Consider the following 71,740-nt stretch of genomic DNA (forward strand, 5'->3'; position numbering starts at 1 on the left):
GTAGTTTACCTTGAAGTACGAGAGTTTAACACACATTTTAAGAACCTAAAAAAATTAGTTTTATGTCATTATTACTCCCTCCGTCCATCTCATTTATTTATAGTTCTTTAGCACTACTTAGCACGTATTTTAAGGTTCCCACTTTCAACAAAATATAGTTCTATAACTTAATTTTGAGATTTCCTTTCTAAGTAAAAAAGTTCAAATTCTCGTCCTCCAAGATAAACTACCTAGGACATATATGGAGTACTACATATAAAGATATAGACAAATATCAGATCACCATTATATTGTAAACTACCACTGTATTTTAATAATGCTAAAAACAATAACATAATGTTAATAATCAAAACCGAACCTAACGTTAGTGACAAAAGAAAAATACAAACCTAACAATAGTGACAAAAAAGAAAAAAATTATAGTTCAGTGGTAGGTTTCTAAATAAATAATATGTTGGGTGGCAAAAAAATCAATTTTCCCAATTAAAAATTATTGATATTCAAATCATAAAAAGTTAATCGTTTATTCGTACATGCACCTGAAAACAATTTAAACTGAAACTTTTAATATAGAAGATCAAACACACACTAAATACATCCATACAATCAACAATCAAGAACACCAAGAACACATATAAAAATTAAAATAGACCCAATTTCTAATCAATATTCAGGCCGACCACAACAAATTCGGGCAAGACAAAACATGTTAGAGAAATATAGACCATGAAACTCAACATGATCCACAAACTAATCCGAAAAAATTTGTAGAGAAGTTACATTACAATGATTCCGGTCACCAATATACAAATTTAAGAACTGAACAAATAAGAAAAGGAATAAAAAAATGCAATGATGTACATCTGCTACCATAACAAAATACAAAAACAAAAAAACAAGCAAAAACACAAAACAAACATAAAAACACACTTTTTTAGAGAGACGGAAAGAATTTGACTACAAATAAATTAAAAGAAAGATGTTACCGAATCTAAAACAGGATCCATATAATCACTATCAACGAAATCACTTTTATTCTCTACCTCGCTGTTTGTTTACCAACCTTATACATATCGAAATTCAGGTCATGGAAAAAATCAGAACCAACAATAAAACTCGGCGGAGAAAAACTTTAGAACAATTAGAAAAAAAGGTTGCTAAAGAATGGATCCGAGAGAGTTAGTTGTCTTTACTGATCATAGTTGATATAATAAAAACAAGAAATATTCTCAAATCCCACATGAAATTTGAAAGAGTTCATGATGCTTCATATTTAATAATTATTTATTATTTGTTACATATATTAACTTAAACAAATAAAATTATAAATTAGATTCATTCCTTTTATAACCTACTGTTGTACCGTTAAATAATATTAATATTTTTAATATAAACTTTTAGTTTAAAAATAATTATTAAATTATAAATAAACTTATATAAAGTTGTATATCAATTTATAATCAACATCTAAGATCTAAAATAACAAATTAATTAATTATAAAACAAAATTATTGTATATTTGAGATAAATATAGTTAATACAACTTATTTGTAAGCATAAAGAAATCAAAATTTCGTAATTTTTTTTTAAAAGCAGAATACTTATATACTTATATTATAAAATACTTGAAGAATCATGGGACCAGGTCCCTGGCATACGGCTGCCAGGGACTGGTTAACCGGCACCCTATTTCCTGGCCGTTGGATGCATATCCAGCGGCCAGGATCATATTAAAGTTTTAATATGTCCAGCGCTTTTTTAGCGCTGGACGGGGATTCCTATGTCCAGCACATGGGAATCCCCGTCCAGCGCTAAAAAAACGCTGGACATGTAAAAATTTTAATATGATCCTGGCCGCTGGATATGCATCCAACGGCCCAGAATTTGGATGCCGGTTAAGCGCTCCACAGCATACGGATGCTGTGGACCGCTACCCAAGAATCATACATAATCGTCTCCGGCAAAATCAAATTTTCGTACTTGTCTACTCGATATGAAAATCTGATTTCCCTGCGAAAAAGAGAATTATTAAGATGAAATACAGCAAAACCGGTCCAATTGGATGACGCCACCAGTTCAACGGCGGCGATGGAGAGCGGAGCTCCGTTGGCGGCAGTCGGAGCTGTTGAGATTATTCATGAAAGTGAGGTGAGGTTAGTTTAGATGTCGTAGGAATACAAGATGTGTATAGCATAATAACACCATAGTATGTTGATGAATTCTAACTGTGTTCATGTTGTATTATGTTTCCAATTCCAAGTATGCTACTTCACTGCCACTCTCGACATTTGCTCAGCTTCACTCCATATCGGCGATTGGGGCAAAACCTATCCTTCGATATGAGGAGAACTCATGCTACACACAAATGATTTCAGGTCTCTCTCTCTCTCTCTCTCCCTCCCTCCCTCCCTCTCCCCCTTTCTCTCTCGTATAAATTAAATAATATATGTATTGTAGCTTGTGTTCTTGTGATTTGCTATTTAGGTGAATTTCATTCTTTTCTGATTCATATCCTCAATCAAATACATGTATATGATAGTCAATTAATGAGACGTTCGTTGTGAATCATATAAACAGAGGAAGGCATGTGTGAGCTTTAAAGGATTTAGACTCTTTTTTCCCTCTTAATGGCAAAAAATATTTAGGATTATGTTCATACTATACAAGTTTTGTTATTTGTTCTAATAGTAGTGAATATGTTTGATAGAAGGAACCACTCAGTTTCATGGTACTTGTTTCTGAGCAATGTAAACAAAGATTTTAGACCCATACAAACTATAAACATGTTGTCATGTAACATTATTAAAGATTTGAAGAGTCTAATTTTTTTTTTAAGGGAAGTGTAAAACTATTATTCGTGTTGTGTTTTAGATAATTTCTTTTAAGCAAAGAGTAAGCATTACCCAAAACAATTTTTTTGTTTCTTTTGAACAATTTCGGAAAAGCAATGAAAGATCCAAGTCGGTCAATAAATTTCTCCATTACAAATACTGACATTGTCTGTCCATAGAAGTTTGTCATCCATGTCCTCTTACCTTTTGATGATACAGTACAATTGCATAAAAGTAGAATACTAAAAGTATTTATCCAACTACTCTTTGAGTCTTATTATGCTTGCTCTTTATTATTATCAGCTTTTTCTCTTCTGGCAGATAATTGGTTAATGCTCCCCAGTATTGTTTCTTGCTAATGATTATTTTCCTTACAAGGGTAAAGAAAGAGTTAGAGAGAAAAGGTTTGATATCTCTCTCAAATTTTTCCAAAACCGGAAAGAACTGTAAACAAAGAAACAACCATTATTATTTTAATCTTGACTATTTTGTTGATAAAGGTTGCTTGTATATTTAAAATTTGTATAATTTATTATATCAGTGAATGGTGATATATTTGTAAAGTATATTGATAGTGAAGCAATTAGCATATTCAGTGGTATATTGGCGTACTTGATACAAATAATATGCATCAGTTACCAACACAATAGCAATGCGGCAATATAGAAACATATAAAAAATATTAAAAAGTGAATCACATTGGTGACTTGCAACTAAGCTGGAAAAAAGCAGGCGTCTTTTTGTCTCTGTTCTCTACATGTATCTCTCTAAAAATGGCTAAAATGCTTTTGATTAAAGCCTTAGGTTTCCCTGTAGTTTTTTGGCCAAGGTACTTGTATTTCCTTAATGAACCAAGATGCCCGCTTAATATTTCCACAGATCATATTTTCTCTGACATGTATTTATGTGGCTATTTTGTGTGTATCCATTTCTATTATTCAAATTACAACCTGTAAAATGTACTGCTTGTTTCCTGCCTTCTGCCGTGCAACTAGAAAGTCTGAGGCTACTCTTTGGGAAATACGCATGCTGTTTATGAAATATACAAATATGTTTTCGTTTAATTCTTTGCTAAATATAAGAAGGTCATAATTAATCTTGAGTTTCAACTTTGTTTTGGAAGAATCATTTTCGTTAACTTCTACTTCTTGTAGGGTGTCACTGTATGACCTCGCATGGATGGGAGCGTATCTTGCTGTCATTTATTAATAAATTTTTATTTATATAAACAGTTGTTGAGCCCTTTCCTATTTATTAAAGATAATTTATTTGTAATACATTTACTATATGATTCTGCACAAGGCTATCTCAAATTTTAATATTGGTATATGGTGTAGGAGTCATAGAGTTTCCCACTATCCTTTCCCGATATAGATAAATAAATAATAAATATGCGCGCGCGCGCACACACACATATATAATATTGATAGGGATGACAATTTTTTGCGGATACGCGACTGTTATAATTCAATAAAATAGAATAAAACCTGAACTTTGGGATTTGTTTTTTTATAATTACTTGAAGGGTTCGGTTTGGGTTGGTTTTTCAATGCGAACCAAAGCCCAAACTAAACCTGACCCAATCTGAAGCCCAAATATATGTATAATATACTAATAGACTTAAATCTTTCAGCTCTCTAGGTTTGTTTCATTCGCCTCCACCATTCCACCAATAACCTATCCACCTTTATCATTTTTGGTTTCCATTTTCTTTGCATTTCTAAAGAAGAATATCTTTTTTTGTTGTCCCTGATGATGTAGCATATCTTCGATCTAGTCTATCACGATTACTCAGGTATATGTCTGTTGTAATGGTTTGTTTTTTGTAATGTTTAGGAACAAGCTACTAGATACAAATCTGTGCCCTGATGTGTTGTTTATAAGATCTATAGATGTTGATAATTACCATTTTAAGCGATAGGTCTGTCTGCAATCAAATTATGAAGGAAAGACCAAATTAAGAGTCGAGGTTTTTTAATTTGCTGAAAACATTTATGGCATATATATATATATAGAGAGAGAGAGAGAGAAAGAGAGAGAGAGAGAGAGTAAAGTTCCTTGGAGTCCTCAGTTCAGCGGAGTCTTGGAGTCCTCATTCTTCGAAATTAGATAAAATACTCCTTCTGTGCCATAATTTTTGGCTTGTTTGACTTTTGATGGTCAAATTGACCAAACTTTGACTACAAATTACATATATAATATGATTAAGAACAATCATAAAAATTATAACATTAAAAAATATACTTTACGTACTTTATTATGCATATTTTATATTTTTAAAATTACAAGAGAATTACATGTAATTTGTAGTCAAAGTTCGGTCAATTTGATCATAAAAAGTCAAACAAGCCAAGAATTATGGGACGGAGGGAGTATAATATAGTGGTTTTAATTTTTTTTTATTTTTTTGTTCTACAATATTTTTAAACATCTAAAAAGCTAAAGTTTATGTTCTACCATGTAATCAATGTGCACAACAATTAATTTTATAAACCGCGGGACATATTAAACATATTGTAGAACATAGCGTCCTGCAATTTATAAAAACAATTGTTATGCATGTTGATTACGTTGTAGAACATAATCTTTAGTTTGTCGGATGTTTAAAAATGTTGTAGAACAAAAAATAAATTTAAAAGTAGGAGACTATATTTTATTGAATTTTAAAGAATGAGGACTCCAAGGAACTTAACTCTCTCGATCTCTCTCTCTATATATATAACCCTATATGTATATAAATTTACTTTTTTATAATGAATTTCCACCTAGGAAACAAAGTGGTTATGCATACCTTTTTTGGGTCATGGTACAGTTCAATGGTTTCAATGATTAAGTGCTACATCATGAAGCTAATGAAGTTGAACTATTTAATATGATAAGTGTGTATTGTCAGCCACAAAAAGCTATACTACTTTTACTTAAACTATCTAGATGCAAAACCTGGTTTTTGATATCTGCATTCCATATAGGATTTCCGCTGATGAGCTAAGAAAGATTTGGTACCAATAAGTGAACTTGAACCTTCTGTGTATTTAGGTCTTGATTATACTACTAAACGGTAAACAAGCATTTCTTTGAATTTCTGAAAGGTTATAGAAGATATCCCGGTTCCGTTCAAACATCACCACCTCTGGAACTATGAGCAAGGATGTTGATATAATAAGCACTTTGCCAGATGACCTTCTAGGTCGCATCATTTCTCTTCTTCCCACAAAGGATGCAATTGGTACTGCTGTTCTCTCTTCAAGATGGAAAAATCTCATGGATTTTGTCCCAGTTCTTGATCTTGCTTGTCACGTTCCTACAGCTGGCTTTATAGATACTGTGAAAAAGTTATTACCAAGTACTAGCAGCTTAGCAAATACTCAAGTTATCCAAAACCTCCGGCTGCAAATATGTGAATGTCATTGGTGCATTGTTCCGGTTCATGTTAATAGATGGGTTCGTTCAGCAATTGAACGTAAAGTGGTTCACCTTGATCTTTGTCTTCCTGACTTCGTTAGTGGAACAGTTGCAAATGATGTGGTATTAGCTTTGCATATCATGGCATCTGATTCACTACAGACTCTAAATATTAGGGGAGGGTTGGGTCTACGCATGCCCTATACTACAGGATCTTTTAAGAACCTGAAAACATTTAACCTCAGGATAAATAATCCAGATAAGGAGATACTGGCAAACTTGTTCTGTAGTCTTCCTCAACTTGAAGAGTTGTCGGTTGAGGCAACATTTTCAATGATCAGGCCTGGGGATATGACAATCTGCATTAATATCATTTCACCTGCTTTAAAGCAGTTATGCTTATGTATCAATCAAAAAGATTATCACGATGTTGATTTTAAGATACTCATCGATACCCCGATGCTTCAATCTATATTTCTGGGAGATGACTTTTTGGCTGCCTACTTGGTCAAGAGCCTGCCTTGCATTGTCAAAGCGACATTGGCCGTAGGGAGAAATCTTTATTATGAGGATTATTCTGAATATGACAAACGTTTTTTTCGTGCAATTGAGCTTATCAGGGGACTTTCTAATGTTAAGTATCTTTCAGTTACTAGCGATGCTTCAGCTGTGAGTTAACATTGCCTTCGATCACCAACTACTACTAGTCTATTAGATAATTTTCAACAGAATTCCCAATTTTACATGTTTAATGTGTTTTTTCATTGATATTTTTGGTCTGTGATAATTTGGTTTTCCTTTTCATTGCAGGCACTGGATTGGGCTGATCAAGATTTTCCCATATTACACGGTGTGACAGACTTGGAATTGGATGATGTGCCTTTTTCTGGCATCTCACTAATACCAAAGTTTCTCAAAAGTGCACCAAATTTGAAAAATATCGTCGTAACAATACATGTAACGTTATCTACCAAGCATGCTTGAACTATATAAAGTGTTTAAAATTCCCTTAGAATCCTTGTCTAATATTTCTTTGTTTGTCACTAGCCGGAAGTCGAACTTACGGGTTGGTCTTGGATTTCGCCTGAGACTTTGCCGACTAGCTTGTCACATCTTGAAAATTTTGAGATCAAGGAAGCCGAGACCATCAGCCATGAACCCAGTTTTGTTACCATGATCAAATACATAATTGAGAATGCGAAAGCCCTTAAGGTGTTTATGGTTTATGGATATAGATTTGTTGTATGAACTTGTTAGCATCAGGAAGTTCTAGTGGGTTGTCTTTTGCAACTTAGAAGTAAACTCTTATTATTGTTGGCCAATTACCCTTCTGCGTCCGGTTTTTTTTTTTTTGGAATTGTTAGTAGCTAAATAAATGCTCCAAGACTATACTGTTACAATGTTATGTTTTTGAAACATGGTTGAATTTTGTGATGTATGCCGGTTTGAGCCTTATGGTGGAGTAGTTTGGCTTTATACTTTCTATAGTGTGGTTAGTAATTCATCTTTTCCCATTTTTCTGTTAAATTCCGAGTTGAGCTTTATCTAAAAGCATCCTTCTGTGGTTTTATATCATGCCGCATTCTAGAAAGCTTATGTAATTACCACTTCAGCTAATTGATGAATTGATGATATGTGATGAGCTCGCCCCCCCCCCCCCCCCCCCCCCCCCCCCATCTGCGCTCTCCCTCCCCGGGAGGGAGATGTAGAATTAGTGTTATACAGGAATGACTAATGGATTGTTAAAGGTCTTAAACATTACGAGGATCCAACTTTTGGCCTTTTTTTCATTGGAATAATGCTAGGATGGGAATGGAGTCAATGGACTAATTTTGCATAAATGTTATAGGTGAAAAAATTGTTGTTTCCAGATAGATTGGTGTGCAAAGGTGGCCTCTTAATCAATTGAAAGTTTGTGTTTGATGTTAGTGTCATGTTACTCTACCTCAGCTTGATTACAATTTCCTGTTTGAGTTCATCTGTGAAAACAGGGCCTCTTGTATGCTGCAGAGGCCAAGTTCATTAAAAGTTGCTGCACTCTCACCAACACCCAGAGCCCGTCTTGGATACAGCCTTACCTGTGCAGAAATGAAACACATTGATTCCAAGTATCATAAGATATCTGTATAAGGAATGAATACATTGTGTTGCATCATTTTGTGGCCAACATCAACATAATGCTTTGCTTTTCCGTCAATAAACCAAGGCACTTATCCAGTCCATGGGAAGACTCCTCAACCAGACAATAAGTCCAGATCAGTTATGTCCCCCTCTTGTGTTGGCAGCTAACTCCCTCCCATGTGTAGTAATCTGAGCTCATGCTCCAACTAACGGTCTTTGCGTGTGAAGGAATTTCATAGTTATTTTTTTTTTGATGCAAAGTCTAGTTCAGTGAGGTTCACAAGTTGAGAAAATGATTGTGGAATGTATCCATTGAGCTGGTTGTTGCTGCAATCAAAATATTGCAGTGAAACTGTCAAGAGAAAGGGCTAGAAGTCTGAGGTTTGTATTTGTAAGGTTTGCTTTGGGCCATTGAGATCATTTCCATTTCAAGAACTGGAAAGAAATAATGCACTGCCATCAAAAACCTCAGTTTCTTCTAGGAATACCATTCAAAACCTGTTGTACAAAACAAACTAGAAATCTGTTTCAGTCTTGAACACTGTTTATTCTTCCCTTTTATCTTGTCTTGGCAAATTTTAAAAATCTTTATAAATCCCGAGTTTTGATGATCACAATTTCTAGCAAACAATCTTATTAAATAATAATAGCCTGCTGGTTTATATGTACTAACTCAGTCCATAAGCATTATCATAAAACTAAGTTGTATTGTAAGAATAGCCTTTGTAGCTTGATATAATTAAAACTAAGTTGTATTGTAAGAATAGCCTTTGTAGCTTGATATAATTCATCGCTGAATTTAAAATAGCAAGTCATTGTCTTAGAGCAACTCCAGCAGCTTCCCTATTTGGAGTCTTAAACCAAAATATGAGGAATATGAGAAAATAATCAACTCCAACAGTGTATTAGTGATTCCCTAAATCACTAAGATCCACTAGCCATGCTTTATCTTTAGGTAACCTCTCTCCTCTCCTAAATCTTATTTTATAATAAATTTTGAATACAAACATATTCTCTCTCTTCACCTATTGCAATATTGGTAACTTTTAATAATAAAATAATATATAAGGAATGTTGCTGGAGGTGAGAATAGCTATTATTATCTTAAGTCACTAGGATCCAATATTTTATATTATATTTAAGGAATGGATTAGGATGCTGCTGGAGATGCTCTTAGGCACTGGAGACTGGTTTAGTAACACTTAGTTATATAGTTGGTAAAAAATAAAAACAATTATAATTATATAGTTGGTAAAAAATAAAAACAGTTATAATAAGCCATAATACATCTATTCACCCCCTACAGGTGTAATTTCAATCTTCCCATGCAAACAGATATTATCGGCTTATAGTCGAAGAGCTAAGAGTTGGATCAGAGAAGAAACATACTACATGGGATGAACTTAACATGTGTAGAAACTATAACAAATCATTGATCATCGCCATTTAATCTCCATCCTCCGAATCTTGAGACCCAATTCCCTGGCAATTATTCCAGCAAACCATTTTGGTTTTCCTGCATGCAACATCAAGTAGCCAATAACAAATGCAGGAACCACTCCGCACCCATATCCAGTCACCACAGCTTCCCAAGTAAAACCATTGAAAAAATAATCATCATCTTGATCTTCTTGGGTTCCAATATCATTTTCACACATTTTGGACAAAGGATGTCCGCACAGCCCCAAGTTACCAACATAGCTATCATTCTCAAATGTATTGAATTGCGACCCTTCTGGTATATGACCGCTAAGTTGGTTGCCAGACAAATTTAGACGTGCAAGTGAATATAAACTAGTGAGCTGCCGAGGAATTTCTCCTTCAAGTTGGTTATACGAGAGGTCTAGTGACTCCAACACCGTCAATTTTCCAAGTGAAGATGGTATATGACCTGTGAGTTGATTATATGATAAATTGAGGTACCTTAGTGAGACTAGATTTCCAATGTACCCCGGAATCTCCTCTTTGAAATTGTTTCTTGATAGATCAATGGTTGTGAACACAATTAAAATTCTGACAAACTCCCTTTCGACCCCTTTTATTACTAGATTCGTTGAATCACTGTAAAAGAAATTCCCCATATATGTAGGCTTTGTTTCATTGACACCACCATTCATCATAGCATTGAAGTTTTTGAAATATGTTGCTGGCAGTGGACCCGAAAACTCGTTGTGTGACAAATCAATGATTTTCAAGCTAGGAAATGGGTGTTCATTCTTAGAACTCTTGTTTATGACACCATGAAACTTGTTCAATCTCAGAACAAGAACTTGGAGATGTGGAAGAGCTTCTAAAAACTGCGGGAATGTGTCATTTATTTGATTGTTTCCAAGATCAAGAACTTTCAGGTATTCAAACTCAGCAAAAGAAGATGGAATTCTTCCAGCTAATTTATTTCCATTCAAATTTAGTGTTTCCAGATGGCGGAAATTTGATAAGGCTGCTGGAATGGTTCCCTGGATGTTATTCATTCGCACATCAAACACCGAAAGGTTAGTCAAATTTGTTGTGCAAATGGGGAGCACACCACTCAGATTGTTGTGAGACAAATTCAGAACATCAAGATAGCTAAAATCACAGATCAAGGAGGGCAATGATCCATTGAGTAAATTAAACTGTAGATCAAGATACTGAATATTATTCTGAGGTAGTTGATCAAGACCACCTGTTAGTCTATTGTGAGAAAGATTCAGATAGGAGTTTTCTTGCCAACTCTGCAACCCAATCCAATGAGGTATTTCCCTGTCGATTTGATTGTTTGATAAATCTATATGGCTGAAGCTGAAGAACCGTGTTTCTCCAGAGAGATGCGGAAACTCTTTCAAATTGCAGGATGACAATCCCAAGTGATGAAGATCAGGAGGGAGTGTGGACATACCCATGTTTCTCACTGATAAATTGTTATGAGAAAGATCAAGAATTTGGAGGTTTTCAAAGCGTGAAAACTTTTTAAAATCCAAAACACCACTGAAATTGTTTGATGCAAAACTTAACCAAAAGAGGTTCACAAGTTGAAGAAATGATTGTGGAATGGTTCCATTGAGTTGATTGCCGCTACAATCAAATTCTTCCAGATGTGACTTGGATGAATTAAATTCATGTAGTTTACCCGTGAACCCATTATATCTAATATATAAGGTTTCTAATGATGGATGATCAAATAACCAATGGGGTAGGGATCCGGTGAAGCCATTAATGCTCAAATCTAGTTCAGTGAGTTTTCTAGTGTGAGCAACCAAAGAGGGGAAAGGACCACTGAAATTGTTGTCAGAAAGGGTGAGAAGTCTTAGGTTTGTTAGGTTTGCTAAATCTGTTGGAATCGGGCCATTGAGATTATTGAAACTAAGGTCCAAGTGAGTAAGTTGACCAAGGTACTTAACGGATCTTGGTATCAGGCCAGACAAATTACAAACAGCGATATCCAAAGTGGCTAACAACTCCAAAAAGCCTACTGAATCAGGTATACCTCCATATATGTTCATGTCCCTAAGATAAAGGTGTTGGAGAGTAGCACTACTTCCCCACTTAGCTTTGGGTAATGTAGTTGTGAGGTCATTATTAGATGATAAATCAAGCACTTCCAATTTGGGAAGGTTGAAAACCTCTTGGGGTACTACTCCATGCAAATCAGTATTCCTAAGATTAAGAACTCTCAAAGAAGTAGAGATATTAAAGGGCAAAATAGTAGAAATGTTTACCTCTTGAAGATTAAGCACTCTAAGTAGAGTTAAATTCTGTAATAGCAACTTAAACACTTCATCTTTAAGTTGCATACCAGCATAGTAGTGACTGAGATCAAGTGAGACCAGTTTATACAAATGAGAGATTCCTGAGGGAACTCTCCCAGAGATGCTAGTATAAGAGAGGTTGAGATGCGTCAAACCTTTTGCAAAGAAACCAAATTCTTGAGGGAATTGATTGGTGAGTGTAAAATTGTTTCCGAAAAGGTTAAGGAATTGGAGATGAGCGAGTTGAAAGAGGGTGCTGTTAGGAAGTATAGCTCCTTCCAGCTGGCTGCAACTTAAATCCAGTCCGATTACTTCCCCTGTCTTGTGTTCACAGCTAACTCCCTCCCATGTGCAGTGATCAGAACTCATGCTCCAATTCATCGTCTTTGGGTGTGAAGGACTGGAGTAGTAATCATTGTAAGATTCATAGTAGCAATATCTAGGAGTACTAATTGTCAAGCTTTGCCTAAACTTGAATAATGCAATTTTCTGCATGTTAGGACTTAATGAAGCAACTGGGTGGTTTTGCAAAAAGAGGAGCATCATAACGATTGCCAAAAAACAGGTGATGAAATTCCTCATTGTCATCTTTGCTTCAAACTTTATGTTTGATAAATAGCTTGTAAATGTTGTACTTGGAGTTGATATCCCTATATAATGATCATAGATGTCACTTGTCAGTGTCAGTGTTAGGCGTAAATACTTCTTAGCAAATATTTTCAAAGTTATGGTGTTAATGTCATTGTAATTCATTAAAATATCTTGAATATTTTACTTTAATCCTTATTATAAATTCAAGATTATTTTCCCAATCCGTCATCTCAACTAAATAAATCTCCCATTGTGTAAACATTGTTGTCTTATTTTCTATTAATTAATGGTTGTCTACTGATATGTGGGGTAAAAAACAAAGACCAAGACTTTGAGAATTGAAAGATGATGTATACGAGTCTTGAGAGTTACTTTAGGATCTAGAATGCAATTTGTAAAAATGAAATACTTCGGTTCTGTGAAGTTTCCTATACCTTGTTGTTTCTTCGAGTAAAACCAATTTAAATCTCTGCTGCAATAGACCTACTTGTTTTTTGGAGCTAATTTTAAGGCTCTAATTTTTTCTGTGGAAGGAAAGAAATAATGCAATGCTACGAAATTTTCCCAAGTAAATGAATTCCAAAAGTGCGGTACAAAATATGCTAGAAATGCTTTTCAGTCTGGAGTAGTGTTAACTCCTTGACCTTCTTCATGTCTAATTAGACTTTAACTTCTAGCTGCATAAGTTATTACATACTCCCCAGTACTTTAAGGGCAACTTAATTTGTTATAGTGTCGAGTTAATTTATTCAATAGTGTTAACGCAGAGAGGTCATCTTAATCTGATGCCTGTATAGTTGTTCAAAAGAGTCCATGCATGCAGAGGGGTCAGTTTAGCTGAACTGTAGTCTGTCTACTAATATGCAGGCTGCATTCAACATTTTTAGAGTGGTAGAAGACGAAGACGAAGATTCTGGGAATTAAAAGGTAATTGGAATTTGTCTTTAGGTGCTACTTTGAAGCTGTAGTGCAGTTTCAGGAAAAAGAAGATTCAAGTTCAGAATAACAAAAAATCGAAGATATCATTTTAGGCCTTTTTAATTAATATTATATATGGAATTCTAGTCTAGTCATAATTTGGTCAATCTAATCACAAAATATCAAACATGATTAATATTTGAGGTGAAAATAATGATATTTTTGGTTGATTAAACTCCAAAACGAGTATTTTCATGATTTTCCTTGTTTTTTTTTGGTTATATATTGTAATTAATGCATGTCAAATATTCAACAAATGGGGGGTATGAGTTGCTTTCTCAAATAACCCCTGCAGAGGGTTATCTTGAATGCAAAAACACCTAGCTAATACGGCAGTTGAGGTGTTAATTGGTTATTCTAGTCTGTCTACTAATTTGTGGGCTGCAATGGAAGCACTTTCCGAGCAGTAGAAGACCAAGACCAAGACTTAGAGAAATGAAAGATGATGGGAATGAGTCCTGAGTCGTCTTTGAGAACTACTTTGAAGCTGGGATGGGATTTTAAGAACTGGAAAGAAATAATGCAATTCTCAGAGCCATTCAAAACCTGCAGTTTGTACAAAACAGGCTAGTAATGTGTTTCAGTCTTGAATACTGTTTACTCTTCGCCTTCATATTGTCTTTACAAATTAAAACATTCTAACTAGTTCTTTCAGTTATTATATGCACTCATAAAATTAAGGGAAAAGTTATTCGTGTCGAAAATCATATTATCAGGAAAAGGTTGGAGAAGTAGATAATGAATAAGAAAAAACAGTTATTTTTGCATACCAGAAAACTGAAATAATGCTGCATAAGTTCTTAAATATGATGTTATATACACGAAGCATATATGTAAGATAAAGAAGGGTCCGGGGTCCGGTCCCTGATAATAGGTTATTGCAGCAATCTATCGTTGTTTTTAATAGCTGAACTATCTATAGACAACCATTTTAGGTTTCCATCTTTCAGCTATAAAAAAGCACATAAAGATTGTTGCCAACAATCACTTGTCAATACCATCACCCGAAATAGAAATATATACATGCATATTCTTAGCTGAGAGACAATCGCCTAAAAGTACTTTTTTTTGTCAGGTCCTAAAAGTACTGTTAAAAGTATGATTTACAGGTTATTTCTCAATTGACAGCATTTATCAGGCATTCATTGTAATTTCCCTTTGCTATCTATAAATCAAGTTATGAAGCACCTCTATGCTGATTGCTGTTCATCAATCAAGTATCAAGTATTGAAAATCATGTAAAAGAAAAAACTGAAAGTCAAGTCGCAAACTATACAGCGCTTATTCAACCATTTGAAAAGTGTAGTCACTAAATATATACCCGATGCATGTGGGACTCAAAGGATCGGCGGCCTTGCAACAGTTTCTGTAATCTATAGAATAAAAATTGCCATGCAAAAAATTATTTCCGCCTAAACTTACATTCTGCAACTCCTACATAATGACAGTGAAGAAGATACATAATCACCATCTGTCGAAAATAAATCAATAAACGAGTACATAATCACTGGTTCACTACACATTATACTAAATAAACATATGTTTGTTGCCTCTCAAAGACAGCCCCTGCAAAGGCATATAAACATCAAACTTTCGCATCTTAGCTGGAAAATGATACCCAACCGATACAACAAAATTGCCATCATCCCAGAGTGTTAAATATTTTCGACAAATGGAAGCTTAAAAAAATGTTCTAAGAATGCCTTAATCCAAGATGTTGTGGTTGGTTGCAAGACAAATTAAGATGTTCGAGGGTATATATACTGGTAATTTGTAGCGGAATTTCTCCTTCAAATTGGTTGGATGAGAGATCTAGTGACTCCAGCACTGATAATTTTCGTATCATGAATGGTTTGTTGCCTCTGAGATAATTATGAGATAAATTGAGATATCTAAGTGACACTAGATTTCCTGTCGATTCTACTATCTCTCTTTGGAAATAGTTCCTTGATACATAGATGGTTGTGAAAACAGTTAAAATCTTTACCAACTCAACCTCTTCTCCTTTAATCACTAGAGCGGTGGAATCACTGTGATTCATATTTTATATAACTACGATCTATTTTATTCACATCAACATTCAAAGCAATGATTCTCAAGCCAGGAAATGGGTGCTCGATCTTGAACTCTTGTTTATGAAATCATAAAATTGATTTGATCTCAGAACAAGAACTTGGAGATTTGGAAGAGATTCCAAGCACTGCGGGAATGCATCATTTATTACTTCCAAGATCAAGAACCACTAAAGAATCAAAGTCAGAAAAAGAAGAAGGAATGCCTCATTGTAATTTTTTCCATTAAATTCGATTGGGATTTTAGTGGATTGTTTTTAATCTATGAATTTTAATGGATTGTATGTGATTTTGATTTTGTGCGTATTCTTGATAAAATCTCACAGAGTTCACATAGATTTTTTAGGATTTAAGCGCAATGCTTCATAATCTCATGGATTTTAGTGAAATTTCAAAAAACTTAAAATATACTTAAAGATCCCATAAAATTCATCATTTTATGAAATCTAAAAAGATCCATCATCATTGGAATACCATCAAATTTTCATGAATTTTAAACAATCCCAATTGAATACCATGGAATTTCAAAGCATAATTTAAATCCAAATTGGATATCACTAGATTTTATAGCGTAATCTAAAATCCCAATTGAATGCCCCAAGATTTTAATAGATTTTAAACAATCACAATCGAATACGCTTTCATTAATGAAAAAGAATCGTTTAAAATCTCAATCGAATACACCCCCTAATAGTTTCGAGACTATGAAAATTTGACAAGGTTGCAAGAATGGTTCCTAAATGTTATTGTTGAAATATTATAAGTATAAGATCCATAAACGGTCTCCTCTAACACCTTAAAGTTTTAGATGGAATGGTTTTCTACACTAACACCAAAAGAGGAGTTGAGTTTGTAGGACAACTGGAGAGGACACCACTCAAATTATTGTGAGACAAATTTAGAACCGCTAGAGAGATGAAATTACAAATCAAGGAGGGTAATGATCCATTAAGCATATTCGATTGGAGATCCAGATATCCAAAATTATTCCAAGGTAGTTGCTCAATGCTGCCTGCTATTCAGTTGTATGACAGATTCAGATAGTAATATGAGCTCTTACCCACCAACTCCTTTTTCTTATCACAACACGAGTCTCTTCTACTACAACAGCCACAGTCGTAGCAAGGGAAGATCCGTACCCACAACTTGAGAAGTTTAAAACTTTTAAGAATATGCTCGAGCATTTTCTATCATTCTTACAAATTTCGAAAAGCAATATACAAATCGGATACAAGGATAATTTGGGCTCTTATGAAAAGCAAATTTTTTAAAATTCTCAACTCGAATAGGCCTCATAAGCCTATTCCTCCTATGTAGCTGAAGTAGAAACTTATCTCATCACATGTGCACTCCATGTAGCAGTCGCAACGACGACAATATCAAACGAAAACTGCAGCCTACTGATAATCAGTGCAAACACAGAATCTGCAAGACTCAGGGGGGACAATGTAGCAGAAAATGGCAATTTGCAGCACAATCCATCTTCTCCTATATCCGGGCTTGCATCTGGTAATTAAACCAGCTAACCAATGGCTCATCATATGTCGGATACCTCGAAGATGACGGAATTGATGTTGAATCCAGCTCTTCTCAGTTACACCTCTCAGCAAGTCAGTATTTTATTCAATAAACAAACATATGTCAAGATTTTTGATTTCATTATGTTGTTGATTTTCATAAACATGACAATACCTTCAATTTCACCATTGTACAGATTAGTGCCATTTTTGATTTCATGAATTTAAATATATAATTTTTTGATAATTAACATAATTTTTCACATTATCGTTGATAGTATTTGTAGCGCGGACATAATTTCATTACTGAAACACAAACTTGTTAAATGTAAAGTTAAGTTTAGAGCTCTAGTGAAGAATTTTTAATTAAAAGCCCCTCCATATTAAGATATTTTCATATACTTTTGAGGGATTTGCACGCAATTTTTTTTGTATATTTTGGTGCAACCATAGGTGTTGGATTTTAATGAGATATTTCTTATATACTTTTCGGGGACTTGCAAGCAATTTTTTTTGTATACTTTGGTGCATCACAGGACTTTGGGTCGAATTTCGTGTTTAATGAAAAAATATCCACATGACAGGTAATTTGATTATATGTAATTTTGAAATAATTACTTGGCTATTTGTTCATAATAATAATATAAAACAAGAACATTGCAAATTGCAAAAAGGTTAGCTAGCTAATAATTCTTTTTTTTTTTTAATTCTAGTGCATTGTTTTAAGGGGAAGCATATTTGCTTCAAATAAGAATTGAATATTCATGCGGGTAATTAATCGCTCTTATGTTATATAATAATTTTTAATGTTAATATGAAACTAAAGTTTGTGATCTCATCAAATCCAAAACTTTACACCATATAAAAATGAGGCAAACAACCGAGCCAATAATGTAATGAACCAAGAGTAGGTTAATGCATCAAGGTTTACATATGAATTATTGAGACAAATATGTATCCCGACAACAAATGATGATGAGCTTATTGACTAAAAATAATATAATGATAGCAAGACATATAAGTTTACATTGTCAAAAAGAAATAATAAATAATGATGTGACAAAAAAAAATAATGTAATGATACACGAATCCTTCACCTATATTTATGTTGTTATATATTTGTGGGTGACTGAATTTTATAGTAATATAATAAAATATTTTAAAATTTTATAAAATTATATTAAATTTACAATAACGATTCATTAAAAAAATTGAATTTGTATATCTACTAAAATTTACTTATTAAATTTGAGTTATATGCAATTGGCACCCCTTATGTTTGGACATAATGCACATTGCACCTAATAGTTTTGAAAAATACACTTTGCAACCCCAGACTTTTAACCCGTAGACACTTTGCACCCTTTCCGTTAATTTCTGCCGTTACCGTTAACTTTTGCAGGGGCATTTTGGGAAATTTAATTATATTTAATTAAAATTAGACCTTTATTTAAATTTTCTGACCATCTAAACGATATTTTTCGGAAAAACTTAAAGAACGAAAGTTGTAGAGAATAAAAAAATCTTCTTAGAACAATAAAGTTCAAAATTTTAAATAATTATTTAAAAATGATTGTTCATTTTTACAAGATTTCTAATTTTTGAATTTTTTTAGAATAATTATAAAAAGAATTACGAAAATTTTGAACCTTATAGTTTTAAGAAGATTTTTTTATTCTCTACAACTTTCGTTCTTTAAGTTTTTCCGAAAAATATCGTTTAGATGGTCAGAAAATATAAATAAAGGTCTGATATTAATTAAATATAATTAAATTTCCCAAAATGCCCCTGCAAAAGTTAACGGTAACATCAGAAATTAACGGAAAGGGTGCAAAGTGTCTACGGGGTAAAAATCTGGGGTTACAAAGTGTATTTTTCAAAACTATTAGGTGCAATGTGCATTATGTCCAAACATAAGGGGTGCCAATTGCATATAATTCTATATCTGTATACCTAATTGATTAGAAAATAAAGTTAATACAACTTATTAATATGCCCAAGGAAATCAAAATTTCGTACTTGTATGAAAATCTCATTTACCTGCGGAAAAGAGTATTCTTAAGAAGAAACACAGCAAAACTGGTCCAATTGGATGACGCCACCAGTTCAACGGCGGCGATGGAGATCGGAGCTCCGTTGGCGGCAGTTGGAGCTGTTCATATTATACATGAAAGTGAGGTGAGATTAGTTTATATGTTGAAGGATTACAAGCTGTGAATAGCATAATAACACCATACTATGTTGATCAATTCTAACTGTGTTCATGTTGTATTATGTTTCCAATTCCAAGTATGCTCCTTCACTGCCACTCTCAACATTTGCTCAGCTTCACTCCATATCGGCAATTGGGGCAAAACCTATCCTTCGATATGAGGAGACCTCATGCTACACGCAAATGATTTCAGGTCTCTCTCTCTCTCTCTCTCTCTCTCTCTCTCTCTCCTCTCCCTCTCCCTCTCCCTCTCTCTCTCTCTCTCTCTCTCTCTCTCTCTCTGTATAGTTGAATTATTTCATTAGTGGCCGAGTATAAATTAATTAATATATGTATTGTAGCTTGTGTTCTTGTGATTTGCTATTTAGGTGAATTTCATTCTTTTCTGATTCATATCCTCAATCAATTACATGTGAGACGTTCGTTGTGAATCAATGAGACGTTCGTTGTCAATCAATGAGACGTTCGTTGTGAATCATATAAACAGAGGATGGCTTGTGTGAGCTTTAAAGGATTCAGACTCTTTTTTCCCTCTAAATGGCAAAAATTATTTAGGATTATGTTCATACTATACATGTTTTGTTATTTGTTCTAACAGTAGTGAATATGTTTGATAGAGGGAACCACTCAGTTTCCTGGTACTTGTTTCTGAGCAATGCAAACAAATATTTTAGACCCATACAAACTATAAACATGTGGTCATGGAACATTATTAAAGATTTGAAGACTCTATAATTTTTAATAAGGGAAGTGTAAAACTATTATTCGTGTTGTGTTTTAGATAATTTCTTATAAGCAAAGAGTAAGCATTACCCAAAACAATTTTTTGTTTCTTTTGAACAATTTCGGAAAAGCAATGAAAGATCCAAGTCGGTCAATAAATTTCTCCATTACAAATACTGACATTGTCCGTTCATAGAAGTTTGTCATTCATGTCCTTTTACCTTTTGATGATACTGTACAATTGCATAAAAGTAGAATACTAATCGTATTTATCCAACTACTCTTTGGGTCTTATTTTGCTTGCTCTTTATTATTTAAAACCCTATAATCAGCTTTTTCTCTTCTGGCAGATAATTGGTTAATGCTCCCCAGTATTGTTTCTTGCTAATGATTATTTTCCTTACAAGGGTAAAGAAAGAGTTAGAGAGAAAAGGTTTGATATCTCTCTCAAATTTTTTCAAAACCGAAAAGAACTGTAAATAAAGAAACAACCATTATTATTTTAATCTTGACTATTTTGTTGATAAAGGTTGCTTGTATATTTAAAATTTGTATAATTTATTATATCAGTGAATGGTGATATATTTGTAAAGTATATTGATAGTGAAGCAATTAGCATATTCAGTGGTATATTGGCGTACTTGATACAACTAATATGCATTAGTTACGAACACAATAGCAATGCACCAATATAGAAACATATAAAAAATATTAAAGAGTGAATCACATTGGTGACTTGCAACTAAGCTGGAAAAAAGCAGGCGTCTTTTTGTCTCTGTTCTTTGCATGTATCTCTCTAAAAATGGCTTAAATGCTTTTAATTAAAACCTTAGGTTTCCCTGTAGTTTTTTAGCCAAGGTACTTGTATTTCCTTAATGAACCAAGATGTCCGCTTAATATTTCCACAGATCATATTTTCTTCTCTGACATGTATTTATGTTGTCATTTTGTGTGTATCCATTTCTATTATTCAAGTTACAACCTGTAAAATGTACTGCTTGTTTCCTGCCTTCTGCCGTGCAACTAGAAAGTCTGAGGCTACTCTTTGGTAAATACGCATGCTGTTTATGAAATATACAAATATGTTTTCGTTTAATTTTTTGCTAAATATAAGGTCATAATTAATCTTGAGGTTCAACTTTGTTTTGGAAGAATCATTTTCGTTAACTTCTACTTCTTGTAGAGTGTCACTGTATAACTTTGCATGGATTGGAGCGTATCTTGCTGTCATTTATTAATAGATTTTCATTTATATAAACAATGGTTGAGCCCTTTCCTATTTATTAAAGAATAAAGATAATTTATTTGTAATACATTTACTATATGATTCTGCACAAGGCTATCTCAAATTTTAATATTGGTATATGGTATAGGAGTCATAGAGTTTCCCACTATCCTTTCCTGATATAGATAAATAAATAATAAATATGCGCGCGCCCACACACACACACACACATATATATAATATTGATAGGGATGATAATTTTATGTGGATACACGACTGTTATAATTCAATAAAATAGAATAAAACCTGAACTTTGGGATTTGGTTTTTGATAATAACTTGAGGGGTTCGGTTTGGGTTGGTTTTTCAATGTGAACGAAAGCCCAAACTAAACCTGACCCAATCTGAAGCCCAAATATATGTATAATATACTAATAGACTTAAATCTTTCAGCTCTCTAGGTTTGTTCCAGTCGCCTCCACCAGTCCACCAATAACGTATCCACCTTTATCATTTTTGGTTTCCATTTTCTTTGCATTTCTAAAGAAGAATATCTTTTATTGTTGTCCCTGATGTAGCATATCTCCGATCTAGTCTATCACGATTACTCAGGTATATGTCTGTTGTAATGGTTTGTTTTTTGTAATGTTTAGGAACAAGCTACTAGATACAAATCTGTGCCCAGATGTGTTGTTTATAAGATCTATAGATGTTGATAATTACCATTTTAAGCGATAGGTCTGTCCGCAATCAAATTATGAAGGAAAGACCAAATTAAGAGTCGAGGTCTTTTAATTTGCTGAAAACATTTATGGCGCGCGCACACACACACACACATATATATATATTATAGAGAGAGAGAGAGAGTGAGTAAAGTTCCTTGGAGTCCTCATTCTTCAAAATTAGATGAAATATAATATAGTGGTTTTAATTTAATTTTATTTTTTGTTCAACAATATTTTTAAACATCTAACAAGCTAAAGTTTATGTTCTACAATGTAATCAATGTGCACAACAATTAATTTTATAAACCGCGGGACATATTAAACATATTTTAGAACATAGCGTCTAGCAATTTATAAAAACAATTGTTATGCATATTGATTACGTTGTAGAACATAATCTTTAGTTTGTCGGATGTTTAAAAATATTGTAGAACAAAAATAAATAAATTTAAAAGGAGACTATATTTTATCGAATTTTAAAGAATGAGGACTCCAAGACTCTATAGAAATGAGGACTCCAAGGAACTTAACTCTCTCGATCTCTCTCTATATATATAACCCTATATGTATATATATTTACTTTTTTATATAAATTTCCACTCAGGAAACAATGTGGTTATGCATACCTTTTTTGGGTCATGGTACAGTTCAATGGTTTCAATGATTAAGTGGTACATCGTGAAGCTAATGAAGTTGAACTATTTAATATGATAAGTATTTATTGTCAGCCACAAAAAGCTATACAACTTTTACTTGAACTATCTAGATGCAAAACCTGGTTTTTGATATCTGCATTCCATATAGTATTTCCGCTGATGAGCTAAGAAAGCTTTGGTACCAATAAGTGAACTTGAACTTTCTGTCTATTTAGGTCTTGATTATACTACTAAACGGAAAACAAGCATTTCTTTGAATTTCTGAAAGGTTATAGAAGATATCCCGGTTCCGTTCAAACATCACCACCTCTGGAGCTATGAGCAAGGATGTTGATATAATAAGCACTTTGCCAGATGACCTTCTAGGTCGCATCATTTCTCTTCTTCCCACAAAGGATGCAATTGGTACTGCTGTTCTCTCTTCAAGATGGAAAAATCTCATGGATTTTGTCCCAGTTCTTGATCTTGCTTGTCACGTTCCTACAGCTGGCTTTATAGATACTGTGAAAAAGTTATTACCAAGTACTAGCAGCTCAGCAAATACTCAAGTTATCCAAAACCTCCGGCTGCAAATATGTGAATGTCATTGGTGCATTGTTCCGGTTCATGTTAATAGATGGGTTCGTTCAGCAATTGAACGTAAAGTGGTTCACCTTGATGTTTGTCTTCCTGACTTCGTTAGTGGCACAGTTGCAAATGATATGATATTAGCTTTGCGTATCATAGCATCTGATTCACTACAGACTCTAAATATCAGGGGAGGGTTGGGTCTATGCATGCCCTGTTCGACAGGATCTTTTAAGAACCTGAAAACATTTAACCTCAGGATAAATAATCCAGATAAGGAGATACTGGCAAACTTGTTCTGTAGTCTTCCTCAACTTGAAGAGTTGTCGGTTGAGGCAACATTTTCAATGATCAGGCCTGGGGATATGAACATCTGCATTAATATCATTGCACCTGCTTTAAAGCAGTTATGCTTATGTATCAATCAAAAAGATTATCACGATGTTGATTTTAAGATACTGATCGATACTCCGATGCTTAAATATATATTTCTGGGAGATGACTTTTTGGCTGCCTACTTGGTCAAGAGCCTACCTTGCATTGTCATAGCGACATTGGCCATAGGGATGAATCTCTATCATGAGGACCGTGTTTTTCGTGCAATTGAGCTTCTCAGGAGACTTTCTAATGTTAAGTATCTTTCAGTTACAAGCGATGCTTCAGCTGTGAGTGAACATTGCCTTCGATCACCAACTACTATTAGTCTATTAGATAATTTTCAACAGAATTCCCAATTTTACATGTTTTATGTGTTTTTTCATTGATATTTTTGGTCTGTGATAATTTGGTTTTACTTTCATTGCAGGCACTGGATTGGGCTGATCAAGATTTTCCCATATTACACGGTGTGACAGACTTGGAATTGGATGATGTGTCTCTTTCTGGCTTCTCACTGATACCAAAGTTTCTCAAGAGTGCACCAAATTTGAAAAATATTGTCGTAACAATACAGGTAATGTTATCTACCAAGCATGCTTGAACTATATAAAGTGTTTAATATTCCCTTAGAAGTTAGAATCCTTGTCTAATATTTCTTTGTTTGTCACTAGCCGGAAGTCGATCTTACGGGTTGGTCTTGGATTTCACCTGAGACTTTGCCGACTAGCTTGTCACATCTTGAAAACTTTGAGATCAAGGAAGCCGAGACCATCAGCGATGAACCCAGTTTTGTTACCATGATCAAATACATAATTGAGAATGCGAAAGCCCTTAAGATGTTTACAATTTATGGATATAGCATCATGAAGTTCTAGTGGGTTGTCTCCTGCAACTTAGAAGTAAACTCTTTCTATTGTTGGCCAATTACGCTTCGGCGTCTGGTTTTTTGGAATTGTTAGTAGCTAAATAAATGCTCCAAGACAATACTGTTACAATGTTATGTTTTTGAAACATGGTCGAATTTTGTGATATATGCTGGTTTGAGCCTGATGGGGAGTAGTTTGGCTTTATACTTTCTAGTGTGGTTAGTAATTCATCTTTTCCCATTTTTCTGTTAAGTTCCAAGTTGAGCTTTATCTATAAGCATTCATCTGTGGATTTATATGATGGCCCCATTGTTGAATGCTTACGTAGTTACCACTTGAGCTAATTGATGATATGCGATGAGCTCGCTCGCTCGCTCCTTCTCCCACACTCGCTCTGCCCCCACCGCGCTCTCCCTCCCCGGGAGGGGGAGATGTAAGATTAGTGTTATCCCCCCCCCCCCCCCCCCCCCCCCCCCCCCCCCCCCCCCCCCCCCACACACACACACCAGATGTAGATTAGTGTCATACAGTGTGCAAAGGTGGCCTCTGAGTCATTTGAAAAAGTTTGTGTTTGATGCAACACTACCTTAGCTTGAGTTCAATGTCCTGTTTGAGTTCATCTGTGAAAACAGGGCCTCTTGTATGCTGCAGATGCCAAGTTCATTAAAAGTTGCTGCACTCTCACCAACACTGAAAGCCCGTCTTGGATACAGCCTTATCTGTGCAGAAGTAAAACACATTTGATTCCAACTATCATAAGATATCTGTTTAAGGAATGAATACATTGTGTTGCATCATTTTGTGGCCAACATCAACATAATGCTTTGCTTCGTGAAGTTGAGCGAGACCAAGGATCGTTATTTCATTTATCTGAATCATCTTTCGAACTCTTTGACTCATTGACAGGAGAGTTTCATTGCCCTTTAATTTTTTTTATACTGGTCATGTCAACAGCCCCCTGTTGTTGAGGTGTTGTGACGAGTCTTTCGAACGAAATTCATCTTGTATGCTAAATTTTTCCATTATATATTTTGTAAATAGTATAATGTAACGTAATATTTAATAAAGATAACTCAACAAGACATAAAATAATAATTAAGTATGATACAAGATTTCTATCTTAGAAATAAAATAATAATTAAGTTTGATACGAGATTTCAAAGAGCGAAGAACATGTAGATGAAGAATCCAAAAATATGTATACTGAAGCAATCACAAGTCACCGGAATAATAGCCGATAAGTCAACACTATAATTGAGGCATACAAGATTACGTGCACTTTAAATTACGTGCCCAAAGTCAACTAGTTCATCTAATTTGGGATGGAGGGAGTACAAGATTTCAAGACCGAAGAACATGTACATGAAGAATCAGATAATCTGTAAACTGAAGCATTCACACAAGTCACTGGAATAAATTTATTAATATGTTCAAGTCTTAGTGAAGAATAAAATTCAGAATGTCTCAGGAAACAACACTCCCTACAGATAGTGCCAGTGGATTCTGATTATTTATAATCACCAAGCGGAACATTTTTAATCTGAAACAGACTTGATCATATTTATTCAACAAAGATGGTATAAAAGTTCTGTTTTTGTGTTAGTCATTTGTGAACAAACTAATCATATTTATTTTTATTCGTTAATTACATTGCTTTCAATTATTTTTTCGTAAGTTATGGATTGAATATTACTATTAGTTTGTACTAAATGAATCTCGATGCACAAATGACTCATATTAGTGCGGTATAAGCTAAATACCTTTAATATTTATTAATTTTGATATCTAAATTCCATATTTATTGTTATCTTTGTAAATTTAAATCAATCAGCATTATCCAATTACACATATTTTTTATAATCATGAACCCAAAATACTCCAACTTAATTCGAGACATTATGGATGAAGTTGTCGGGTTGTGTCTCATTTTGTCGGTCCTAAAATTAATATTTTGTAAAGAATTAATATCATATATTCTTAAAATATAAATAAATTAGTAGATCGGACTTTTTTAGATTTTGTAAATTTATATAATTTTACAATTTTGTCCATAAAATAATAGTTTTATAATATATAAAAATATCTATTACCGAATAAGTTAAAAATAATTTACTAAACAAATATACATATTTTTTTAGGTTATTATTTATTTAACAAATATATGAATGTAATCTAACATGTTTATACAAAGTCTAATGTAGGGCTGTTTAACGAACCGAGCTGTTCGCGAACAAGCTCGAGCTCGGCTCGTTAAGAGCTCGTTCGGCTCGGCTCGTTAAGTTAACGAGCTCGAGCTCGAACACAAAAAATTGTTCGTTAAGTAAACGAGCTCGAGCCGAGCTTTTAGTATGTTCGGCTCGAGCTCGGCTCGAGCTCGGCTCGAGCTCGTTCGGCTCGAGTTCGGCTCGTTAAAGCTCGAAAAAATGTAATATTTTCGGGGTTTTTTTATAATTTATATATGTTATTGGACTCAGAATTCAACATAATATATATATATATTTTAGTGATGTAAACAAAATTTTAGGAAATAATAATTTTATTTGGTTTTTAACAGGCAAGTAGAAGTTTGACTAGTACCGCTAACTAGTGTTTAATCCTAATTTAGTGTTTCAATATTTTAAAAAATATTTTTTACCGATCCAACTGTATGGATGTTAACATATATACATTTTAGTGATATAAACAAAGTTTCAAAAAAATTGAAATTATTAGGTTTGCTATTTTAAGAGTCAACTAGCGGTTTGTCCTTATTTTTTTTCTGGCTCGGCTCGACTCGACTCGACTCGGCTCGGCTCGTATTTGTTCGCGAACAAGCTCGTGTTCGGCTCGTTAGTTAACGAGCCGAGCTTGAACACAATTTTTGTTCGATTAAAAAACTCGGCTCGGCTCGGCTCGTCAGAAAAAAAATTAAAGCTCGGCTCGGTTCGGTCAAAACTCGGCTCGGCTCGGTTCGTGAACAGCTCTAGTCTAATGCACGTTGGATTTGACAAAATCCGATATCAAACTGGTAAAGGATGAAAATCTTGTTCTAATGTATTTGAACTCCGAATACAAATCGAATTTTAAGAAATTTGAAATCAACAAGGATCGAGAGCCTGGGTATATCCATACAATCTATCTACTCTCTGCAACATACTAACAAACAACAGTATAAATAATTAGTGCACCAATGGATTTGGAGGTGGTAAAGGTGATCAAGCAGTGTGTTAGTGAAGGTGCTGATGCTAATTACATTCGTAAAAATATCTTGCCTGGATTTATTCATAATTTTTGGACTCCATTCATAGCTTCGAATCCTGATAGTTATAAACACATTGTGGAGACAACTTTGGAGCTTGCAAACAAAGTCGGAGCTGCTGAAATTTTAGAAAGAATTGTTGAAGGACTAGAAGATGAGAGTGAAACATACAGAAGAATGGCGGTGGAGACAATCGGGAAGGTTGTAGATGAGTTTGGTGCATCGGACATCGATGTTCCCTTGGAGCGCCTTTTGGTTTATGGAATCCTAAGTGCATTCATTGAGCAGGACAGCGAAGATGATGCTGATGTGATGCTTAATGGTTTTTGCGTGGTTGTGAATTGAAGCCTTACATTGTCATAACATGTCGTACAATTAAGTGGTGTTTAAGCGACAAGAGGGCGGTGGTGAGGAAGCAGGGAGCTGAGGCTGTTTCGCGGATTCTAGTGGTCTTGAAAGAGTGTGAGGAGGAGCGGTTGATGGGGTATCTCGGGGTTGTTTTATTTGAGTGTTGTTTTCTGAGGGAAGAAAGCCATGAGGTCTTGGCGTCGATGCTGGGAGCACTGAAAGCAATTGGTAATTCTATTGATTTGACAAGCGTGATCCCATCGTTCAGAGATTTGGTTACACGATTGACACCACTAATGGAGAGTCGGTATGAGAACGAGAACGTTCAGGATTTAATTGCTGATGTGCGGGATTTGAGCTTCTCAGAACAAAAGCACAAGATATAGAGCGTCTCACACGGTGTTCGCTAAATTGGATTCATAGTATATTGTGTAAAATTTGTTGAACTTGTAAGGCATTGTACTTCAATGTCATTCATTATATTGGTTGACTATATTTTAAGAATAATATATTATTAATATTTTAGGTTGTATAATAAATGACATGAAATCTTCTCATAGATTTTTTTTAGATACGTAGAGGTTCGACAAATATAGCTAACCGGAGGTTGATTATATTTATAGACAAGAGAAATGTACTATTTGAGTTGAATTTTTTGCATAATATCTATTAGTTTTAATTATAATATGTATTAACCATTTTTAACTAAGGCTTCTACATGATTGGAGATGCTCTTAATTCCTAAAACTGAATTCATAATGAGAGATGTTTTACTTCCAACCATCTGTCTATTCAAAAATTTATCTATATGTATTGAGTTTGGTTGTCTAATTGATGATATGCTATAAGCTTCTCAGATTAATGTGAAATTCAGTTTACCAGTGAAGCCGTGGTTGGTCCAGGCCTGAGTGCGAGTAAATAAAAAACAGAGCAACAAATGAGTCACGTATACTCTGCCACATCGCTGAAATTCCCTAGCAATAGCTCTACTAAGAGCAACCATTGAAAACCCTTAGCTAAAAAGTGATGTGGCATGCTATAAATAAAAAAATTTAGCCAACATCTCGAAAACTCATACTCCAACCATATCGAGCTGTTATCTATAATTTTAGCCAACCTCCTATGGATGGTTAAATTTGTCGAAAATTTACATGTCTGTAAAAAATCTGTAGGAAGATTGCACATCATTTATTTCCATATTGAACTGATATATTCTATTTTAACAATCTAAAATATTAACAACATACTATTTTTAAATTATAACAAACCAATATAGCCAATATCATTGAAGCAAAATGTGTTACAGGTTCAGCAAATTTTACATAATGTCTTACAAGTCCCATTTAGTCAACGATTATAGCAAACACCATTAGGGATGCTCTTACAAGTTCAGCAAATTTTACATATTCTCATTTAACCAACGCCGTTGAAGATGCTCTAGGTAAGATCATTATATTCTGCATAAGGAGGATAATTTGGTTGTTTGGTAATCCGCTTTCTCAATCTTTCTGTTAAAATCTGATTCCGGCAATAAAGAACTCCTTACTTTGTCTAATACAATCTTCATCACTACCAACCTTCAGCTTTGGTGCCTCGTAGTTAGCCGTTTCTTAAAAGATATACTGCAAGCATTTAGGTGAAGGTCTCCATTATAACAAAAATTGAACATAGAATCAGAAACGGACTTTTTTCCTCTCGATTGGCTTATGCCTGGGCGTGTCCGATAATGCTGCTCCTTGCAGAGAAGATTTGTATACCGCTCAAGAGATACCAGACTACAAAGCACCAGTGGTAGAAAATTTGGTTTTTCGTTTCGCCAACATCATGGGAACTACACAAAACGAGGAAGATGTAAGTTCGAATGTCTAGTAACTTAATCATACACTGAAATCTCCTCAGGGTACCAGAAACTCTTGATTCAACGGTATCTTCCTCACTCCTTTTTAGGGATTTGGAAAGTTCAAATCTTGCTAGAAAGGTAGGTGTGTGAGTGTAATTAATCTTCAGGAAAGTAATCAATCTTCTCATGTTACTCCATCTCTCCCAATTTATAAGTCCTTTTTGCTTTTTCAAGAGTCAAATTGACTAATTTTTGATCGATTATTAAAAAATATTTATTTGTTGTTTTACAAAATAAAAAATTACATATTAAAGTAGACTTGATTTACTTTTTGGTGATACTTTTTTAATTTTTTTTCAATTATATAATATCTATATAAATTATAAAATTATTAACTTTATCATATAATATAAGTATGAAAATGTTTTATGAAAATCAATATTATTGGAGATCGTTTATATTTTATCGGTTGGATGATCAGGATCATCACGATTGTTTTTTTAAAATAAAACATACCGTACTGTAGATACAAATATACGTTTTAGTTTTTAATATTTTTACAATATCTATATCTATCTATATCTATATATCTATTCTATATATTCTTAATTCCTGAACACAAACAAAATGGTAAAAGACTGTTTATACCCTCCAACAAAATTACCATTCAGTTCAAAGATGGGGATGTTTCTGTCTTTTAAACGCAACGCTGGATGATCCAAACTCGGCCGGGACTTGAATAGAGTTCAATTTCAAGTGAATCTGGATTAACCCATGGATATACGGGTCCTCTCACAAAAATAGTACGGCACAATCAGGTTCCGGTTTGTTCCACAATTTCAGCCGTGTGATGAGCTTCCGCTGAGAATTCAAATTCGGTAGTTAATTATGATCTCTTTTACCTGCACAGTCTCGACAAGGTCGTATTGTTCGAGTATCTTTGTATGATGGACAAGTATGGTTTGAAGCGGCCTCCTCTATCTCCACTGTCACCGTCGTCTATACAACGAGGTGAATCTCTTTGATCACAGAGCATTTTACGTACTCATTTGGGTTTTTGTGAGCGATCGTTGTCTTCACTTTCTGTGTTCATGCAGGACAAAGGAGGCGTATTCCTGCTAATGAGTCTAGCGATGGGTATGGAAGCCGGGTTTGCAAAGAGAATCAACACCCAAATCTAACTGCACAAAAAAGTACTCCTGGAGGTACCCCGTTTACTCTGAGTAATTCAATTTTGTTAAGACGATCCCTAAGTCCGGAAATGCGTTGTCAAATATAAACTTAACTGCTTATATATCTTATGCGCCAGACAGCGTTCTCACGGTGGAAAATGAGTACAACTTTGTCAGAGAAGGTTGCCTTTCTCATGGTAAAGTTATGCATGTCAGAGGTCTTAATTATTCATAGTTAAAGTTTCCGAAAAGCCATGTGGAAATAGTGTTAGTCATATTATATTTGTTCTTATTTCTAACTTGATTTTTGTTATTCCGTATTTACATCATATACGCAGAATCAAGAAATGGAAAGAATAGCAGTCACAGCAAACCATGTGCGAGCCTGAGTGGTCAGTGCTCTACCTTTGTGCATATATTTCGAAATATATTTGGCAAGTACTTTTTATTTGCCGCCGTGATCATGTATATTCATACTACTTTGGTTTTATAAATTTGCAAATTTTATGAAGAAACTAACAGAATTCACTCCCAGAAGCACTTAGTTGATGAGTTTAAGTGCTGGAAATCACAATATCTGAGCAAACTTAATTTCACACAAGCCTCACTACTAAGGGGGGTGTATTCGATTGGGATTTTAATGGATTGTTTTTAGTATATGGATTTTAATGGATTGTATGTGATTTTGATTTTGTGCGGATTCTTGATAAAATGTCGTAGAGTTGATGGGATTTAGGTACAATGCTTCAAAATCCCATTGATTTTGATGAGATTTCAAAAAACTTAAAATACACTGAAGAATGCCACAAAATCCATCATTTTATGAAATGAAAAAAAATCCATCAGCATTTGAATACCATCAGATTTTAATGGATTTTAAACAATCCCAATTGAATACCATCGGATTTTAAAGCATAATTTAAAATCCCAATTGAATACCACCAGATTTTGTAGCATAATTTAAAATCCCAATTGAATACCTCAAGATTTTAATGGATTTCAAACAATCCCAATCGAATACCCTCGGATTTCATGAATGCAAAAAAATGCTTTAAAATCCCAATCCAATACACCCCTCTAAAACATAGCACCCGAAATTCATCACTATATTTTAAACGACAAACAATCCAGTGGCAAAGAAAGAGTAATGCGCATTCTCACCAAGTACATAGTTTTTTTGGAGTTTTAGTATGCATGCTCCATCCTTTTCTCCTCAAAAAAGTATGGAGGAAAAGCATTAGGAACCACTCTGGCAAAAAAAACTACTTCCAGATATATAATTAGCAATCTTAAAGTGCTGCAATGTCTCATGAGGATCAAGTGGTCTTGGTTCTACATCTTTAACATGTCTGCAGAAACAACAAGTGCATCTGCTATCCTGTAAAATAAAAATAGAAGCAAATTGATCATCACTGAGAATTAGCACTGTGAATTAGCGATAAAAATTCACAGGCTAATAGTGGAACCTCTTTCGGTAATATTAACATCAAGCCTAGGCTTTTTTTAATTGTGAACTCTTTTTCCACCTAGCATATTTCCCTCTTGACTAATCGATGGTTATTCCACTCATAGGTACTACTCAGGATTTTTGCACTCCTTTGCAAAGGAGGTTGCGTGATGTTGATTTATCTGGTACTATATTTAGATTTCCAGACAAACAGTCTCCCATGACACGACAACTCTTTGAAAATAAAAATAGTAATCAAAATGTGGTTTTGCAGCTGTAACCCATCGAACACCTCTGGCCAGGCTTATCGAGATGCAGTCAAGTAAGCAAACCAGGACTGGCCGTTTTCAACTCCCCGCTTCTAACATCTTGCCACGCTCAGTGCATGATCCAAAGGCAAGTGCACAGCACCTCCGCAACCACGTTCATCAGAGTAAGTACAATTCAGACTGTACGATTCAGTGAAGACACACGACTTGGATAATTGATACAAAATTTGTGGACCTCTTTGTACTTCAGGTATTCGCAATGATGCTTCAAGGACAATAAGCCTAATTCATAATCACAGCATTGACAGTACTTCAAAAAGGAAAGCGCATAATGGCGTTGATTCGAGGTCTCAAAGTGGTAAGGATGACGATGTAACAGTGATTGTTCCCGAGCCAGGACAGCTAGGTGTGAAAATCTTCTCATTATGTTTATGTATTCCACCCTATAATTGGACAGCCCGTCACTGAGACAGTCTAATATATACCTTAAATATGTGCAGAATGGTTTCAGAGTGACTCACAACGTGGAGTCAGGAATCTGATGGAGTCCTTCAACTCAGCATGTACAACCGAAGCCGGAACATCAGCCACACCAGGAGCTCCACCTATGACTGGCAACAATTCATCACAAACAGAAGAAGGTTCCCCACATTTCTACAAATTAAACAATCAGATAAAATTCTAGATGTCAATTATTTACTCTGTGATTTTTAAGTCCTGAATTTTCTGCAGGCGGAACATCAGCAAGATTGGATGAAAACTTCGATGGTAATTAAGTTATCATATTATGTATTACAGTAGAATACTATGCATTGTTATTATTTTAGTATTTGTTGACACTGTTAGCTCTTTGTTGCAATACAGGAGCCGAAGGTGATGAAGCGGTCCAGGATGAAGGTAAGATACAATAAAATACAAATGATGTTATAATAAAATACTGTGATGAATCCCCAATGTTTATAAATTTCCTAGGCAGACTACACATCCAGCACCTAAGCACAGTAGATCAAACCAGCAGCTCATACCAAGGACCTGAAACTAACAAGATCCATAAAATATTATTTTAAAATAATATTTTAAAATAATTTTTTTTTTAAAATAATAAAATACTGTGATGAAGATACAATATTATTTTTTTAAAATAATAAAAGGGTGACCTAGGCAATCACTTAGCAGCACTAACAAGATCCATACAATATTAATTTTAGTGTGCGACTATATATCTTATATTATTCTGGGTACTTGGTGATATCTGGTATAATTTCTTAGATTGTAGAGGACACTATGTGCACGATGACCTGAGTGATACTAAAGAAGCTAAACCAGGTCCTGATGTTTTTACACCTTAACTTTTCCTGACATTGCAGTAGCATTATACCATGTGATTATATTTGCCTCTTTTTCTTTCTTCTTCAGATCTGTGGGATGGGTATATGGATCTTGGACCACCAACCAGTGTCTGCCGCAAGTGCAATTCTATCATGTGGAACGAGGAGCGTAATAACAAAAGCCGGCGCAATAGTGAGCCTACATTTTCGCTGTGCTGTAGAGATTTACATCCATTTTCTTCCAGTTTACATCCATTGTACGGAAGATTGACAAAAAAATAAACAATGGAAAGGGACCATTCTGCTTCAAGCTTAATGGCCAGAATCACCATTTTCTTGGGACACTCATACCAACAGAGGGTCAAAGTCCAAAGTTCTGCCAGCTATACATATACGATACTGAGAATGAGGTTCAGAATTGCATTGATGCAGTCAACGACACTGAAGAGGATGGTTGAAATTTCAGCCACTAAGATGATCTCAAACAAGCTCAAGGTTTGTTTACAAACTAAAGTTCAGTCTTCTATTCTACATGCATTCGTGAGTATAAGTTATAATTTGTCTTATAACATTCTTGACAGAATCAAACAAGTACCGAGTTTCCTGAAGAAATTAGAGCTATAACAGGCAAAGAGCTCAGGCTTAAGTTGCTTATCAGTGAAGATAATGTTAAGGTGAATAGCAGACTGTTTTTTGCTGTGGACGCCGTTGATGCAGATGCTCCTGTCTCTGCTATTTGCTCGGTGTCGGGTACATCGAGCACACCGTCCTCTATTACCAATGTAAGTACTTTTAATAAACTGGAGAGAGCATTTTCATTTTCATATTAATTAAGCTCCATAAAAGACATAAAGTGATTTCCTAGGACAAAATCTTTACTTGCAGAGTTCTGCCGTGAAACATTTAGAAGAGACTGAGACACCATCAACCTCAAAATCTTCTACCAAGAGGGTGAAAGTGGTTGGTTTTTTCTTGATGCCTGATATTCATTCATTTATTACACGCATGTATTTGTGTTTAAAACCTAACCGAATACCTACACTATGTAAAATTGCAGGAACTGTGAGTTCCACTGCTGCTAATAAAAGGTGGATCCATTTGCTGCGTCCCACGCTTTGCATGAGAAGCTCTCCCTTGGATCCTCCCATTTCGTTGCTGCTATCCAGTTTCTATTATTATTCTCTGCGCAATGGATATTGTTAAACTTAGTTGTGTTTGTCTAAGGATTTCTATTTTTTATTGGTGTTTCTCTAAGGATTTCTATTACTTATTGGTGTTTGCTTAAGGATTTATATTATTGTTAATAAGTTCCATTTGCAATAAGTCTTTGTATACAATGTTTTTACGAGATAGAGCTTTCTCCATTAGAAAGAAGTGATATAATAATGCTGGAGGCCATTACCTTCTTCTCGATCATCAGGTTGATAAAGACTTTTATACTAATACAATCTATAACATTTTTAATTCAAGTTCACGGTCTTGAACTCCTGATTTTGCTCATAACTCGGGCCAAATGCCATTACAACCTACCCAGATATCAGGTGAAAACTCAGATTTTTAAGATTAGTGCTTTGTATTTGGAGCTTTTAGTGATTAGTACCTTAACAATTATCCGAGTTTCTGTTCTAATTTTATTATGGGATTTTACCTCTCATTCTTGGCAGCTCAAAGTGAACAAAATGTGCACAACGTTCACTTTTGTATCTGGGTAAACAATTCCTCACTTTAATCACTTTTTCTCATTTTAATCATAAATCGCAGACGCGCAGTGTGTAAACATTTGATCTAACAGCGCTGCATGTCATTACTTTTTTCTTAATCATCAGGTTAATAAAGACTTTTATACTAATACTATTACGGTGATGCATCAACCGAGATTGTAGGTTCCAATATTACACGATATACTTGGTCTCGATCTACTAATGGAACAGATGGCCTCAATCTTTCAACTAAGGCACCACATATTTGTGTTTTCAGATGCTTAATCATATTCAACAACTACTGTCTTGCGGATCCATTATGAGAAATTGAGTCCAATGACTAATTTCAATATATTTTCCTACACAGGCACAACCATTCTTGGTGGAAGCCAGGGAAATTTCTTTTCTGCAGCAAAGCAAGTTTATGGCTCTTTTCTTTTCTGTGTAGACCATTGTCTCCTTTAATTCAAGCAAATAGTTAGTGAGATAGAGTTTTTTCGCTTCATTACTAAAAAGATTTAGATACCATTAGAATAACACAACTATGGTGTTTACGTTTCGTAAAATTGTGGAATCAAAGAGTCAGCGAAAGGGACACGTAACAAAATACAGTTAATATGAGATTATTGGATATGAACATTTTTTTATTTTTTTATTTTTTTATTTTTTTTAACGTAGGAACCCGCAGCCGCTACTCTTCGGGTGCGCACTGGGTAAACCCACGAGATTATTGGATATAAACAGATAAGTTAACACTTATAAAAATATGAAAACAACATAAATTATCCGTGTGCGAAGCACGGGCAAGATATGCTAGTTATTAAAATAAGTAGATTTTAACGTTCGTACCGTACGGTTGGATCACCAAACATGTTTGAAGTAATAGTAGTTTCACTAGTTGATTATTAAATTTTTACATTAAATATATTTTTTTATTTTTTGATATTTTTGTAATCAACATATCAACATAAAGGAGAAGCGAGGAGCGTGTAGGTGACGCCTCTCACATCGCTCCGTTCTATTTTTCTAATTTTCTGGAATTTTTGGATGAAAAATATCAAAAAATAGAATTACCTTTTTTAGTTTCGGATATATTAGAAGCAAGTTTCAGAATCTGATTTTGTTTCAGATTGTTTATGGAATATAGCAGCTTGAAAGTATTAATCTGATTTTTTCAGATTATTTAATTATGGTAAAGAGTAGCACACAAGTCTCTCTACACCTATAAATACCCCTATCAGTTGTAGGGTTTTGGATCATCTAAACACAACCTTCTCTCTCTCAATACCACAACCCTGCCTCTCTATGATGATAGTTCTCCTACTCGATTTCTAACTCGGTGGTGCCGTTCTTCTGCAACGATAAGTGAAGGCTGTTTATACGATATTAAAAAATATAAATGTTGTTGCAAACAAAGATAGTTATAGACCGTTAGGTGAGAGTCGACAAATCCAAACACCGGAGAAGAATATAGTCTTGACATGATATTGATGGATGATATCAATAAATTAACTATCAGTGATGTATGTTTGTTGGTTATTTAATTTTTATATGATTTGCTTTATATACAGGAAAATATTATTCATGCATTATCTGTTTGCTCCGTTCAAGCAACTTTTAAGTGAAGGCTGTTTATACAGTATTAAAAAATAAAGGCTGTTACACGCAAGGGTAGTTATATAGACCGCTATCTCACGGATTTAATTTAGATGTTTTTGTGTAAAATCAATCCGAAAAAATTGGAGGAAGGTGCAATGTAAGAACATGATTGCTTTTAAAAAAAACACATATAAAATTAAGATTTGTTGCGCTTTAAATTGTTAATTACGTGTAGAAATTTATTTTCATTTTTTTCACCATGAATTATAGTCCAAATTTTGCAATTTTATATATTAGTATTGGTATTACATCAAGATTTTTATAAGGGTCTTTCTGGGCACACACTAATAACTATTTTTTGGTGAGGTGGAAGATTTTTACTGGTCATGCTTTATGTGCATTTGTAGGGGACCATGATTATTAATGAGTCTTAGCCAATAAAAATTCTCCACCACTCAAAAAGTGCTTGTTAGTGTGTGCTAGAAAATCCATTTTTATAATATAAAATTTATTTTATCCTACAAATATTAAAATTTTAATTATTAATGTATTTTTTTATAGACAGCCACAAAATTATTATATTCTACAAATATTAATATTGAATCATTAATATAATTTATATAGGCCGCCGCAACGCGCGGCTTATCAACTAGTATCATCAGAATAAGTATATCATAATATCGGCTGGATCTTCAAAAAATATTTTAAAAAAAATTACATATTAATTTAAATTTAAGAAGAAATTTTAAATTTTCACGAACTACTTACTACTTGACTCGAATTGTTTGTGAACAACTTGAACTCGACTCGGTTTTTAACAAACTTGAGTTCTAATAATAAAAAATATTCGATAAACTTAACTATCAAACTCAACTCGTTAAGTAAAAACTCAAACTCGATACGTAAAAACTCGACTCGACTCTGTTCGTTTACAGGTCTGGTTGAAGCAACCGCCCGCAGCTTGTGTAGAACAAATGTGCTCTCTTAATATACAACCGTCAATCCCATGTGCAGCTTTCCATCCATCCTCCAGTCCATCTGCATTCTTGTGAATCATCCCCCTTCATATTTTCCTTTATATTCCTTATCGTCCTGTTAAATTGCAATCTGTTAAATTACAAGACGTCTCTGATTCGAGAGAGGCATATAACCATGGATGCAATACCCAATAATCTTGTGTTCTTTACATTCAAAAAATTGTTTTATTGAGCTTGGTTGATATGCTTTGAGCTACTCAGATTAAAAGTAAATAATATAAAACGCTAACTTAGAATTCAATGTACTCTTGGTTGTTCTATACTTGAGTGCGAGTAAATAAAAAACAGAGCAAAGAACAAAGCTAGAAATCCGTAAGAATAATAATTCTACTAGGGCATTAACTATAATTTATTTTTACAAAATAAAATCGAAGGGTACTAAATAGAGATTCAAATCATAGTAGGATTTTTTTTTATTTTTTTGAAGGCAAATCATAGTAGGATTAGAAGGCTGCCACCAAATCTCAGAACAGTATAAATACATGTTAGACTCGAACAAAAAATTATACAGTAAAAGCAAATCCTCTATCTTCATAAAACAGAGACTTGTGATAAGATTGTTCTGGGATAATGGGTTCAGAGATCGCAGAGGCTCGACAGGGGAGGAATACCAGAGAGACTTCTGATAAAAAGAAAAAACAGCAGGACGCTGAGACGAGATATGCAGGTGTAATCTGGAAGAGAAGCAACAGGTGTGAAGAATCTCCCGAGGACACGAGGATTGTGAAGAAAGCTAAAACTTCTTTTGCTAGGCGGGATGAGACTTTTTGTTCCGGGGATCATGAGGCTCAAGATCCTGGTTGGTTGGCTAGGCGGTATGAGACCACTACTCCTGAGACTTCAGATTCAGATAGACAGAATGAGACTCCTACTCCTGAGCCTTTGTATGAGACTTCGGATTCAGATGAGCCTGGTAGGTTGAATTGTTCAAATAGGTGGTATGAGACTTCGGATTCAGAAAGGCAGAATGATACTCATGCTCCTGGTAGGTTGGCTAGGCGGTATGAGACTCCTACTCCTGAGACTTCGGATTCAGATAGGCAGAATGAGACTCGTGCTCCTGGTAGGTTAGCTAGGCGGTATGAGACTCCTACTCCTGTGACTTTGCATGAGACTTCAGATTCAGATGAGCCTGGTAGGTTGAACTGTTCAAATAGGTGGTATGAGACTCCTCCTCCCAAGACGACTTGGGACAAGACTCCAGAGTCAGAAAGGGATTCTGCAAGTTCTGGTGGATTGGGTTTATCAGATTGGCGCTACTATCCTACTCCAGATTGGCGGGATGAGACTCCTACTACAGAGGATGGAGCAATATTTGACTTGGATGAGCTTAATATCCCTGCCATTTTGCCCTTTCTAAAAGCTGTGTGTCAGAGTAAGGATTCATGGCAAGCTCGTCACAAGGGCATTGGATTTGTTCAGCAAATTGCTATACTGATGGGCCAAGCAGTTCTTCCTCACTTGCCGTCTATTGTAGAAATTTTGGAACCAGGTCTAAGTGATAAGTATGAGGTGGTGAGAACTAGTACCGTGCTGTCACTAGCTGCTCTTGCTAAGGCTTCTGCTCCCCATGGTATTATAAGCTTCGAGCCAGTATTAAAGCCGTTGTTGAAGGGTATTAGGACACACCACGCATATGACTTGGATGCATTTATGAAGGCAATTGGCTGTATAATTCCTTTAATGGATGCAGTAAATGCAAGCTACTATACAAAAAAAGTCATGGTTTTATTGAAACGTGACTTTAATCAGTCGTGCAATGAAGCAAGGAGGAAGATTTTGCTAAAAGTGGTTAAGCGATGTGTGAGCACTGAAGGCGTTGAGGCTGATTATATTCAGAGACATATTGTACCTGAATTATTCCGTTGTTTTTGGAATGGAGAGGCGGCTTATGTACATAGTAAGCAGCTTGTTGAAACAACTTTTGAAATAGCAAAAAAAGTTGGAGTTGCTGATGTTGTTGGAAGAATTGCAGAGGACCTTAAGAATGAGAGTGAACCATATAGGATGGTGGTTATGGAGGCAATTGAGAAGATCATAGCTAATTTGGGTGTAACTGATATCGATGCTCACTTGGAGGAGCTTTTGATTGATGGAATTCTTTATGCATTCGAAGAGCAGGACCGTTATGATTCTAAGAATGTCGTGCTTAATGGTTTTGGTACGGTTGTCAATCTTTTAGGATGGAGGATGAAGCCTTATCTTCCCCAAGTGTGTGATACAATAACTCGTTGTCTGCAAAAAGATAGTGCAGACGTGAGACAGAACGCAGCAGATCTCATTTCCCAGATTGCAGTGGTCTTGAAACATTGCGAGGCTCAGGAATTTATGGGAGATCTCGGGGTTGTTTTATATGAGAATCTGGCAGAAGGATGCCCTGAAGTCTTGGGATCAATACTGGGAGCATTGAAATCAATTGTTAATGTTAGTGATGCGACAAATTTGCAACCTACAATTAAGAATCTGCTTCGACGATTGGCCTTAATTTTGAAGAATCGGCATGAGAAGGAAGTCCTGGAGAACTGCGTTGAGCTTGTTTATCTAGTTGCTGATATGCTTTGAGCTTCTTAAAATGATTTTCTTTTACCTTTTAATTAAATTAGCAGAAATTGTTAGTGAATGTTTTATTATCAGTAATGTTTGGGCTTGAAAGAAATAGTTTTCAATTACGATAACAAATTATTATGAATTTCCCATCTTTAACTGTATGTTTTTTGTTTCCGCAGAAGCTATTGTTACTGACTTCTTCTCAAACATGATTTCTTGTTCATTCGGGGAAAAAAACTTATTTGAAAACTTAATTTTATTCTTTCTTGAAATTTTGAAAACACGTTATTAAAAATTTGATATAAAATGAAAAATATTCACAAATTTTAACAGTAAAAGAAAATATATATGTTGGAAGACTATAAAAATTCTTCTTGATAACCCTACTTCTTGCAGTCTGAAACTCCTTCAATCTTTTCACATTGATCCGCAATTCATTTGAGATAATAGGCTCCTCGCCCTTTGATTGATAATGAAAAAATTAATTGCTGCCAGCCTTTCAAGTTGAGTTATTCCATCCTCCTGCGCTTGCAGTATCAACTCATTCTCTACGGCAATACTCAGGGTCTTCTGCCCTGCATCTTCTACCTTCTATTTTGAGCATTCATGTAAGTACAACTTGTGTCTAGAAATGCACTTTCTCAATCTTACTGCTAAGATCTTCATATTCCTGTCTTAAGAGTCCGAGTTTTTAGTGAGCCCTGCTTCGTTTCAAGTTGAGCTTTGATGTGTCTTTCTCAGCTTTAAGTAAATCAGTATAGATTGGTAGCCTTTTCACGTTTAGGCAATTACTGAACCTCTAGTTATCATTTGCTGTTCAACTTCGCTATAGTGCACTCCATTTCAACTTTAGATTGCTTAATCATTGAAGAGACAATATTAATAACCTATGTTCCTGGTTTAACTATGTCACTATCATCTAATGCTTGATCTGGAGAGTTCTGCAATCAACCACTGCGGTCAACCTCTGCCTGTCGTGCAAACTGCTTGATCCCCTCATAAAAGAACTCCTTGCTTTGTCTTAATACAATCTTCATTATACCAATCTTCGGTTTGGGTGCCTCACTCACACGTCCATCAAATTTAGTAAGCTGTTTCTGAAAAGATATACCTCAAGCAACCTTTTTCCTCTCCACTAATGATGCTCTTTGTAGAGAAGATAATGATTTGTATACTGCTTAAGAGATACCAGACTACGAAGCACCAGTAGTAGATAAATTACTAAGTGTTTTCGACTTTTCAACATCATGGGAAGTACACACATGTTGAAATATAACATAAGATGCATTCGGTGTCTTCCTCTAACACCTTAAGATTTTAGATGAGCGCCCATGATCCACTCTTCAACCCCAAAAATGGAATTTCGAGTGAGGGTGAGTGTTGAAATATAACATGCACCATACGTTCATATGTGTGGTCCAGTCTTGTATGGAAACACTTGGCTCGTGCTCGTCCCTCTTCCGATAAATCAAGGTTTTAATTTTTATAAGATACATAATTGATGTGTTAAGTATATTCAGTAAAATAAAACAAAAAGATTAGTTGATACAAGACTTTAGCCATCAAATTTCTTGTATTGATTGGTAAAAAAAATAAAGAACACTTTGTCGCAAAATTTATATAATTAACACAATAATTCATATGATTAAGATATGACTAAGATAAAGATATAATTAAGATAGATAGATAATCCAAATAATATCAAGAAAGACTGTAACAAGAACGCGATAAAAAAGATTGAACTGTAACAAGAGTATGAAATCCAGATAATATCGATAATAGGCTATCAACACTTTTTCATAATAATTTATGATTATGAAAAATAAACAACCCAAACACTATAAAGAAAGATCAATCCTAGATAATAATAATAATATCAAAATTTTTAGAACAGATCCGAAACAAAATTGATCTTTTGCCCCTAATTTGTTAAAGAAAATTATACTCTAACACCATAAGCCTTTCCGCTTCTCAATGAACTCCCGTCTCAAGAAGCTCCATGCTAACCCGATCACCACAATTTAAAGTCCGAACAACCTCCGAAAAACGATTTGGAACGACCCATATCTGTAATCTCCCTTCTTTTCTCACCGTCTCTAGACCGAACCTCGGCCTCCCATTCCTGTTTAAACTTGACAAAACTGGCGGGAAAACCCTTACCCTTTTTTCAGTCATTCTGATTCTTCTTTTCTCCGTTGCCTCATCCTCGATAGCATCAGCTCCACTACTGATATACTTGTTCATATAAACATCGAGGACATCCGAAACACTTCCGCTGATCAATAGAGTGGTTTTGCTCGAAAGATAAAGATTGTTTCTACGGATGAATGTGGGGAGATTGTCTTCCCTTTGAGGACACTGTGAATAAATCATGATTGGTACGATGTGTGTGTAAAATTAATGTATGAAAGGGGTATATATAGAGATAAATAAATTCTCCGAAAAGTTTAAATTTTGGAAAAGAAAAATTTTAAAGGCTAGCGGAATCCAGAAAAGAAAACGTGGATAAAAAAAAGGTATGATCTTAAATTATCTTATCCATTTGATTTTGATTCGGAAACTAAATGAAAAATTATGCAACAATTTTATATTTGTTGTTTTCGATATTTTATGATTTTAAGAAAGTAAAATTTATTATGTTTATAATAATTTAATTTATTTAAATATTTCATTGAATATATAGTTAATAAATATATGAATTATATCATTATTCTAATTTATAACAACTAAATTCTATATAAAAATATTTTACGTATCATGTTTATTTTATAATAATTTCACACATAAACTATAATTGAAAAGGAAAAAATTTAAGAAATTCCATGCAAATACCTAGTACGGGTGGAGAATGTGTATCGAGGTTTATATGATGAACCTAAAATTAAGAAAAAAGAAAGGGAATGAAAGTTTTAGTAAAATAAACACTCACAAAAGAATCAGTCTGACTTAATTTTTTTACCCTTTATTAATTATCTGACCAAACAATCTCTATATAAAATGTTATAGAAAATTATAGAGTAATTTTTGACGTATAATGTATTATCGGGATCCAATGTTAATTTAGATTGATACATTTTTTTTTACCGGATTTAGATTGATACATTGTTGACCTATTATCTGTTAAATTTGAACATTGTATTTATGTTAATTCCAATACCTATATAAATTATCAAGGCAATGCTATATACCTAGGTCTTGTTTCAAAATTTTATCTCTAAGTAAGTCACACATACATGGTTATTTTTAATTCTGTGATTTATATGCATACAATGGTCCCATTATCATTAATATGAATAAAATCAAATACTGCTGACTAGAATTTGAGAAAAAATTGAAAGTAATTTCTCGATACATAGCATTTTCCGTCGATAAATACATCCATAATTGTAAACTCTGCCATTTTAAACAAATTTTCCAATAGTATTGTGTGTGATAGAGCCGAGTTTGACGATGCCACGAGCTGGTTTATAAATTGTTGGTGCTGCTTCTCTATTTTGCTCTGAATCCATCGTTTCTTTACAAAGCTCTGCAACTCTGTTCGTCCCTCTGTAGTATGTTAGAAAATTAAATAATATTTTCTCCATCGAGTATTTACTGAAAAGATACCTATTAAAAAACTTCAGATTTAAAATCCCTGGTGTTAAGATTGAAAATAGCCGAGAATCTCAGAAAGGCAGCAGTAGGAATGTAGGATAGAAAAAAAGAACAAGAAAAACAAAAATTTCTGCTTGCTTTGTATTCGGATCAGCAAACGTGCATTTTTTCCAAATCTCTTAAATTTTGGTTTGTGCTAATCCTGGAAGAGAAGATGTTACAACCAAAATCATTCAGATCACTAAATATAATGTGTTTGGATAAGTAAAGAGGTGAACAGTATCAGATTTCTTCAGTCTTTGATAAAGGCAACCATTACATGTACTCAGGGCCTTGATCCGGAAAGAAATCGGTCCGATTGATGGTGGAACTACCCTTTTCCTTGTGAAAGTCTCTACAGTTGGGGACACCCTTTTCCGTCCACCCCTTGAGTGAGATCGAAACTGCTCATTAGTCCCCACAAAATCACCCTGAACCTAAAACATCAGATAAGCTCATAAGCAGCAGAACATGTTACCACTTTATGCACTAGGGCAAATTAAAGCTATTTATAACAAATGCAAAAAGGATTTGTAAGCTTACGTGAGCATAAAGATCCAGATTTCTCGTCTTTGTCTCTCTCGTGTTTAAATGTAAAACTCATGCCACAGCCAGAAATGGGGAGGATTTTTGTTCAAGTGTACAGCTTTCATGTGTTGACGGAGATTTGATTTCTGCGGTTACATTTGCAATTAAATCATATTTCGGAGATATCAAAATCACGTCAACATCCATTTGTAGTTTCTAAACTAAATTTGATTGGAACAAGTTGCTTGGAACTATATTTTAATTTGCTTGCAATTCCAGACAATCAATCTTCTATTACATGCGTAATTTGTCAAATCATACAACATAACAAGAAATATAGAGAGGCCTCACATGCCAGGAGGTCTTATAGTTGGGAAGATGTGCAGACAATCCTCAAAGCTGCATTTAATTCCATCGGAAGGAAGCCTTGGTTTCGTTTCTAAGGAGGTGGCATTTTACTCTCACTAGACTGAAAATGAGCCTTCAGACTGTTGGGCCGCGCAACACCCATTAACTCCGCATTAGTATGATATTGTCCGCTCTGGGCCGTGGCCAAGCCCGCACGGAGTTGCTTTCGGGCTCCTCCCAAAAGGCCTCATACTAATGGAGTTCTTTGGCTGCTTATATTCAAGATAAATCTTCTATATCTTTCCGATGTGGGACTTGGGTTGAACCCACTCAACACAGACATTGCTCGTTTGTAAGAATATTTCATACAACCAGGATCCGATCCGAACAGAAATCTAGCTTAAGTGCAAACATAATGGATCCGCTGATAGCACAACATTCAGAACTGCAATGACAGTCATCTACTATAGACATAAATGGTCTCTGCAAGGCAAGTTGTAACACATCACAGTGGTATAAAACAAAACTCTTTCAAACCTCAGATGATAACGCAACATTAAAATCAACTACACCTCTAAAATATTGTGCTCATAGTCATGGAACAAGAAACATAAGTAGAGAAGTCTAGTCCATCCAACGACCTTGTAATTCAAGCAACAGATGCAACACAAGCACCAAATAGGAGCGTAAACTCTAGTTCGACAAGAATCTGACTGTCGACAAAGGAGTTTGAAGATTGGAAGATCTCTTTTTTTCAGTTTCGTCATAGGATAATGAACTTCTAACGTGTGGCAAAAATGCGCAAATAGAAAAAAGATTAGAACAGTTAGACATTTCAAAGTCGAGATGACATTGTATGTTGTGTATTATTTTTATTATATAATGTGTTTCAGTTCGCCAGGTTGTCTCTTGCCTGCTCATGATTTCAGCACAAGTTTGAAAGGTTGACCTATTTGGTAATTTCCAGATCTATGCTATATATAGAGTTCTACTCCCATACAAACCAAATTAGCCTACATACTAAAAACTCAATTTTTAATCACTATTTTTAACAGCGTAAATCATTATTTTGTACATCACATATCATTATTTTGTATATAACATATCTCTCAAATATAAATATATACATACATATAATGATAACTTATCTCTCAAATATAATGAACCTCTCAAATATAACATATCTCTCAAATATAAATATAAATATATACATACATATAATGATAACATATCTCTCAAATATAATCAACCTCTTACCACCATTACTAGTCGTTCCTGTGACCTGCCACCATCGCCAATAGTCATATACACTTTCCATCATAACTTATCAAAACTAGCGACTACTTACAACCATCATAAATCTTCTCTTAAAGATTCTTACTTTCAAGAATCTTCATACGATTGAAATTGATCATTTATAATCGATTACCAATAGTTTAGATAAGTACTTGTTATTTACATCCGGAGTATTTGCTTACTTTCGATTAGATGATATATACGTTCTTGAATAAAGGAAGCTCTGTCCATCCGGATATTATAACTTCCAATCTTGGTATACTTATACAACGGTATTATCATTTATGACAAGAAAAAACAACCAACATGGAGGAGGGAATATGAAACTATTTTATATGCGTGTCAAAATATGTTTCGACCAGTGAAAAAATATATAGCGAAATGAGAGGTATATAAAAATTAAAAAATGAGAGGTAGGGAGAAAAAACAAATTAGGCAGACTGAGACTGAGGGAGCAGAAGCTGGGGAAGCCTTTCCGTGTTTAACCTAGTTCTCCGTTCACTTTCCCAAACTAACCTACTTTGTTCAATTCTTCCCAAAATGACCTACTTTTTTCAACTCTTCCCAAACTAACCTAGTTTTTTCATATTCTAATATTTGGTTATAATTATAAATATACAATATTATTAATATATATATATTTACTGAATTAATTTTTTGAATATTATATTTTCAATAATAAATTAAAATATTAAAATTACAATAATTCTAGTACTAATACACAATTTTTTTGATAATACACTACAATACCATAAAAATAATATAATACACAATTTTTTTGACAATACATAGAATACTAAAAATATTACATTAAAGATCTTTTTGAGGACAACGTGCACTGCGTCTCGTGTGACCTTGTTGTCCACATTTTCCACACGTTTTACCAATCTGTGAGTTATCCATTTCCGTGTGAATTCTTTGACTTTGACCTTTGTTGTGCCTTTTCTTCCTCTTCTTCCTCAAATCCTCATTAGGTACGAGCATTCCATACCTCTCCCAATTATTTGCTAGTGGAAACGTCCAATATGATTGATGCGGTATTGGGGAGAATTCATGTTGCCACATCTCATATAATTTTGGTAGAGTATGATATGGTTCAATGTATTGCTTCCAATCTAGATGACATGTCATACAAGTAGCAACTATATGAGAACAAGGAGAGTGATACCTATGCCATTTTCCACAAGAACAGTATCCTTTAGAGAGATCTATATGATGCTTGTTTCCACCTTTCCAAAATCCCTTATCTGTTTTGTATCTTGCAGTTGTCACTTCAAATACTCATCTTTCTTGATTGTATGGAATAATCTTATGTGCAGATGCCTTTTGTTCAATCTTTTGAAAGAGCTCTCTCGAATTCTTGCAATATACATGACCATTTTGAAGATCGTTCAGTGTTTGAGTTCGCCTTTCAGCAACAAGTTTGACACTCCAATAATATATGTACTCCACCATTGAAGTGATTGGGAGATGACGAGCGGATCGTAATTGACCATTATATGTTTCAACCATATTTGTTGTTGCCTGGCCATAACGATATCCTCCATCATGGGACATAGTCCACATCTCTAGTGGAATATTTCATAGCCATTCTTCAGCAGCCGGATTAAGTTCTTTGATTTTTTTCATTGCTCTTTCAAATTTCCTCACCTGAGATGTATTTCCAGCCAACCAACATAACATCTTCAACTGTGCACCTGGATTAAGTTCTTTGATTTTTTTCACTGGTCGAGCATGTTGCCACCCCTCTATCATTGGTTTAAATGACCACCACACACGTTTACAAACAGATGCATCGACATCAACTTCAGCTTCAACTAAAGCAACAGTTCCTGGATTATAGTACATTAATGCACTTAACAATTGTGGAAGTTTGGAGTACGAAGTCGTCCAATCACCATAAACATCTGAGATTGCCTTTTGTTTTCCCAGCCATGCCTTCTTATAACTCACATGATACTTGTAGATAGTTATCATTTGAGTCATAATATTATTTACTTTTATTGATGGACTCTCCAGGACCTAATCACATGTAATAAATTATCAAAAATATACTCCTACATATCAAAAATATCAAGTAAAAAAATAAAAAAATTAGAACCTTACTTGTTGTTTTATAGTACTTGCAATCAGACTCGAACTAAGCTTCTGATGATCTCGTTCAATTGTCCTTAAAAGACAAGTATGCGCAGCAGGTAGTTTGGTGATTTCAAAGAAGCCATATTTCTTTCTTAGAGTAACACGAATTCTCCATGGACAGTCATCTACTACACATTTTCCTTCATATAACGTTGGAGTACTTTTTACCACACGGTAATTTCTAGACTCCCTTATGTGGTCAGACTTAATTGAATCGATAGCAGATTGTTTATCTTCAAAACACTGACCTTGAAAAATACTACTACCAAGAGGATTAACACTAGAGGCACTAGAAAAATCACCTGAATTATCAGTGACATTGTTGTAGGTAAAAGCCTCCGTTGAAAACCAAGGGGCAGTAGGTACATGTGTGCTGACTGCTGTGCTTGGATTGTCTCCTTCTTCACCTTCAGAACTTGCTGAATCTGAATTGGGATTGTCTCCATCTTCACCATCAGTTTCATCACTCTCGGACTCGTGTGGAGAGATTAAATGATCAGCTTCACTTAAATTAAACACTGCATTTGTTCTCGCCATCAAATCTAGAAAACTCTCGTTATCCATTTGCAAATTTACTTGTTTTGTTTTTCTATGTTTGGTTTGCTGCAGATTGGTTTGTATATATAGGCATTTTAGAGATAGGATAAGGGTTATTTTGTTCAGTGTTTTGATTGGTTGTCAAGATTACATGCATATCAACCACTACTTTTTTAAATTTTAAAGATAAAACATTATCTCAATATCTTCATTTCTATTGGCTGTCTAGATTTTATGTTTGATCATATCTGATATCAATAATGTAGTGGGGGTCTATTTCAAAAAATATAATGTGTTGGGGCTTATTTTTAGTCACTTTCGGACCTTAAAATACTATAACTACACATTATATTTTTTCGAGATTTTTAGTTTGTTCCAAAGTAGAACGTTAATGTTTGAATACTGAAGAAAAAAAATGAAAAAAATATATTTCAAACCATGTTTTTTAAAGCTCTCAATATGCCTTCAAAAATAAGTTTTTTAAATTGCTCAAACAATAAATATGCGAAACAAAATAGAAAAAAAATACAATGTATATTATATTCAAGCAAGTATTTATCAATTATTGTAATTTTAATATTTTAATTTATTATTGAAAATATAATATTAAAATATTAATTCAGTAAATATATATATATATATTAATAATATTGTATATTTATAATTATAATCAAATATTAGAATATGAAAAAACTAGGTTAGTTTGGGAAGAGTTGAAAAAAGTAGGTCATTTCGGGAAGAATTGAACAAAGTATGTTAGTTTGGGAAACTGAACGGAGAACTAGGTTATACAGGGAAAGGCTTCGAAGCTGGGCTCTTGTAGAGCGCAGAGTAAAGAAATAGCGTGAAAGAAAGAAGCAGATTTATAAATGTTGAGAGTTTGTCAGTTGCTTCTCTCCACGTCTTTATGCATTACAGGTAGAGGTGGCAATATGGATGCAAAACCATTAAACCAATCCAAACCAAACCAAAATTGTGAATTTGGATCCATTTGAAATCACATTTAGAAAAATGGATTTGGTTTGGTTTTTAGTCTCACATTTCTCACAAAATATAGTTCTAACCACATTTGATCTCACTTTTAAGATTTCTTATAACTTTCCACACACACTATAAGGTTCCTTTTCTTTTCTTTCTTTCTTTTTGCTAATTATCACACATGCACATCCCATCCCATGATTCGAACTCATGACCTTACTTGGAAAAGCCAAGAGCTTAAACCACTCCATCAACTCACACACTCACACATGCTTTTGTTATATTTAGTATTCATTATATTGTGATTTGAGTGTATTAACTTTTGTTTATTATATAAAACTTATTTTTACTTACTAAACTAGTTACCCATAATTCAAACTAAAACCATAACCACATTTATTAATATATGGTTTAGAAATGGTTTTGGTTCATCTATCCAAACCAAATCCATTTTATAAGAACCAAAACCAAACCAAAACCACATTTTGCCACCTCTAATTACAGGTGACCTCTGAATTTTTCTACGTGCTTTTGTTTCAACACTTGCACTCGACCTGTTTGATGAATTAACACTCTGCCTAACTATACTTTTGGAGCCCAACCAAATATAATTTCCCTGCTCCAAGAGGCCGAGACCGATTATTTGCGCTGTTAACTTAAGAAAATTTGTTCCTTCTGTAAAACAACAAAATAATGGTATTCCACAACCACGCCAATCCTTTCCCTGCTTACCTACATTGTTCAACACACTCGATAATAGTAAAGTGCCTACGCACACATCTATGTATATTTGTTTTATTGCAATTAATTGTGAATGGTTTACGAAATCTGCCTCGGGTTCGAAACTGCGCGACTGTAATTGTTTCCGGCTTTTAATACAAGCATGAGTGTAAAACATAATTAGCAGGAGCATTCGAACTTGAACTCTTTCAGGTCATATTTAATAATTTCATTGCTTTGTTACTAATTCAGTTATTTTATCACATCTTTTTCTTTTTTTTTTTGCTATATTACTAAATTAACGCCATAAATCACTCTCTTTAGTCAGACAGGATATATGGAAATATACCATCCTGTGGAATATAATAAATTTCAGATAGGAAACTAATACAGCTACATGAGGATCTTAGCTAGCATATATAGTAACAATAGGCTAGAGTTGCAGAGCACACAAATTTAATTACACCTCTTTTTTTTGTCAGGTATTAATTACACCTTTATTCGTCTTTATTGGGACATCTTTAGTTGGGTCCTAATGCGAAGTTATATGTTGCTGAGACATTTGTTGTAGACCTTAACAGCTTGTTTATGGTGGTTGTTCTAATGTGTGTTCTACTTCAAGACAAACACGAACCATTAGATAACTTTAACCTTTTTAACTCTAATGCTGTCTCCTCCAAAACAAACAGGAAGCTAATACATGATAAATAATATCTTTTTTCTTACAAAATGAAAAATATGATTTAAAAATAATAAAAAAACACATTATCACAAATTACTATTAGAAAAATAGGGTCGCGCTCAAGAGAGAACCAGTCCTTAAAATAGAACCATAGAACCACTAAGGTTCTGTTGCAGAACCCTAAATTTTAAATAGATTTTTATGATCTAAATCTAAATAAATGTTTTTTTTTTCATATTTTTTCATCGTTGTGTGTTTTCAAAAATAATTTTAAAATATAATATATAGATATTGACATTTTCTTGCATGTGAAGTTCTGCTGAAGAACCCTAACTAATACTTAAGTTCTGCTGCAGAACCCTACCTAATACTAGAAATAAGGTAAGGGTTCTATGGTTCTCTCTCTAATGGTTCTCTCTTGAACATGACCCTAGAAAAATATTTACAGATAGATAATAAAAACATTTATTGTTTATACTACCAATTTACAATATATAAAAAATATGGCAAACTCTAAATTTTTAAGAAAAAATATAATCAATCAATTAATATATTTTAATCAAACTTCAATTAATTAATACTAAAACACTAACAAAATGATGTTAAAAGTTAAATTACAAATAAGAAATTTCTAACTATATCCTCGGCTGTTCGCACGGGTTTAAGGCTAGTATATATAAATTAGCAAAATTATGGTCAACTAGACCATCAAAAGTCAATAAACACATATACAAGTCAAACAAGACATATTCTTTGGGACGGATGGAGTAGATAACTAATGATTAGTATCCTACATTAGAACATAACAAGAACAAATTTATTAGGCTTCCAAAGTCTCTTACATTGTTCATCTACTATTTCACTTGCCGCTTTGTCCGACTTCAGTTCTCCCCTGCTCAAAAAAGCTCAACTTTGTTAAGTTAATAGAATAAGAAGGAGCACGATGCATAAACGACAAATGAGAACAAGCGCAAACAACGGTATATTTAAGATTATCCTTGACAACTGTGTACATGTATTGGCACGTGCTGAGTATTATTGCATCTCGTTCAACTAGCCATGGCTGTCCCAAAATGATGATAGAAACTAAGAAAGCTTCAATGGAATAACATCACATATAACCTCGTCGTTAAACTTCTTAACTAAAAATTTAACCAAGCACCTCCAAGAAACCCCTGAACCTTTGCATCATCAATCCAAGATAAATTATTAGGATTTGGATGAAACGTCATTAAGCCCAATTATTTTAAGAGGATTGGCGGATACAACATTTGTGCAACTACCAGTAGAGGGAACACAATCTACGACACATGTAACTCTAGTGTGAAAGATAGGTTTCTGTGGTCACAGGTGGATTATTTTTTGCGTTATTTCAGAACACCAAGATAGGTGCATCTATATCTTCATCTCAACATACTAATCAACATAATTTTCTTTTCTACCACATTGACTCTTTTCGAAAGGTTGTTTTGTTTAGGAGACGGGCATTCCAATGTACCACTCCCAATTCATTAAAAATTAAGGCATCTGCCGGTGTTGCCAAATTGAGTAGATAATACTGGAGCACAAATATATTTGCTAAAAACCGTTTATTGGCCTTAAATAGGGCCTAAATGAACATGTTCATTCCTTGACGGGCTAGAAAATGATCTCCTCCAAATGTTTCTCCTGTTTAAATCATCCTCATCCTCAATTGAATGTGTAATATTAAAACATCCTTTAAAAGAAACCATCTATTATGGGCTACTTTATCTATACTATTATGATGCAAGCAAGGAAACTCAGATTGTGTTTTCAAACTACAGAACCTTTAACTGACCTGCTTTCTTTCAGAAGCTCTGTAAATTTAAGTAAAGCACGCTATTTTTTATTCTACAGGCGTAAATTCACGAACCAATGCAACTCTATTGTCTTCCCATCTTGCCTCATGATGATACCAAAATCTTTGGTATAGCTCCCACCAAATACAAGCAATTTCTCTGAATTTCGCATCACTGAAAACCAGTTCTTAGCCTTGACCACATTAAACCAGTAAATGAAGTTGACAACACTACATAGCCAAACTAGGAATACATCCTCTTCTTAATCACCTATGAAACTTGGCATTTTTCATTTTTAATGTATTTAATTTGTTTTCTGCAACATTAGGCCGAGGTTGAAATTGGAGGCTGTCTTTCAAGCCTCCTACATTTGTATGCATACTCAAACCTGCATGTCTGTGACTATCCACTAAATTTTGTAATCTCCTATATTTTCCTCCTCAACTTTTACTTCTCCAGCATCAACCATTGTGTAGAACTATTGCTCGAATTGCAGTTTTAAAAATGTTCACGGCCTGTTTTCTTCAAAAGTACAGGAGTTGTTCAGTATATTTCACAAAGTTTAATCTGAATTTTGTGAACTCTGAGGGGCTGTTTTGTAGTTCAGATAATTGGAGTTATTAAACTGATATACACCAAAATATTTAAATGTTAATATAAAGTTTTTTAATTGCACAAATAAAGTCATGCTACCCTGTGTATAGTCAAAACAGCCTGATGTGTATCTACAAACATAACACAGTAAAGTCTAGAGAACTCAACAATCAGCAATGAGGAAGTGCTTATCATACACAGCTAACTAGAGATGTTACAATTAGAAAGGGGCAATATAATCACTATTTGTGTGTTTCATTAATCTAATGTTGATACTAGGCTTTACTTTATCGGCATGATCATTGTTAGCACAAAGACGAGTAGTCGGCGACTAGTCTTCCTGAAGTTACTCGGGTGCAGGCTTAACTAGGCGCTGTAATAACAATGAAACTTGGTGCCATAATAACCAATATTATGGTGTACCATGATCTCCAATCAATAGCAATACACAAGAAGGAAATGGAGATGAACATGATATTGATATGGATGACTCCATAATTTTCATCATGACTTGTGTTTTTATTTTCGTGGACATGTTTATTATTTAGGATTATAATGTTATTATGCAGTAACTGAGCTTAATTTGGATTTATCACTCTCAAACTCTGATTTAAATTATGAAAGGAGTGTATTTAGTTATATTATGTAATAAATCTAATAAAAATATGTATATCAAAATCTCGTCAAAGGTACTCGGGTGACTGAGGATTGACTTGGTGCCCATACCAGGAGTGTGATTTCCTATATTTAATTTGTGTTTTAGCCTTTCTAGGTGTTTAAAACTTGAATCATATTTTGGGTTATAAAACTTAAATTACTTCAATAATTTAAAGGAGATAAAATAATTAATGTGTGCAAAGTTCTTGATTTGATTAGGGAGTTTAAACCTCAAAAATGGAAGACCAATATCATCAAACAGTATACTGATAGATAATAAAGGATAGTTTCTTGGTCACGCCAATTAGGTACGGCTTTGGAATTTTTGGAACCTAAGGATTGTACAAAATATCCTTGTTAGAGTGCAAGACATATGATTCAATCATGGTATTCCGGAAGATACTAAAGATTTGTAAACTATATTTTTGGCAGGATAAATTAATGTATTTGAGGCTCAGGCTCAAGAACAAGAAGAAAAGAAGAGGATGAGAACTTGGAATACATGAAGGTGCTTCCAAGGCAAAAGTTGCTCCTAAGGTAAAGGTTGAAAGTCTAGGAAGTGGTAACAGCACTATCCAACATGCTCATACCCACATATTGCAAAAAAATAAAAAACAAGTTATCCACAAATCAAGTGTTTGTCGAGACTTGATATGAAGTGCAACAAATGTTGACAACTTGGGATACATATGAGTTTAATCAAACGAGACTCCCCCGAAGAACATGAAGCTGATATTTTTTATAATGGCAAGTTAAATCACTCAAGTAGGCGAGACTGTTAATATTCTTGGTTTTTAAATTTCAAATTACTTAAATAAATGGTCAATGTAGTCCAAGTCATTAGTTAAATGAGTTTAGGTTTAGATTTAAATTAGTTTTGAAAAACTTTGAATTTTCGTAGGTTTTTTAGAAAGATGATATATTTCAGTCAAGTTTTTTTAAAAAAAAGTATATTTTAGTTCTGGATTGAGCTTTATAAAAGCACATTGACATGATTTAAAATAATACATCAAATTTGGCAAAAAAATAATACATCAAAAAGTTTACGTTATATCCTCTTCTTCACCATGCTGATATATAAACCTACACTAGAATTGGTATCCCAGTGCCCCTTTGATAGTGTTATGAAAATCTTGTAATATTATAAAGAGGTCCTAGAGTTTAGGATTGATCTCCTTTGTCATCACTTACCCCACTCTTCTATTTTTATATTTACTTTTTAAAAGATAAAAGTTTTACTTAACTTCTTGTCTTCTGGATGTTTTAGATGTTTATGTATTGCATTTGATTTACCAAACCTAAAGTTCTTTTGTTGTGTTTGGTTGGGGTGGATAAATTGGGATGGAATGAAATCTGTACTGTATCAGGGGTGGATGTTGATGAGTTCATTTCTTTATCCCATTTTATAAAATTTATGTTAGAGCTCAAACTTCCGAGTTTGGGAAGGAATCTTATATTCTCCATTTAACTTTGTCTCCCCACAAATCTAATCATGAAAAATTTTCGCTCCCTCATTTTCTTTCACTCTACCCTCGTAAGTCGTAACTCTATTTTTTGTCCTTTATTTCTCTTTTAATTTCTTTTTAAATATCTCATATGATTCCATAGATTTAGTTGTTCCTTACTAAACGTAAGATTAGTTGTCAACGAATTTATCATCACTAACATCTCGTGTATAATATTATTATATCTGCTGTATCCCTTGCACCGTATCCCCGTGATATCTTTCTGTGAAAGTTCTCAGTTTCAGATTCATAATATTTATAATATATAAATATACATATTCATGAATTTTTTAGTGCATAATTAATTCCATCAATTTTAAGAAGTTTGCACAACGTTTTAACAACATTTTGTTTTTGATCCATTCCCTTTTGGGTTTTCTCTTTGTAAATTATACATTCATTTTAATATTAGCACCTGTAAGATGTTGTCGTAATTGTTATATTTAGGCTCTTTTCTTGTGTAGTACTTGTTATATTTAGGTTCTTTTCTTGTGTAGTACTTGTTATATTTAGGTTTTTTCCTCGTCAACTTTTGGCTATCCTTTTTGAATCTCCCTCTCCTAAACCTCTTCCATTTTGATGCAAAACAGATTAAAGAGAAAAACTTTGAAATGATAAGCTTTTGGAAATAGCATCTTTAAAAGTAAAAGAATCAGCAAAGACAAATCTTGGAGGCAAGGGAGGAGATCAGAAAACAAAAGCTATAAGAAGCATATTAGAAAATTGCAGAGCAGTGGAAAAGGCGAATTATTAATGAAGGGGAGTGAAGAAGAAAACACAGTTGAAAGTTTTTCACTACGCGCCTTTGACAGAGCTGGAATGTTTGGGTAAATCACGGATGATGTTGATTGGGTAAATCACGGATGATGTTGATATGGAGGAGGTAACCTAATTGAGCATTGTTATAGATGTCAAGAATTCTCAATGCTAAATATAATTAAACTATGACTTATGTACATTTTATATCTCTTAGGTTTGGGCTAAAAGCACTATGAACCCAGTATGTTCGCTAAAAACACTTTGCATCCAACAATTTGAATCTCTTCATATTTTGGACCGTTTAAATGCTTTTCTATCTTGTTTGACTCTTAACGTAGTCAATTGAGGGTAATTAGAACATTTTTACTCAAAAAATTATTGTAAAACACTTACAAATATAATTATAGGAGGTTATCCTTATGAAACAAACTTCAATTCAGTCTCTATACATTTATGAGGTCTTTTGCCATAATTATTTGTTCAAATGTCTTAAATTCCTGTAATTGACTAATGTTAACAGTTAAACAAGACGAAAAGATGTTTATCGGGATCAAAATATGGCAGGATTTAAAGTTGTGTGATGCAAAGTGTTTTTAGCCAAACTACTGGGTCCATATTGTATTAAGCCGAAATTGATGGGTTGAAAGTTAAATAAGTCTTGAACTATCATTGGTTTGTTTGACCTTGTTATCCCTATCATCCTTTTTCTCTCCCTCCAATTCTAAATAATGCACCTTATTTCTTAATTAATAAAATTTATGTAATGATATCAATCGGATGAAAATGATTTTTATCTCAACTGACCAAAATCAATTGAAGAGTTACAAGGAGATGCGAACAATATTTAGCCTAGATGTAAAAATGAACTATAAAAAATAGCATCATTATCATGCACCATTTTTATAGAGTACAAGTAGGATCTAATTTACTTGGTTGCTACATACAAAAATGTCGTAATAACATTGAGTATTATGTTTGTTTTGGTACAGAACACATTCATCAACTTCTATATCTCGTAAGTTGTTATTGAATAACTTGTATCAGTGTTTTATATCAATGTGCCCACTGATCTCATTAAAAGGTCCCAAGTAATTACCCAGACTCATTTCAAACACTAAAATAATAATATATAGCACGCCTTTATGTGTTTCATTATATATTTGATGAAGCTCCATGTTGACCTGCACATTATTTCACAGTTGACCCTTAAAGGTTAGTTTGTGTTGATACAAACTGGTTATGTGTCAGCTTTGTAAAAAATGGGCACGTCAGCATATACTTGTGCGTCAAATATATATAGGCCATTGCTCAAAGAAGAACACCCTTAAAAGAAGAACATTATAGAATCGAATATAAAATCTCATCTAAAATTTGAATTAAATTCTAATTTTTAGTTAATTAAACTTTCATTATGAACAATAATATTATCTGAAATGTTTAACAATAAATACTCCCTCCGTCCCACCAGATTCTTTACGTTATTTTTGGACACGCATTTTAAGGCTCCTATAAAGTATAGTTACATTATATATATATTTTTTTTAAAAATCCTGAAAAAAAGTTTGGAGTTTAAACTTTTATTCAAAAAAAAGAAAAAAAATTAAAAATACGTTATAGAACTATACTTTATGAGAGCCTCAGAATGCGTACAAACAGTGCACGTAAGCTTCCTGGCGGGACGGAGGGAGTATGTACTAATAATAACATGATTCTATTGTAAAGTTTATTGTGATATATATGTGTGTGTGTGTGTGTGTGTGTGTGTATATATATGTGCTAGTGATCAAATACAAAACAAAAGTAAAATAAACTACAAACTAATCTAAGCCATTAGATTAATCTAATCTAATGGTCCCTAGAATTCACCACACACAATAAACCTGTACCCTCTCACATGATTCCACAGAATCTCTCTGTTTTTAATTTGATTTTTCCCGTCAATCTGTTCATTTTTTTTGAAATCCTCACTGTATTTTTCTTAATCTCCCAATAATCAATTTCCATACCATATTTGATATATTTCGATGTGATTTATAAGTTTTTTATTTTGATTTTTAGTTTTTATTTTAAGAGAGGTTTGTAGTGGAGTAGTACCCTATATGTGTGTGTGTGTGTGTGTGTGTGTGTGTGTGTGTATAGGCTCATGATCAAATGGAAACCACTCTTAAAATAAAAACTAGAAACCAGTACAAGTTAGTGATATTCTCAATACAATTTAGTGATATCCTCCTTAGAATTTAGTGATATGTGTTGCAAAAATTAGTGAAAAACTCTAGAGTCAGCAAAAACTCCAGATCTGTGCTTAGATCTGTGCTTGTTATCGATTCAGGGAGTGATAAGGATGGTGGAGATAACGGAGGAGGTGGACATGAAAGAGCAGGAGCATAAAAGGGATGGGGCGAGGCAAAAACAGGGCGGCAGAGGAGGCGGGGCGGCAGATGAGACAGCTGAGATGGCGGAGGAGGTAGACAACGGGATGAAGTTGTGGTTTCAGGCGGCGTAGCTTCGCCAGAGCCGTGGAAGACAACTGGGGTTGCTATTAAAAGGCGGCAATGGAGGTGAAAGAGGCGGAGGAAAGGGGGCGGCATCGGTGGAGGTGAAGGAGGCGGTGGAGGAGGCGGAGGTGGAAGTGGCAGAGATGGAGGTGGAGGTGAAGATGGAGATGGCAGGGAAGATGGAGAAGAAAGTGTATGTATTGGTGATATGTGCTTTAGAATTCAGTGATATTTAAGATGGGTTTTTAGTTTTTAGGATAAGGAGGTTTCTATTAGAGTAAGACTCTATATATATATATATATAGAGTCCTACTCCAATAGAAACCAAATTAGCCTAAAAACTAAAAACCAGTTTCTGGACAGTTTTTTATCACTATTTTTAACTACAGAAATCACTAATTTGTACATAACATATCACTAATTTATATATAGCATATCTCGCGAATATAAATATATATATACACATATCTGCAACGTATATGACTATCATCTTCACCCAAATCGTAATAATAGACCTCTTACCACCATTACCAAACGTTTCTATGACTTGCCCCCATTGTCTATCATCACCAATAGTCATATACACTTTCCGTCATAACTTACAAAACTAACGACTACTTACCATCATCTTACAACTTCTCTTGCGGCTTCCTACCACCAAGAACCTTCCTACGAATAAAATTAATTATCTATAATCGATTATCAATAATTTAGGTAAGTAGATTTTCTCAATTTTGATAATAAAAATCGTTGTTTACATACTGTATAAAAACAGTGATTAGTGCAGTATAAATTAGTGATACCCGTAGTTATAAATAGTGGTAGGGAAACTGGTTTCTAGTTTTTATTTTAAGAGTGGTTTCTATTTGATCATGAGCCTATATATATATATAGAGTCTTACTCCAATAGAAACCTCCTTATCCTAGAAATTAAAAACCAAACTGAAATATCACTAAATCCTAAAGCAAATATCACTAAGTTCTTAAACAACCCCATCTTCATCTTCATCTTCACCAAACCCACCTCCATCTTCACCAACCCCATCTCCACCGCCACCACCTCCGTCGTCGCCTCCTTCATAACCACTACCACCTCTATGCCGCCCGCCCCCTCCATAACCACCACCTCCATCTCCACCTCCACCTCCATTATTTCTCTAACAACACAACTTCCACCTCCATCTTCACCAGCCCCATCTTAATCGTTGTTTCAACCTCCTTCAGCCCCGTTCATACTTCTTTCTCCACCTCGACTCAACTTCAAATGCGGAGCCGCCACTATTCCGGCAACGCTCCAACCCCTACTTCAAGCCGCCCAAACCTCCGCTACAATCATCTTTCCTTCATCTCCACCTTCACCTCCACCATTTCCACCACTATCACCACCATCTGAATCGAAAACGTTAACAGATCTGGAGATTCTAAGCTGGAACATATCTGGAGATTAAGTTTTCACTAATTCGTGCAACACAGATCACTAAATTCTAAAGATAATATCACTAAATTGTACTGAGAATATCACTAACTTGTATTGGTTTCTAGTTTTTATTTCAAGATTGGTTTCTATTTGATCATGAGCCTATATATATATATATATATAGGCTCATGATCAAATGGAAACCATTCTTAAAATAAAAACTAGAAACAAGTTTCCCTATCACTTTCTATAACTACGGGTATCACTAATTTATACTGCACTAATCACTGTTTTTATACAGTATGTAAACAGCGATTTTTATTATCAAAATTGAGAAAATCTACTTATCTAAATTATTGATAATCGATTATAGATGATCAATTTTATCCGTGGGAAGGTTCTTGGCGGTAGAAAGTCGCAAGAGAAGTTGTATGATGATGGTAAGTAGTCATTAGTTTTTGTAAGTCATGATGGAAAGTGTATGTCACTATTGGTGATGGCAAACAATGGTGGCAAGTCATGAAAACGTCTGGTTATGGTGGTAAGAGGTCCATTATTACTGTTTGGGTGAAGATGATAGTTATATACGTTGCATATATGTGTGTGTATATTTATATTCGCGAGATATGCTATATATAAATTAGTGATATGTTATGTACAAATTAGTGAATCCTGTAGTTAAAAACTGTGATAAAAAACTGTCCAGAAACTGGTTTTTAGTTTTTAGGCTAATTTGGTTTCTATTGGAGTAGGACTCTATATATATATGTATATATATATATATAGAGAGAGAGAGAGAGAGAGTCATACTCTGCTACAAACCCACCTTAATCTACAAACTAAAAACTAAGCTGAAATATCACTAAATATTAAAGAGAATATCACTAAATTGGATTGGTTTTTAGTTTTTATTTTAAGGATGGTTTCTATTTGATCATAAGCCTATATATATATATATATATATATATGCAATATACACAAATACAATCTATATATTTCACTACAATAGTCCAATATATACTACTAAACCCGCTGCAATCATCAAAGAACATCAATATCTCTTATTTACTCCAATCATCAACAGTAGTGTCACCAAGTTATGTACACGTTGTTTCACTAATTTCTAAAGTGATAATCACTACTTTATATAGCACAAATCACTGATTTACAAAGCGAAAATCACTAAAGTATATAGTAGGAACTCCCGAATTCAAAGCAACTTTGCACACTAGTGGAACTGAGTGGAGGGGCAATAGTGTGGTGGTTGGGATCGGATGAGTAGTCAGACGCAGTAGGATGAAAGTTGGGTGTAGGTAGTGTAAAATAGGAGGTATGTAGTTTGTATTTAAGGATTGGTTTGTATTTGATCATTAGCATATATATAGTCTTATTCCAATATTAACCAGATTAGACTACAAACTAAAAACCAGTCCCTGACCAGTTATTAATCACTAATTTTAACTACAAAAATCACTATTTTGTACATCACAAATCACTATTTAATATATAACATATCTCTCAAATATAAATATATACATACATATATATAACATATATAATCATCATATTCACCCGTACTGCCATACTGGACCTCCTGCCACCATTATCAGCACCTTTTATGACTTGCCACCATCGCCTACCTTCACTAATAGCCACCGCCACTTGCCACGCTAACTTACCACAACTAGCGACTACTTACCACCATCACACACCTCGTCTTGTCACTTACTACCATCATGGACCTTCTACAACTACAATTGATCATCAATAGTCGACCACCAATTGTTGACATAAGTAGATTTTTTAAAGATTAAAAATTGTTGAGTTTACTATATAACACAGTGATTAATGCGGTATAAAGTAGTGATTTATGTACTTTTAAATAGTGCCCATGGAACTGGTTTTTAGTTTGTATTAAGAATTGGTTTGTATCTAATCACTAGCCTATAATATATATATATATATATATATATATAGGGGAGGGTTCTGGTACAAACTTACAAACTTTTTTTGTTCAACACATATATAACTTGAGTTCAACATTTTTTTAACATATTTTGTTGAACATCTATTATAATGGTGGTGGAGAAGTACATAAACCAATTTTTAAATGTAAGAACTAAGGTAAACATGTTATATAACTAATATTTATGTTTCTAAACCCTACCCAAACCCCAGAGGTATAGTTTAAACATCTTTTTAGATATATTCAACACAATGATAATTAGTGTTCAACAACCGATGTTGAACCCCGGTTATAAATGTGTTGAAAACGCGATTTATTTATGCGTTATTTTTAAAAATTGTGATGTTTTTTGAAGAATTTTCAACATGGGTACTTTATATAACTAAGGATTAACACGATGGAATAATAAAAAAAAGTTTGTAAGTTTGTAACTTAAAAAAGTTTTTATTTGATCCTATCCCTATATATATATTCTTAAAACATAGTTGAGTGTTATATATTTTTTTAGTGTTTTAAATAAGTCGCCGTGGAGATTGGGCAGTAACTTGAGCCTTATTAATGCGATCACTGCGCATATTGATATGAAACCTTTTCTTATCATAATGTCTATTAATTATAATTTCCCATCTAAATAACTAGTTATTTATAGAAACTAGTTATTATAGATATATCACATTAGTGATACATTTATGATATGCTTATGCACAAGTTTAGCACCGATTTAACATTGGTATTGGGCGCATAACGCTGCCCACCATCCCTTCCCTTTCCAAATATATTTTATAAATACAGCTTGATAAGGGATGACAATATTATCTGAACCGGTGGATACAGACCGTTATTATTCAATTGTTTAGACCAACCGTGAACTTTGGGATTCATAATTTTTTTAACTTAAGGGGTTTGGTTTGTGTTGGTTATTCTATGTTAACCAAACTGAACCAAACCAAACCCGACCCGGTCAAAATCCCGAATGTGTGTTTGTATCTACTCTCTAGGTTTTACCAGCCGCCTTCATCAGTCCACCGATCACCTATTCACTCTTCTTGTTTTGGTTTCCATCTTTTTCATGACTCAAATTTAAGGAACTTAAAAGCATATCTGTTTCTTGTCTCTGATCTAGCATATCTCCGATCAAGTCTGTCGTAATTACTCAGGTATATCTTGTTCCTGTTTTATATTTTGTGGAGTGAAAAATGAATTTGTGCTCAGGTAGTGAGTTCTAAGAATGAAGCTCTGATTATTCACTTTTGATAGATAGATCTGTACACAAGCAATTTCTTAAGGAAAGACCAGCATTACTAGAATTAAGATTTTGCATTTGCCGGAAACCATTTTAGTTTTTATTTTTGAAACAAACAGTTTTGAAGTGCAATTGTTTGAAAACCTGAGTATTCACTTTGTACAAAATACGAATATCTTCAGTTTTGGTTCAATTGTGGCTCAAATATATCATATATGTATAAATATGTTGATAAGATTCCCCAACTGATGACGGGGGAATAAGGAATTATGAGATTGTTATTGCTCAGATGATCACCTGTATCAAGTCCAACCAGGTAAGATGTAATAATTAGGACTCTTGTTAAGTATGTAAGTATGTTATATATTTTTTAGCATTTTTATTTGGGATTTCAGTAACTACGAGGGATATATTATCACCTGAAGAAGGGTTATCCTCCTTCTTCAGGAATTTTCTCTTGTTTCTTCAGACAATGTTATGGTGATTAAGTTTAAATTTATTTTTTTTTGGTAATTCTTCTTTTGAATTGGTTATTGGTACTTGTGTTTTAAAGGCTCTGTGCGCCTAAGTTATTATATCAATTTTTCTGTCATCCTCTTTTTCTTCCTTGTCCTAGCCATTGATAGATCATGAATAGCTTCAAGGGAGGCGTTTATTAGATGCACTATAGCTATTAAGTAAAAAAAACAATTTTATATTCCATTTAAAAACTGTTGAAATATAGTATTAGAGGATATGTGTAATATACTTATACTAATATTATATTACTCAGCTTTCACGAATATAAAGTTAAATATTTTGCAACTGCTAATGCATTTCTTGAATTTTTTTATAGTTTATCCTACTTTATGAGTCTGACTAAATATTTATAAAGTTCCTCCTGTTCCATATCAGATATTTTCTAGAACTGAAGTGGTACTTAATGGGTTCAACCTCTCATTGTCAGTGTCTGCTGCTTCAATTTTTCGAATATTACTAAATATCGACTACCCTATCCGAGATGAAAGTATTACAATTAGGATTGGGTCATAGTCTTGTGGTTATAAAATTCTTTTCTCCTAGACTTTAAATCATTAACTTATAATTTTGGTAATATAGATGGCCATAGTATCTAGCTATGGTACGATTTGCTTGTAATTTGCAAAAATATTAAAAAAAAACACCAACTAATGTTGTTTAAATTATCTATTAATCCTTACATTTATTAAAAGATACAGTTTGACTTGCAAGTGTCATTATCATCTTTTATTAACTAGTTCTGCTACTAACCAAAAACAATATATTTTTCTACCTAGAGCACAGTGTTCTTGTACATTCTTTCTTCTGGTTATTGCAAAATTCTGGTGAAGTTAAATTAGGTGGGAATAGTTGAGCTGTATATTGAGAAGCCAATGAAGCTGAACAATCTTTCCACCATACCCTAATATGCTCAAGTGCTTCTAGTCGGGCATGCTAAGATACAACAATATTTAGTTGAACTATATAATTGTAACTTAAGTTTTAATTTATACACTAACAGCTACTTGGTATTTCTGATGACGAGCTAAGTAATGATAAGTCGATTTCGGCCTTTTGTCTATTCAGGTGTTGATTGTTCTACTTGGAGTGAAAACAACCTTTTTTTTAAATTTCAGGTGATAGAAGAGATTCTGAAATTCAGTCGTACATCACCACCACTGGGAATATGAGAAAACATGTTGATATAATAAGCACTTTGCCAGATGACCTTCTGTGTTGCATTATTTCACTTCTCCCCTCGAAGGATGCAATTGGTACTTCAATTCTCTCTAAAAGATGGAAAAATCTCATGGATTTTGTCCCAGTTCTCAATCTTACGTGTCGTATTCCTACACCCGGATTTATAAATACCTTAGACAAATTATTTTCAAGTACTAGTAGCTCATCAAATCTTCAAAAACTCCGGCTGCAAATAAGTGGTTGCCATTGGTACATTGTTCTGAATCATGTTAATAGTTGGATTCGTTCAGCAATTAATCGTAACGTTGCTGAGCTTGATGTTTGTCTACCTGACGATGTTTTTAACACAGTTGAAAATGATGAAGAGTTTGCTTTGCGTGTTGTGCCATCTGATTCACTGCAGACTCTAAAAGTTAGAGGAGGATTGGGTCTACGCATGCCCTATACTATTGGCTCTTTTAAGAACCTGAAAACGTTTTGGCTTTGGATATATGATCCAGATAAGGAACTTCTGGCGAAGTTGTTCTGTAGTCTTCCTCAACTTGAAACATTGTTTATTGATGCTTATTTTTCAAAGATCGTGAAAGGGGATACGAACATGTGCATTAATATCATTGCACCTGCTTTAAAGTGGTTAAACTTGTCTATTGACCAAGAAGATTATTATGATGTTGATCTTAAGGTACTGATTGATACCCCAATGCTGGAAGATATCATTCTTGAAGATGGCTATCTAGCCGCCTACTTGGTCATGAGCGGGCCTTCCCTTGTTACCGCAACATTGGATGTGGGGATGGATTATTATCATCTAATTAATACTCATCGTGACAACCGTTATGTTCGCGCAGTCGAGCTTCTTAGAGGACTTTCTAATGTCAAGTCGCTTGAAATTAACTATAGTGCTTCAGCTGTGAGTGAACATTGCTTTTAGTCACCAATTACTATTACATTTATTTCAACAGAATTCCAATTTTACTTCTGTTGGTGTTTTTCACCTCTGAAATATTGGTTTTGCTTTGGGTTGCAGGCACTGGATCGGGCTTTTCAAGACCGACTCCCCATATTAAACAATCTAACCTGCTTGAATTTGGATGATCTGCCTCTTACTGGCTTATCACTAATACCAAGGTTTCTTGAAAGTGCACCAAATTTAAAAGAAATTGCCGTAACAATACAGGTGATTTACCAAACATATTTCATATATGATTATTTATGTATGTGATATAAGTAAGTTCTTTAAAAACTTGCCTAATTTTTATCTATTTGTCACTAGCCCCAAGTTAAATCTATTATGGGGTGGTCCTGGAAGTCGCCAACTGCATTGCCTACTAGCTTGTTACATCTGGAAGAAATTGAGATCCAAGGAGCCAAGATTATTGAAAGTGATCCCAGTTTTTCTGTTATGGTGAATTACATAGGTCAGAATGCGAAAGTCCTAAAGAAATTTATAATTGATGAAGATAGATTGGTTTAGTGTGGTGTTATCATGTTACTAGAGAGTCTCTTTGGTTCTTGTCCTGGAACTTAGTAGTATCCCCCTTTTTTTTGTTGCCCGGTAGGTCTTGTGCATTTGGTTCTTTCATTGCCCTCTCCGGGATTGTTGCAGCTGAACATATATGTTCAGAGACTTTACTATTCATATATTATGTTTTTCGAACAGTTGGAATTTTGTTATTTTCATTGTGGATTTTTTTTATCCTGTTACCAGATAATTTTGATCAAATGTCCAATACAAATTATCCCGGAAATGTGGTACTTGTAGCACAACAGATTTAAGTAAGATTTTGTGTTTCATTGTATGCATCATATATGTGTTGTGTGTGTGTGTGTGCATGGCTGCGTGCTTTACCTGTGCTAAAATTATTCATCGAGTAGTTTATCCTTTTCCAGATCTTTCAACTTTTCTTTCCAAACCCGTCCTGCAATTGCATTTAGCTGATCTAGCTCGTACAAGCTTTGTGTTTATTAGATTATTTTATTTCATAAACTTTGAACTCTTTGAAATGCAAGGTGATTATTTAGGCTCAACATTTACCGTCTTTCATTTGATTTAATTTCCACATATAGCATCGATCCACTTTGCATCGCACTTAGAGTCTTGCATGTCGCCTAGGATATTGCCAACTATCTTGTCACATCTTGAAAAATTTGGAATACGAAGAGCCGAGATAATTGAGCTTCAACCCATTTTATGTCACTGTGAGTTAAATAGTTAAGAATGTGAAAGTCATTTTGTTGTTGGCCAACAGAACCCACACATATTGTACTTCTATTTACATTTCCAGGATTGTTGCAGCTGCATATATATTGTAAGATTATGTTTTTAAAGTGCAGGGTTTAGCCTTGCAACATAATTTACAGATCGAATGTCCAGTATTCAGTATCCTGGATTATGGTCAATATTGGTAGCGCAACAAAATTTAGTTTAGAGTTTATTTTCGAATCTGTATAAACAAGTTTGATTCTTTTGTTTCATCAAAAGCAAAAAGTCATGACAAAAATAGATTACTCATTGTTTTGTTAAGAGTTTGAGTTATTCCTACGATCCTTGGTCTGGGCTTCCAGAGAGTAGGAATGTATGACATGTTACACATATATTAGTAAAATTAGCCAAGTAGAAATATCAGAAGTCAGGGAAATATATTTACCTTCACTATTGCCATTAACTGTTGTTGTCTCTTAGATCGTATCAGTTATACCTTCTGTTTCTTGTCACTTGAATCGTGTCCATTATGCCTTTCATATCTATAATTCACGGTCTCTGCGAGAGTGGTCGTACTCCTGTGGTCGTTATGTTGTTCAGGAGTTGCGAGCCCTATACAGTAACTTACAACACAATTATTGATTGTTTGTGTAAACATAGATTAGTTGATCAAGCAATGCTCGTTAATCTAAGGTCTATGCGATTTTAAGAAATGAAAGGATATCATTCAACTGATAACAGAGATGGGTATGGAAAATATCTATCCGGATGTCTATATATTGATTGAGGCCTATGCCAAACTAGAAAAAATAAAAGATGCGGAGTATTTCATTGAGTTTATGATATAAAAAGGCCAACATTCTTCTTGAGTCACCTACAGTTTACTTATGGGTGGATACTGCTTGCAGGGAGAAGTTGATAAAGCCATTACCAGTACTCAAACCATGACGTGAAGGGAAATATTGCAGAACACTACCAGCTACAGAATCTTGATCAATGGTTATTGTAAAAAACTGAAAGTGGAAAGAACACTGGAGTTAATTTCAACATATGCCCCACGAAGGTTCACGCTGACTCTTCAGGACTTACTACTGCAAGGTTTTTTTAATATTTTTTAAGTAGACGACGTTAAACCAAGGACTCCAATTGGACAAAGTGGCATGTGGTATCCTGTTATCATATCAAAAAATTGCAGAGAAGTGAAATAAGAAACACAGCTGAAAGTTTGTCACTACTCACTACTGTTTGCTACCTTCGACAATGCTGCAGAGCTGGAAGGCCTCATTCTCCCTGTTTGGTAATATATATATATATATATATATATATATATATATATATATATATATATATGAATGCTGTTGATACGAGGGAGGTAACCGAATCGAGCATTGCTGTAATGCTATTAAATTCTCTTTGCTAAATATAACTGATTAATATGATGTATGAAATATCTGTTCGCCCTTGTTATCCCCATCACCTTTTTCCTCTCCCTCTCGCTCTAAATAAGGCACATGATCTTCTTAGTTAATAATATGACCTTATGATATCAATTGGCTGGAAAAGATTTAATGTCAACTGACTAAGACCAATTAAAGAGTTATAAGGATATGTGAAAAATATTTAGTCTAGTCTAGATGTAATAGTTAAAATGCTAAATGTATCGTCATTATGATTCATCCTTTTTTCGGAGGACAAGTGGATCTCATTTACTTATTTGCTCCATACAAAAATGTGGTTATTAATTTAGAGTATGAGTATCTTTAGATAACTTCTTATCATGATATCATTTTATTTTAAGATTTAGGTTGCTCCCATTTCGCTCATCATTACTGTGGAAATCGCTTTTGCTTTCTTTCGGTTTACAAATTCCAATTCTTTGGAATTTAGAGATTGGCCGCGACGTCCGACTCAAAGAGATGGTTAGATCCTCTTTTTTGTTTTCTCGAACCGAGAAATCCATGTATCATGATATCATTATATTATAACTTCCCATTTAAACCATAGAGTTCTTTTATAGTTATTATAAATATTTTATTTGTGATTTATTTGATAAAAGATTAGCTCCAATATTGATATTGGTATTATACCCATAACGATGTCCACTTTCCATTCCCCGTCTCAGTATATTTTAAAAATCCACCTTCAGGGGGATCACAATTTTATCAGAACCGATGGGTACCTGACCGTTATGACTCAGTTGTTGAAACCAACCACAAACCTTTGGATTTTTTTCGTAAACAAATTGTAAGGGGTTCGGTTCGTGTTAGTTTTTCTATCTAAACCAAACTAAACCCAAACCAAAATTGATCCTGTCTAAACCCAAATGTACTATATAATACTCATATTTTTTCTTGTCACATATTATACTCGTACTTGAATGCTTTTTACTCTAGGTTTTACGAACCGCCTTCATCAGTCCACCTATTCACTTTTCTCGTTTTCGTTTCCCATCAACAGGCAAGGAACTAAAGAAGCATATCTCTCTATTTTGTCTCCAATCTAGCATATCTCCAATCAGGTCTATGTTGATTACTCAGGTACATGTATGTTCCAATTATTATCTTTTTGAAGTAAAGATGATGCCTGGGGGGTAATTTGTTAGAATTAAGATCTAAATATCCCCTTATGAAAGATATTTATATAAACATGAAATTTTGAACTAAGAATCAGAATTTCGCATTTGGCGGAAACTAATTTATTTCTTAATATCAAAAAAATAAAAATCATATTGTAGTTCAAACTTTTGAAAGACTCAGCATTGACTTTTGTACAAAATATGAATATCTCAAGTTTTAATTCAGTTATGGCTTCAAATTATCATATATGTATGAATATGTTCTAAAATTGTCCATCTCCTGAGGAAGGGGTAAGGAATTATTAGATTATCAATATATCATATTATATTTTTTTTAACTATGTAAGATATAATAACCAGGACTCTTATTAGGTTTACTAGGTATGTTGCATGAATGTAGCATTTTTATCAGGGGTTTTGGATAATTGCAATGAGAGTTTTATTATCACCTATTTAACGAATTTTCTTTTGACAATTTTATGGTGATTATTTATTTTTCTGCTAATTTTTTCTTACTTGTGTTTAACTTCAAGTTATCATATTTTTATCCTTTCGGCCTCTTTTTATTCTTGTCCTAGCCATTGAAAATTTCGAGGGGTGTTTACCATATTCCATATAAAAACCGTAATACTATAATTCAAAGAGCTTGATTTTAAGATTTATTAGAAGAAAATTCAGATTTATTCAACTACTCGCATATTCAATAGCCCCCGCAAAGAGAACGAGATTCTCTTTCAGTTCCAACTAATCCAGATTCCAAATTTTAACAGAAACAACCCAAAAATAGGAAGGGAAATTAGTTACGAATTCTCCTTGAAGAAACCTATTTCA

The 71,740-nt window shown here is 34.0% G+C and overlaps 7 protein-coding genes across 25 annotated transcripts in view; 6 read left to right on the forward strand and 1 right to left on the reverse strand.

Moving 5' to 3' along the window:
* Window positions 1-1,908: 1,908 nt before the first annotated feature.
* On the forward strand, window positions 1,909-7,716 carry LOC108197987 (F-box/LRR-repeat protein At4g14103). Of its 10 annotated transcripts, XM_017365738.2 has the most exons (7): window positions 1,909-2,148; window positions 2,261-2,375; window positions 3,153-3,235; window positions 3,986-4,626; window positions 5,921-6,902; window positions 7,044-7,190; window positions 7,281-7,716. In XM_017365738.2, exons 5-7 carry the CDS (start codon window positions 5,970-5,972, stop codon window positions 7,479-7,481), a joined length of 1,281 nt encoding a protein of 426 aa, XP_017221227.2. In that variant the 5' UTR covers window positions 1,909-2,148; window positions 2,261-2,375; window positions 3,153-3,235; window positions 3,986-4,626; window positions 5,921-5,969; the 3' UTR covers window positions 7,482-7,716. The 10 variants fall into 10 exon arrangements, with proteins under 10 accessions (XP_017221227.2, XP_063938817.1, XP_063938819.1 ...); XM_064082747.1 differs by lacking the exon at window positions 3,986-4,626 and having other exon boundaries at window positions 1,909-2,153; window positions 5,868-6,902; XM_064082749.1 differs by lacking the exon at window positions 3,153-3,235 and having other exon boundaries at window positions 1,909-2,153.
* A 2,074-nt stretch (window positions 7,717-9,790) lies between these two features.
* Window positions 9,791-12,670, reverse strand: LOC108197974 (receptor-like protein 7). The gene has a single exon (XM_017365710.2). It carries the CDS (start codon window positions 12,668-12,670, stop codon window positions 9,791-9,793), a length of 2,880 nt encoding a protein of 959 aa, XP_017221199.1.
* Window positions 12,671-19,249: 6,579 nt separating this feature from the next.
* Window positions 19,250-24,797, forward strand: LOC108197989 (F-box/LRR-repeat protein At4g14103). 5 transcript variants are annotated; one of them, XM_017365741.2, is made up of 6 exons: window positions 19,250-19,418; window positions 19,531-19,645; window positions 20,526-20,608; window positions 22,996-24,012; window positions 24,153-24,299; window positions 24,397-24,797. In XM_017365741.2, the coding sequence occupies exons 4-6, from the start codon at window positions 23,098-23,100 to the stop codon at window positions 24,598-24,600; spliced, it is 1,266 nt and encodes a 421-aa protein (XP_017221230.1). In that variant the 5' UTR covers window positions 19,250-19,418; window positions 19,531-19,645; window positions 20,526-20,608; window positions 22,996-23,097; the 3' UTR covers window positions 24,601-24,797. The 5 variants fall into 5 exon arrangements, with proteins under 5 accessions (XP_017221230.1, XP_017221231.1, XP_017221229.1 ...); XM_017365742.2 differs by having other exon boundaries at window positions 23,049-24,012; XM_017365740.2 differs by lacking the exon at window positions 20,526-20,608.
* Window positions 24,798-27,760: 2,963 nt separating this feature from the next.
* On the forward strand, window positions 27,761-28,563 carry LOC135148492 (uncharacterized). Its single transcript, XM_064083736.1, has 2 exons — window positions 27,761-28,162; window positions 28,210-28,563. The coding sequence occupies exons 1-2, from the start codon at window positions 27,761-27,763 to the stop codon at window positions 28,561-28,563; spliced, it is 756 nt and encodes a 251-aa protein (XP_063939806.1).
* A 2,194-nt stretch (window positions 28,564-30,757) lies between these two features.
* LOC108197994 (uncharacterized) lies at window positions 30,758-36,495 on the forward strand. Of its 4 annotated transcripts, XM_064082470.1 has the most exons (15): window positions 30,759-31,028; window positions 31,115-31,222; window positions 31,327-31,386; window positions 31,528-31,581; window positions 32,762-32,821; window positions 32,911-33,069; window positions 33,156-33,311; window positions 33,406-33,546; window positions 33,638-33,673; window positions 33,770-33,802; window positions 34,175-34,231; window positions 34,322-34,728; window positions 34,815-35,015; window positions 35,119-35,193; window positions 35,291-35,646. In XM_064082470.1, the coding sequence occupies exons 1-12, from the start codon at window positions 30,962-30,964 to the stop codon at window positions 34,513-34,515; spliced, it is 1,125 nt and encodes a 374-aa protein (XP_063938540.1). In that variant the 5' UTR covers window positions 30,759-30,961; the 3' UTR covers window positions 34,516-34,728; window positions 34,815-35,015; window positions 35,119-35,193; window positions 35,291-35,646. The 4 variants fall into 4 exon arrangements, with proteins under 4 accessions (XP_063938542.1, XP_063938543.1, XP_063938540.1 ...); XM_064082472.1 differs by lacking the exon at window positions 31,327-31,386 and having other exon boundaries at window positions 30,758-31,028; XM_064082471.1 differs by lacking the exon at window positions 34,175-34,231 and having other exon boundaries at window positions 30,760-31,028.
* Window positions 36,496-39,130: 2,635 nt separating this feature from the next.
* Window positions 39,131-41,131, forward strand: LOC108198221 (uncharacterized). The gene has a single exon (XM_064083738.1). It carries the CDS (start codon window positions 39,140-39,142, stop codon window positions 41,129-41,131), a length of 1,992 nt encoding a protein of 663 aa, XP_063939808.1. The 5' UTR covers window positions 39,131-39,139.
* A 9,256-nt stretch (window positions 41,132-50,387) lies between these two features.
* The window catches only part of LOC108197991 (F-box/LRR-repeat protein At4g14103), a 29,108-nt gene continuing 7,755 nt past the window's right edge, over window positions 50,388-71,740 (forward strand). The window contains exons 1-7 of one of the 3 annotated variants that reach the window (XM_064082905.1): window positions 50,388-50,515; window positions 66,068-67,041; window positions 67,159-67,308; window positions 67,405-67,549; window positions 69,243-69,631; window positions 70,133-70,253; window positions 70,792-70,871. In XM_064082905.1, the coding sequence (XP_063938975.1) occupies window positions 50,467-50,515; window positions 66,068-67,041; window positions 67,159-67,308; window positions 67,405-67,549; window positions 69,243-69,253 (1,329 nt within the window). In that variant the 5' untranslated portion in view covers window positions 50,388-50,466 and the 3' untranslated portion in view covers window positions 69,254-69,631; window positions 70,133-70,253; window positions 70,792-70,871. Of the gene's footprint in view, window positions 50,516-64,041; window positions 64,348-66,017; window positions 67,042-67,158; window positions 67,309-67,404; window positions 67,550-69,242; window positions 69,632-70,132; window positions 70,254-70,791; window positions 70,872-71,740 lie in introns of those variants that run through there. The other 2 variants (XM_064082906.1, XM_017365750.2) reach the window with 2 other exon arrangements.

The sequence above is a fragment of the Daucus carota genome, chromosome 8 (assembly GCF_001625215.2).
Source record: "Daucus carota subsp. sativus chromosome 8, DH1 v3.0, whole genome shotgun sequence".
NCBI lineage: Eukaryota > Viridiplantae > Streptophyta > Magnoliopsida > Apiales > Apiaceae > Daucus > Daucus carota.

Excerpts from the sequence above, each read along its gene's own strand:
- LOC108197987 (XM_064082747.1), top strand. The coding sequence starts at position 5,970 with ATGAGCAAGGATGTTGATATAATAAGCACTTTGCCAGATGACCTTCTA. Across the intron at positions 6,903-7,043 it reads TTACTAGCGATGCTTCAGCT|GCACTGGATTGGGCTGATCA; the intron begins GTGAGTTAACAT and ends TTTTCATTGCAG. Across the intron at positions 7,191-7,280 it reads ATATCGTCGTAACAATACAT|CCGGAAGTCGAACTTACGGG; the intron begins GTAACGTTATCT and ends GTTTGTCACTAG.
- LOC108197974 (XM_017365710.2), bottom strand. The coding sequence starts at position 12,670 with ATGACAATGAGGAATTTCATCACCTGTTTTTTGGCAATCGTTATGATG.
- LOC108197989 (XM_017365741.2), top strand. The coding sequence starts at position 23,098 with ATGAGCAAGGATGTTGATATAATAAGCACTTTGCCAGATGACCTTCTA. Across the intron at positions 24,013-24,152 it reads TTACAAGCGATGCTTCAGCT|GCACTGGATTGGGCTGATCA; the intron begins GTGAGTGAACAT and ends CTTTCATTGCAG. Across the intron at positions 24,300-24,396 it reads ATATTGTCGTAACAATACAG|CCGGAAGTCGATCTTACGGG; the intron begins GTAATGTTATCT and ends GTTTGTCACTAG.
- LOC135148492 (XM_064083736.1), top strand. The coding sequence starts at position 27,761 with ATGGATTTGGAGGTGGTAAAGGTGATCAAGCAGTGTGTTAGTGAAGGT. Across the intron at positions 28,163-28,209 it reads TGCTTAATGGTTTTTGCGTG|TGGTGTTTAAGCGACAAGAG; the intron begins GTTGTGAATTGA and ends CGTACAATTAAG.
- LOC108197994 (XM_064082470.1), top strand. The coding sequence starts at position 30,962 with ATGATGGACAAGTATGGTTTGAAGCGGCCTCCTCTATCTCCACTGTCA. Across the intron at positions 31,223-31,326 it reads ACAAAAAAGTACTCCTGGAG|ACAGCGTTCTCACGGTGGAA; the intron begins GTACCCCGTTTA and ends CTTATGCGCCAG. Across the intron at positions 33,547-33,637 it reads TTCATCACAAACAGAAGAAG|GCGGAACATCAGCAAGATTG; the intron begins GTTCCCCACATT and ends AATTTTCTGCAG.
- LOC108198221 (XM_064083738.1), top strand. The coding sequence starts at position 39,140 with ATGGGTTCAGAGATCGCAGAGGCTCGACAGGGGAGGAATACCAGAGAG.